General features: G+C 34.5%; 5 protein-coding genes across 9 annotated transcripts; 3 read left to right on the top strand and 2 right to left on the bottom strand.

The window, feature by feature from the left end:
• The first annotated feature begins 6,309 nt into the window (after window positions 1-6,309).
• On the top strand, window positions 6,310-8,545 carry LOC136069411 (auxin-induced in root cultures protein 12-like). Its single transcript, XM_065777916.1, has 2 exons — window positions 6,310-6,874; window positions 8,505-8,545. The coding sequence occupies exons 1-2, from the start codon at window positions 6,310-6,312 to the stop codon at window positions 8,543-8,545; spliced, it is 606 nt and encodes a 201-aa protein (XP_065633988.1).
• A 182-nt stretch (window positions 8,546-8,727) lies between these two features.
• On the top strand, window positions 8,728-15,158 carry LOC111994179 (lysM domain receptor-like kinase 3). Of its 3 annotated transcripts, none has more exons than XM_065777904.1 (10): window positions 8,728-8,842; window positions 8,974-9,463; window positions 10,355-10,485; window positions 10,873-10,962; window positions 12,873-12,966; window positions 13,053-13,204; window positions 13,269-13,360; window positions 13,744-13,882; window positions 13,983-14,081; window positions 14,308-15,158. In XM_065777904.1, exons 2-10 carry the CDS (start codon window positions 9,292-9,294, stop codon window positions 14,479-14,481), a joined length of 1,143 nt encoding a protein of 380 aa, XP_065633976.1. In that variant the 5' UTR covers window positions 8,728-8,842; window positions 8,974-9,291; the 3' UTR covers window positions 14,482-15,158. The 3 variants fall into 3 exon arrangements, with proteins under 3 accessions (XP_065633976.1, XP_065633977.1, XP_065633978.1); XM_065777905.1 differs by having other exon boundaries at window positions 8,738-8,842; window positions 8,979-9,463; XM_065777906.1 differs by lacking the exon at window positions 8,728-8,842 and having other exon boundaries at window positions 9,350-9,463; window positions 10,281-10,485.
• A 12,502-nt stretch (window positions 15,159-27,660) lies between these two features.
• Window positions 27,661-30,183, top strand: LOC111993889 (uncharacterized). Of its 3 annotated transcripts, none has more exons than XR_010630656.1 (4): window positions 27,664-28,628; window positions 28,841-28,948; window positions 29,538-29,571; window positions 29,712-30,183. XR_010630656.1 is itself a non-coding variant. In XM_065777903.1 (4 exons), exons 1-4 carry the CDS (start codon window positions 28,484-28,486, stop codon window positions 29,813-29,815), a joined length of 396 nt encoding a protein of 131 aa, XP_065633975.1. In that variant the 5' UTR covers window positions 27,665-28,483; the 3' UTR covers window positions 29,816-30,183. The 3 variants fall into 3 exon arrangements, 1 of the variants encoding a protein (XP_065633975.1); XM_065777903.1 differs by having other exon boundaries at window positions 27,665-28,628; window positions 29,707-30,183; XR_010630655.1 differs by having other exon boundaries at window positions 27,661-28,628; window positions 28,841-29,571.
• An 18,373-nt stretch (window positions 30,184-48,556) lies between these two features.
• Window positions 48,557-53,157, bottom strand: LOC112014924 (uncharacterized). The gene is made up of 2 exons (XM_024047305.2): window positions 52,678-53,157; window positions 48,557-50,290 (listed from the first exon to the last, which is right to left on the bottom strand). Exons 1-2 carry the CDS (start codon window positions 52,900-52,902, stop codon window positions 48,755-48,757), a joined length of 1,761 nt encoding a protein of 586 aa, XP_023903073.1. The 5' UTR covers window positions 52,903-53,157; the 3' UTR covers window positions 48,557-48,754.
• A 5,943-nt stretch (window positions 53,158-59,100) lies between these two features.
• LOC112014951 (beta-glucuronosyltransferase GlcAT14A) lies at window positions 59,101-65,913 on the bottom strand. Its single transcript, XM_065777902.1, has 5 exons — window positions 65,683-65,913; window positions 64,354-65,381; window positions 61,479-61,554; window positions 61,273-61,388; window positions 59,101-59,741 (listed from the first exon to the last, which is right to left on the bottom strand). Exons 2-5 carry the CDS (start codon window positions 64,952-64,954, stop codon window positions 59,233-59,235), a joined length of 1,302 nt encoding a protein of 433 aa, XP_065633974.1. The 5' UTR covers window positions 64,955-65,381; window positions 65,683-65,913; the 3' UTR covers window positions 59,101-59,232.
• Between the last annotated feature and the right edge of the window lie 1,177 nt (window positions 65,914-67,090).

Genomic DNA, 67,090 nt, shown 5'->3' with positions numbered 1-67,090 from the left:
ATCACTTGATATTAAACTTAGAGAATAGGTGGACTTCTCAAACTATATTCTTAGTGTTTTAAGAAATAAATACTATTTAAAGTTTCTTTTACTTCAACTAAGCCTTAATTCTATTTCCCGTATGAGTTCATAGATGTCCATATTACAAAAGAAATCTACAGCTTTGTGAAAATTAAATATGAGAGTGTGAAAGACATTCAAAATTATATTTTACACTCAAAATCAGTTATCAATCAATTATAATCTAGCCTAACAATTAAACTAGCCTTTGAGCACGCACGACTCTTCTATTCTTTTGGGGAAACGTTGATAATTTGTAGCAATTATAATTTGGGATTATTATATTTTTCAACCACAAAAAAACCTAGGAGTGTGATGAGTATTATGCGTTTGTGGGTGAAATAATTTTTTCATCACACCCCTAGGTTTTCATCACACTCCTAGGTTTTTTTTTTTTTTTTTTTTTTTTTTTTTTTTTTTTTGTGGTTGAAAAATATAGTAATCCCAAATTATAATTACAACAAATTATTAACCTTTACCCAAAGGATTAATAGTTTGTATCCATTAGAGATTGGGTTACTACATTTTTCAATCATAAAAATACCTAGGAGTGTGATGATTGTTATGCATTTGTACCAAATATTAAAATTATTAACATTTTTCCATGCATAATATTCATCACACCCCTAGGTATTTTTGTGATTGAAAAATGTAGTAACCCAATTTCTAATGGATACAAATTATTAATCTTTACCAAAAAAAATAGAAGAGTCTCTGAGCACCCGCGTGAGCGCATGCTCAGAGGCTTGTAGATACTAAGTATAATTCAATAATTTAAGAATTTGATTGTGATAGTTATCTATGTATTTAATTTGGAAATCGTACTAGATGTTATTTTTAAGATTTTATAAATTTGATTAGGTTAGTTAAACAAAATATTTATTGTAGATATCGTATCATATACTATATAATAAAAGTTGGGTTTAGAAGTCGTGATTGCACCAAGTGGCTTTACCAAAATGTGGATTTTTGTTTTAGATTTTTAAAAAATAGATATAATTTTTTTTGTTCTTTCTTCTTTTCCTATAATTTCTAAGTTGATAAAATCTTAATTGATTACAATCCAATTCTTTATCTAATCCATTTCTTATTATAATTTATAAGTTGATGAAAAAAAAATATCAATTACAATCCAAAATCTTCAACTAATTCTTTTTTTTTAATTATATTACTGCACACACAAAAAAACCAACAAATGTCCAAATGTTTCTGTTCAAACCTAAGTGCAACGTGCTGCTTAACTTGGTTGGCTTGCATTACTGCATACATTCGCTTGGAGTGCCGGTATTTACTCCTTGGCATTTCCATTCTTCTAGATTGTTTAATTTCTATGTAATACTTATATGTATATTATCAGATATACGAACATTTGGTAATGTAAAGAAAATTAAGGGTATTTAACTTTGTAATGAGAAAAACAAAGAAGATTTCTTTTTATCCAAAACACTAATGATGTGGGACAAAATGGGCTTTTGCCCTTTTTGGGCAAATTAATTAACTTTATACTCCCTTTCCCAAACTAAGTAGGAAAATGCTACCCTTTTAAAACTCGATTTATCATAAATCGAGTTAGGCTCTATAGTGGCATTTTAAGGGACCTATAGTGACGTTTTTTAACTCGACCTCAATGAAATCAAGTTATAGGTAAAAAAAAATTGTCTATAACTCGATTTCTTTGAAGTTGAGTTAAAAAATGTCACTATAGGTCTTAAAAAGTCACTATAGGCTCATTAAAATGCCACTATAGGGCTTCAATTTATTTTTCTAACTCAATTTATCATAAATCGAGTTTTAAAAGAGGGGTATTTCCCTCCTTAGGTTAGAAAAGAGGGTATAAAGCTAATTAATTTGCCCGAAAAGGGCAAAAGCCCATTTTGTCCTAACAATGTGTTAATTCAAATTAAAAAGAAATAAGTAAACGTGAATGATGGCAATTAGGAAATAGGATAGATTTTTTATTTTTTTAGTTATAATCAGCTTAATAAAAGTTTAAAGTTATTTGAAGAAGAAGAAGTTAAACTCAACATAACTTTATCCATATAAAATCCTATTCAACTAACATTAGACTTTTTGTTAATATCAATTTCTTTAATGTGGAGTGTGTATGTGTGTGTGTATATATACATATATATCAATGTTCTCAAGGTTGATTCTTATGGTGCTAAATTCCCTGCTTTGCTTCACTTCATTAAGTGTTATAAGGTCCCTTGGATCTTAAAATGGCAATATGATAAGGAAGGCGATGTTCTCACTCACCATTGGTATGTTATATGGTGGGATAAGTTTCCCCACCCACAAGAAGTTATTGACAATGTCACCAGAGATTTCCTATCTCCCAATGCTCTACCTATTGCTAAAGATCATTCACTAGTGCAAATAGCTGAACTAGCCAATGCACTTGTTACTACATCCACCAAAACTATTAAGTCCTCTGCTAAGTCTAAAAAGAAGAGTTCTCTTGATGACATCCGCAAGGACCCTAATGCTCTATATGCCCTACTCAAGTTAAAATGGAAGGAGGAAGAAGCTACTGATAACCATGATTCATAAGGTGAATTGTCCTCTGAAGCATCTGTTGCAAACAACCCATACTTCCCTTACAATCAGGAGCTGTTTGGTCATGATATGAAGAAGACACTCCTGATTTAGTAGAAAATCGAAAATTGATTTTCCTATTTGTCTGGCTTACACAACAGCCAAAATGCTACAATGTTTACCCCTGGTAAGGTCCCGATTGTTGCACTGCTTGCTCCCTACGAGGGAATATTCTGCTACTTTTGGATACTTTTGATAAAGCTCCAAACTACCGTTTTGCCTGATCCTCAAAAGAAATTAATGATGATTGTTGTCGCTTTGCTACTTTTGGCACAAGATGCCAAACTAATAAAGACCGGTTCTTTGAACTAAAGCTCCAGATTTTGCTCACAAACCTGTTGTGAATAGTGAAAAAAGTCACTATTCACTGTTTAAAATATGTTTTTTCTACCTATATAAGGGGGGATGTCCCTTATGTTAAAACCATAATTTTCTTTAGAGCTCTCTTTAGGATTTTCCTCTAGAATTCTCCCTACTTCACTTGTTATTCAAAATATTTCATGTTTACAAATATTGTAACTAGAACTAGTTTCAAGCTTTGTTGCTAAACCTGTTGAAATCCTGTAACTACTATACTGTTGTAAGTATTTAAATCTATTTTCAATATTAACTACTTTCAGTTTATTGTTTAATATACTTGCACTACCGCCTTCTTGGCTGGTTCTACTTTGATTATCTTATTTTCCATCTATTATTACCATGATTCCGCCTTCAACGCTATGTTCTGCCCCCTTTGTATGCTTTTTCTACCTATATAAGGGGGGATGTCCCTTATGTTAAAAACCAGAATTTTCTTTAGAATTTCCTTTCGAGCTCTCTTTAGGATTTTCCTCTAGAATTCTCCCTACTTCACTTGTTATTCAAAATATTTCCTGTTTACAAATCTTGTAACTAGAACTAGTTTCAAGCTTTATTGCTAAACTTGTTTGCTCCCAAAGTGTTCTTCCCAATCAGCTTGTTCTTGGATGTCACTAAGATCATTTGAATTAGCAGGATCAGGAACAACAGTTGTAATAAGTATCTTGAAATATTTGAACCAGAGATCAAAAGATCTGAACATAGCCTTGCTCTCCAAAATACAAAATTGTATTTCAGCTAGCGAGTTGGCAATAGCACTTCTTAATAGAGATTGGGTCTTAAGACTCAACCTAGCATAATCAGTGCCCATTATAGTCTTTTTATCCTTTGAATGGATATCCTCTTTGCCCAAGAGTTGACTTATGTAGGCTTCATTTATGGCAGTAGTATTAATCGGGATTTCCAGTGCTTGGAAGGTTTTTTGGAAATGGGTGTGGTGTTTTAGGGTGAAAGCAGCATGGAGGTTGTCAAGGATAAATTTAATAGAATTTGGTAGTTCTGTGTAAGTTCCATTGTGGAATTTCAAACTCCTAGACAAAACTCCGTACAAAGCAATAACCATGTCACCACTAGAATATGTCACCTTTGTCAGGACAAATTCCTGAAGGGATTGTGATCCTTTTGGGTTAACCATGGAGGATACGCCTTCATGCATTACAAAAGGAAGTCCTGCTAAACCCCTTTTGTCTTGAGAATAGCCCTGTGCATGTGCTTTTCCCTTGTTCTTCCTTTTTGCCAAGGAAGTCATACTATTCCACCTACTGGCGGTATGAATATCTTTAATCCACTTACTTATAGTATTTATATCAGCAGTGTGCTCCTTTTCCTGCCAAAAGGTATTAGAAAAGATAGAACAAAAATCCATTAATTGATTAGCTCGAATCATATATAAGCAAATCATGATTTCTAGAACATAAATTTCATTTTCAGTAGTTTTAGTAGGAATGTTCTTCCCATTGAAATCTTTAACATTAAATATATATATATATATATATCAAATAATTTATAATAAATACCTACTATATGGTTCTTTTCTTTTTCTCTATTCTTCTTTTCTTTTACTTACAACCTTGCAAGTATGTATCAGTTTACTTTAATTATTTTTCCATTAAATTGAATAAGTTTTGAGTATTTTTTTTTCTTTTGTTTAACCTAATTTGCTTAAGTTTTATCCAATTTATATGATTATTGTTTGAGAATCAATTATTAGATATGCTTAGACATGATTTTTAAAATTATTTTATGTTTTATGACATGGATTCCAATGGTGATATGTTGCTTTCATCCTCTCAATTTTGATTTAGAGAACAACCTTATTTTTTGCTTATTATTAAGTACGTCTTGATATAAATTTGATGATAAATTGTTCAAAAACATTTGATTTTTTTTTTCAATTGAAATAGCTTTGGCTAAATATTAGAGTTGTACACTTTGATCTATAGAAGAAGGCCATCTATCCATTTAGTTTTTTTATTTTATTTTTATAAATCATTAAATATGGCCTGACATGATTTTTATCAATCATTAAATTTTCTAATAAAGAAAATTGACAAACAAGAACGAGGATACACTAGAAATATAGTCTACAAAGAGGTATTCAACAAAGATACAAAATTCTTATTAGAGCACAATTAATATATTACAAAATAATAATTTTTTATTTAGGTGTTATCATTTTATAATAACACCTAAACAATTATCTTTTTTATTATAATAATTATTTATTTTGTAATTGTTTATCAGATAAAATATATATTCTGTAAATTTATGCTAAAACTGTGCCATGCACGACTTTTAGGGGTCTGTTTGGATATCGTTTATTGCTAAAAATTAAAAACTAAAAATATTATAATGAAATAATTTTTAAATGTGTGAATAGTACCGTGGGGCCCAGTTTTAAAGTTAAATTTTCTAAAAAAATTAGTTTACGGGACTCGTGAACGATGCACAGGACCCACTAAAAAAAAGCGCCGCTGAAAAGCGCAAAACGCGCTTTCCAAATGCACGCCTAGTTTAAGAGTCCATTTGGATACAACTTATTTGGCTAAAACTGAAAACAATGTAGTAAAATAATTTTTAAATGTGTGAATAGTGTCGTAGGACCCATTTAAATTTTTTTTTTTAATAAAGTGGTTGTGGTCCCATGAACAGTGCATAATGTCTCTTGCACAATATAATCTGCGTGCATGAACAGTGCATAACAGTCTCATGAACAGTGCAAGAGGCGCTAAAAAAAAAAAGAAAAAAACAAACAAACAAACGCAGGGTTTTAAACGTGCATCCAAACGCTCACTAATAAATATAAATTTGCGCATCCGAAATGCACGTCTAATTTAAATCAAGGGAGACAACTTTGTACCGTATCATAAATGTGTACCCTCTTCTCTCATATGAATGATGAGTCCTACTAATTAAATTTATGGTTGGAACAATCATTAATATGAATGAAAAAAAAAAAATTATGGTGGAGGACCTAATAATTTTCCGTTAAAAGCTAGTCTCTGGTTTAAAAAAAAGGAAGGCAAAAATAAAAAAGCGCGTCCGAAGACCATTGACGAGAACCTTACAAAATCACTGCTCATGGACTCATAATTTCTTTTTGATAGTGATCAAGTACACAAAGTTTACCCCCATCAAAAAAAAAAAAAAAAGGTACACAAAGTTTAAAAGTACTGTAATAAAATTCAAATAATAATTCATGTTTGTTCGTTATCATATCAATACTTTCTAAATTCTAAAGTAAGAAAAGAAAAAAAAAAAAAATACAAGTTTATGGGTAGGCTTGTAATGTTGGGGATGCGGGTGGTGGCAGTGGTGGTGCTAGGTTTGGTAGTCTCACCTAGTGAGTCACTGACCTGCTCATCACAGAAATTCACAAACAAGGTTTACGCCAACTGCACCGATCTTCCATACCTGGGTGCCTATCTACACTGGAATTACAATGCCTCCACTGCCACACTGTCCATAGCCTTCCTGGCCGAACCACCCCAAGCCGATGGCTGGGTGGCGTGGGCCATCAATCCCTCATCCACCAAGATGCCTGGATCCCAGGCCCTGCTGGCCTTCAAACCCAACGGCTCCATCCCGACCGTAAAAACCTACGACATCAGTTCCTACAACTTGTCGTCGTCCGGGACCAAGCTGTCGTACGATGTGTCGGACCTCAGCTCCTGGTTTTCCGACTCGACTATCATGATCTTCGCCACATGGAGGCTCCCGGAGAAGACTGAGAAGGTGAACCATGTTTGGCAAGTGGGTCCCGTTAGTCAAGGAGTCCCTGGGCCCCACTTATTAAAACGTGATAACCATCTATCCAGTGGGGTTCTACAACTTCTGCCGTCGTCGGGTTCTACTTCTACAGGTACGGCTGCTTTCTTTTTTTTAATTTTTTTTAATTTTAAGTAACAATATAATTTAAGTAACAAAAAGTAGATGTAAGACCTAACGTAATTTTAGTAGAAGTAAGAAATAATATCCACTAGAATTGAATGTAAGTTTATACAATACATTTAATTATAAATCTATAGTTATCTCACATAGTACACTACTTACTAACGTGACCCCATACAGCTTCAAATTCATGAACTCAGGCCGACTCAATGTATTATGAGGCCTAAAGTGAAAAATTTTAGTGGGCTTTTTCAATTCTAAATATTAATTAAATACTATTTATTTGATTTTCTATTTTATATACACTTTTTTGTATTAAAACAATTCTTGTTTTTTGAGATGTAAAATTGCTAATTAAGTTTTTGTATTTAAGTTTTATTTACATCTCTTTCACAAGTTGTTAAGAAACTTTTGTCAATAATTATTCAGCACATTCATAATAATTTTTATTGGTGGAATAGTTTATAGTTTCAATTAAGTTGGATTTCTACTATCTCAATATTTTGGGAGCATTAGAACTCTTTTAAATGTTTTTTTTTTTTTTTTGGGGTACAAGTGCGGCTTGCCTTGAGCCTGCCTTGCATGGATTCTTCTATTTTTGGACTTTGTTGAACTTGAACTTCTCGCTCACAATTTCAAGTACCCATTTGAGGATTCACACTAGCAACTTTAATGTAACCAGATTTTAGCAACTTCACCTTGATCATTGGATCTTTAGAACTTTGAACTTGGATCTCTAGTTGATGCTTGACAAGAGCTTGAAAAATCTCTAATGCTTGTGTAGAATACACGACTCTCAAACAGTCTATAAAAACTTGTCCTAGATTGCTTTTATACCTGGTTTGAAAACCAAGAACCCTAGATCAAAAAAGTTGGCTGAAATGAATTGGAAACCTGATTTTACACGAATCTCTATTAATTGAGATCTTGTTTCGATCGATCGAGTCTAGTGAATCTTGATTGGTTGAGTAGGGATCGAGCTGGTGTCGAGATTCCAGAAACTTGGGTCTTCTTGGGTAGAACCTTGGTCTTGTCTTGGACTTGAACATACTTCAAAATACACTCAAGACACGCTAAGATTCCCTAAGTTGATTACAAATGGTCACGGTTTCCCAACCTAGTCCTATGGACTCAATAACATGTGTATCCCATAGATTTAGATTAGGTTTCCTATGTCTTTGACTTAACATAACATCCCATTAATCTAGGCTTGGTTTCCTCTGTCCGATCATAACACCATCTGAGATGGAATACGTACCACTTCCACTTTACACACATGTTGGCTTTACAAGCTATGTCACTTTCAACAGACAAGGAGTACATTAAGTATTTCCATATTCCAAAAAACTGAGTATATTTTCCCGTAAAATTATTAGAAGTGCATTTATTTGTTGATATCTTTTGATGATGCTACTGAGTTACCTTCTTGTGCATTAGAATTTAAAGCATGCAGGTTAAAAATTTAGGCTTCAATATCTACTCTATGTGTGTATCCTTTATCAGTAGAAATATGGTTTTGCTCTTCAAAGCATCTCATGACTGCATAGTAGAAGCATTACTGGCAATCATTCTAAAGTTTTGGCTTTTCTTTTATTTTGCAGATCAAAACGGAACATTTCCACCAGCACCAGCACCACAGTAATTCAAACCATCTAGCCAAGCTCTCAGTTTGAAATGAATGTTATATTTTGCTTTATGCTTCAAACACTTCCAGGTGACTAACAATTACATAACATCCCCCCCCCCCCCCCCCCCCTCTCTCTTTTGCAGAACAGGTGGTGGAGATTTCTTCTCTGAGATATCTACTCAATTTGTGTATCATTTATAATTAGCAAGCCAATATGGTTTTGCTCTACAAAGCATCTCACGTCTGCATAGTTCTAAACTTTTGGCTTTATTTTTATTTTGCAGATCAAAATGGAACATTTCCACCGCTACAGTAAGTCTTGCCATCTAGACGTGCTCTCAGATTGAAATAACTGTTATATTATTGCTTTATGCTTCAAAAACTCCTTCAAGTTGACTAACAATTACTTAAAATTTTCCATTTTTTCCCCCTCTCTTTTGCAGCACAGGTGGTTGAGTCTTCTCTTGAAAATTTCTTCAGTGTTTCTTATCTGTTCTCCCTTTTGCTGCATGGGGTCAAAAGTTATATGCCAAATATGGGCTTTAGTGTTATTTATGATAAAGTACCACTTATTTCAAAAGTTTAAGCTAGGCATAGGATTTCAGTTCAGAATCAGTTACTCTAATATAAACTACCATTAGATCCAAAAATTTAAGTTGATAGAAATGGTGAATTTAATCAAGTAACTGTTATTCCAATAATTTCAAGCTTACATTGCGGTGGCATTTTAAGAAGGTATTTCAAGTGGAGCCATTGCTGGCATGTCTATAGCAGCAGTTGCTGGCATGTCTATAGCAGCAGTTGCTGGAGCATCTATTTTGGCATTTTGTCTGTATGTGGGGGTATATGGAAGGAAGAAGAAGAAGAAGGAGGTTGTGGAGACATCAACTCTCCTTGCAGTATCCCAACACCAGCATGTTCAACATAGACATGGTAATATTTATGCTTTGGTGAGCCATCTTATTGATTTTAATTATTTTAAGAGAGACATTTAAATTTGAAATAATAATTTGGTAAGTGTCACTCATTTCTATATGAATAATGGTAAGAGTTAACTATCATGAGTTGCAAAACTTATTTTTGGATCATGCCTTTTCTCTGCATATTTTTCCATGCTTTGATTTTTCATTTATTGCATATATTTTATATCTCAAATTATGAGAATTATGAATTTGGATGAATAGATACTTCTTGAGCAGCATCATAAGACCCATAAAGAAATTTTCAATGAAGAGAGTTTACACCTTCATTTTATAGCACATTGGATGTGTTGAAGCATAGTCTTGGGTATTGCCTCCATGCATGAAACATGCACCCCATTTACCATATGCATCCAACCCACAATTGTGTTTCTAATAAAGCCTGATAATAAGGCATGCCTCAAGATGTTGACCTCAAATGCCTTCAAAAGCAGAGCCAAACAACAAAAATAGGTGACTCTCCCTCGGTGCGTATTGCTTTATTGCTTTCTTGGCTACCACCTCTTGCCTAGGACTTACTGGCGGCAATATGGGTTAGAAATGGTGAAGCTACTCTTTGTGGCTATGATTAGAGCAAGTTTAGTAACATCATTTGACAGCCTTGCTAACTCATCTGTTATTGGGTCAAACTATTTGTAAGGTTCCAATAGGAAAGCACTTAAAAATTGCAAAAGGGTGTACCATTTGCATCATTTGCAAGCTCATGTTTCTCTCACATTTTTCCAAAATTTATAATCACATATAATGAGTTTTTTCTTGCAATGACATAGCTTTTGTACACAATTCCAAAAGAAAGCTTCAGAATTGGTTTCTTTTACTGGTGCTCCTTCGTCACGGCTCACAGGTATTACCATGGACAAATCTGTTGAGTTCTCATATGAAGAGCTTGCAAAAGCTACTGATGACTTCAGCCTGGATAATAAGATTGGGCAAGGTGGCTTTGGATCTGTTTACTATGCAGAATTACGAGGAGAGGTTTGTTGAATCTTACATTGTTGTCTGGCTGTCATACTTCAGAATCTGATTCCTATATACATTCAAACCATGATGTAACATGAGCCTTCTTGGTTTGAAAGCACCATAGTAAGAGCAAAAGGTCCACCACATCTCTGAAGTCACATAAAATCTAACGGCATTTAGACATCCATACTGTCAGAACTTTAGAATCTAATCATAAAAATTTAAACCGTTGTATGTCATAGCAGTCCTCTTTGAGAATTCAAAAACCATGTAATTTTTTCACATTTACTCCAACACCATGATAAACTACAACTTATTCCTAAATCTTAAGCTGTTAAGAAATGATAAATTTAAGCATTTAAAATTTATTCTAACAGACTCTTTCGTCCTACTATCATGCAGAAAGCTGCAATTAAGAAGATGGATATGCAAGCATCTGAAGAATTTATTTCTGAACTGAAGGTTTTAACTAAAGTTCATCACTTGAACCTGGTAATATGCTTTCCCTGTAATTTTATTCTCTACTTCAATTTATTTTGGTAGATTTCAAATTCAAAATAAATCCTACTGATGGCTTGGGCATTATGCCAACATGGTTAGAGACTGGGAGCAGATTGTACATTAGAAAACTCAGTCAGAATCCTCTAGCTGATGGATTTTTCCCTTGTCCAATCATATTGTTGTTGGAAAAACTAGTTTTGCATCTCATACAAAACCCACAGTAAAAGCAACACAAGGATCTACTTCATTCATGAGAGATAACATGTAGTCTTAAATTCTAGAACAAAGAAGAAAAAGCGTACCTTAGTGTAGTAAAATTCAAAAACAAGACTTGAGAATACCTTCAATCTTCATTGCAATTCCACAGTGTCCAAGATGAGTAGTTTCTCAATTAGTTTTTACGTACGTTAATTTTCCTTTAGAAAAGTGAATTCCAAAAAAAACTTGTACAGAAAAAATGTTTTCTCTTCTTTTAATCATACGTACGTTTTATCTGATTTGGCAGTTACTTTATTTAATAGCTTGTATTAAATAAATAAATGATTATCTAATTGGGTAGCCTTTTAGGCTAGCCCAATTGGGCTTAAGTGTGTGGCTTGGGATAGGACCAAAGGGACTAATAAGACTCTTAACTCCAATGGGCCTCCGACTTATCTGTCAACTCTTAATAAACTCAAAATTACTATTAATTATATAACAAGTACTACTATAGAAATATAATTGCATTCGAAGCCTTATTAATAAATTATATTCCAAGACTCTAATATGATATCATTTGACACCTCCATAAAACATCCATAGTGAATAAAGTTATAATAAACTGTCATCTTGTAAACAACTATTTTATTCCTTGAGTACCCAGTTTAATATTTTAGTTATTCATATTTATGAAATCTAATTTCATAAAATATGAACTTTAGTAATTCTTTACTAAAGTGGCCGGCCCTAAATAACCAGTTTCATTAAACTAATCTCAATGGGATATTTCGCGTCTCTATAGAAAGAGATTATGGATTCCATCTTGAGAATATGTATTCCCTCAACACTACGTGTGATTACCTAATATATTGAGGTTTTGACCGTGAAACTAGATCTCAATCCTGATATATCAAAGTAACCTAAATTTCTTGTTCGGGTTCACTATCCTCTCAGGATTGAGAGTCTATGAAATTAGAAGTCATGAGATTAATTATTTAGGTGACAGTTGTTAATTGAATAATTAATTTCACAGCGTTCCAGATCAATATGTCTTACACACTTAAGATATATCAACACATCAATTAGAAGCCTCCACTTCTATAATCAAGACAAACTATCTTAGTTGATACTTTATAGTCTTTGCAGATGAAATGCCTAATTTCATTACTAACTACGAACTATATTTTGAGTTTACAAGGAACTTGTGATTTATGTTTTCTGTAACTAAGTCGCATACAATGCATTTCTAGGACTATGATAATGTCTCATTAGTTCATTTATAAATAGCCTCATATAATTGAACAATTTAATTATTTATAACATGCCAATAAATTGGATTTTAGGGCATAAATTCTAATAATTGTAACTAGTTATTGATGATTAATATTCTAAGTAAATGTATATGACAAGCATAAGTACTTGGCTTACTTTATTATTCGTATTTCATCGGTTGTTAGAGGCTTGTACAATTTTCTAAGCTCTTTGGCATAATGCTCTTTGATATGACACTTTGCTCAGGAGTCAGGAGAAAAGCTGGCTTCAGATTTTGGTATATACATAACTATTAGGAACTTTTTGTCAAACCAGTATTTGCTTTCTGTGAGTGCTTAGCTAATATCAAGTTGCCGATTTTGCCCAACTAACAGTTGCATCGTTCAATTATCTTAAGGTGACTATTTGTTTCTATGTTAAACTTCATGCAGGTTCGCTTAATAGGATATTGCGTTGAGGGCTCCTTTTTCCTAGTTTATGAGTATATCGAGAATGGCAATTTAAGTCAACATCTGCACAGCTCAGGTGAAAATGAAAATGCATCTGCTTACTCAACATCTCATTTCTATTAATGTATGTTCATGACTGCATATTGTATCTTTGGTTTTCAGGAAGGGATCCATTGCCATGGTCTACTAGAGTGAAAATTGCATTGGATTCTGCAAGAGGACTTGAATACATCCATGAGAATACCGTTCCAGTCTACATCCACCATGATATTAAATCGGCAAATATACTGATAGACAAGAACTTCCAGGGAAAAGTATGCTTGTTTTGACATAGTAGGCCTGACATCATTGTCATTATTCTAAAATTTTTGGGTACAGGTTGCAGATTTTGGGCTAACAAAATTGACTGAATATGGAAGTGCTTCGCTGTACACACGTCTTGTGGGTACATTTGGATTCATGGCTCCAGAGTAAGAATTTCCTAATCTTTTTTTTTTTTTTTTTTCAATGTTTCATTTCATTTATTTGTTTACTCTTTTGAAACAGAAAATTTTCATTTGCACATTATAAAGTAGCGAAATTTGTATTACATATCCATGTTTGAGTTATTTTTCTAATTTTATTTACTTACGTTCTTGAACCTTTCTTGCTAAATGCTAATTTTGAAGACATGGTAGGTAGCTTTTTCTCATCTGTGTTTAGTTGCAAGGATTGCTTTGTCCATCATTATATGGACCATACAAAGAATAAGGAGCAGTATCTATTACACAATTCTCTAGATTTTTTTTTTTTTTTTTTTCGGAGGGGGGTAAAAAAAAAAAAGGTTAAACTAAATGCAAAATTTTGTGTGCAGATATGCTCAATTTGGTAAGATTTCCCCGAAGATAGATGTATATGCTTTTGGAGTTGTCCTCTATGAACTAATATCAGGCAAGGAAGCTATGTTCAAGGCAGATGAATATGTTCCTGAATCAATAGGACTTGTTGCTTTGGTTGTTTTCTCTGCCCTTCCTCTGCTTACTATTTTTGAATGTAGTTCAAGAATTGCTTATTTGAGAATTTACCCAAATTTTATCTATTGATATGATGCAGTTTGAAGATGTGCTTAGCCAGCCTGACCCAGAAGAAGATCTTCATAAACTTGTGGACCCTAGACTTGGTGATGATTACCCATTTGACTCTGTCCAGAAGGTGATTTCTCATTCACAATAAGCATGCAAATTATGGACTATTAGTCTTATTTCTACGAAGAGTCTTATAGCTTAGTGGCATAGCATTCTCTCCTTTATTAGGAATACCAAGATTTGAATCCACCTCCCTATTGTTGTAAGTTTTAACTATTGAGTTATCAACAACAACAACAACAACAACAAAAAATCTTATTTCTAAAAAGCTTTTATGGCTGATTTGGCTGCAGCTGGTCCAGCTAGCCAAAGCTTGTACACAAGAAAATCCTCAACTAAGGCCAAGCATGAGGTCTATAGTGGTTGCACTAATGTCGCTTTCATCTTCAACTGAGGATTGGGATTTTGGTTCTTCCTATGAAAATCCTGCTGTAGTCCATCTAATGTCTGGAAGAGGTAGCTCATGAAGCCTCGTTCTAAATTGGTGATGCATGCCTTGAAAAGTGACCTCATGAAAAAAAAGTCGCAACAATTCTTTTGGATATGTTCATCATCTGTAAATTCTGTTGCAAAGTACCCTAGGAGATTTGAAAGGTGGAAGAAATGTAGATATTGTGTGGTAGTTTACGTCAATTTGTTTTCAGTCTCTTAAAATTTGCTATGCGACCATTCATTGCGAGTGTTTTACCTGGTGTTTGTATGTCTTTGCTTGGCATGTTAATCCATGTTGAGGCATAGAAATGTTTCAGCTTCTACCTGAATGGTTCCATTCTTTCGAATATCTGAATCTATGCATCTGGTCCATTGGTTGCATTGAGAATTAAGCATTAGTTTGGAGGAAACCAACAGGCAGACACATATGAAGGAAATGTTCGATCAGCCACAATAAAATTTAGAGGCATCATATGTAATACAACGTAGGACTTCCATGTATATGTGTCAGCTCCTATGGATAACTGTACCATGCTATGACAAAGGATTTGTATCAGAAATCTTACATACAACAAGATCAAAGAGAAACTTTTAAAGACTTTCGATTTTGTTGCCGCAGCTGATATATATTGTCCGTTTCATTTCTTGTATCCAAACTCCAGAGGGTTATTATTTATGTACTATTGTAAGTATAGTAACACATTGGTGTTTATGTTGTATTTCATTTTCTTTCTGGCTTTCACGCATAGACGTAGCTATAGCCTTCAAAAATTAAATTAAAATACTTCTTGCTGAGGGATTTTAGAACAACCAAAATGGCAGTCAGTCAAAATATACAAATTTATCACATTTCACAAGTAAATATGGCATATTGTTTGGTTATGACAATATGCCATCTTCACCAAAATATTGTACTTCTAGACAAGGTACTATATTTTGTAGTCTTTTTGCAATGAAACTGCGTTCATTACGTAAAATTGGAAGAAATTTGGAGGGTGACTCTGTAACATTTCCTAATAAATTTGCAGACTTAGGCTCTTTCTTTCAATATAAAAAGCTTGTCAAACTTTAAAAAGTCACCTAACCTTTGCTTGGTGCCACAATAGGTGTGTAAAATGTGTAATTAACAAGATTGTTGCTACTAATTTCAAAGTTTTGTACTTCAGCATAGCTTATTTTTTATGGTTTATTTGGCTTCAACATTAACTGAATAACAGTATAGTTGTAACTTGTAAGTTCAAAAAAGTTGAACATAAATAAACAAGTTATATAAAACAAGTTTTTAAAAAGAAAATCAAACCAAACAAGCACTCAAAATCCTTGGTCTACCTTATTATTGGTTGTTTTGTTTCCAACATGTGATCGAGAATGAGCATATCCTCTTCATTAAGTGATAAAATTATCATTCAGAACATTTCTTTTATATATATATATATATATTCCTCCTATCATTAAAAAAAAGAAAGTCTACATTCGTAAACTATACATATTTGAAAGTAGTAGTATTCAAGTAATATTTGTCATCGCTCATATGATCAATACTTTCCAAACAATGAAAATTGTAAAGATTCATTCTTCTGAGTTATGAATTCTGATTGCTTTGTCAGAAAGGGATGTAGTGTTTGTTTGGCTAGCTTATTTTTTGTCAACTTATTTTACTATTCAGCTTATTTTTACTTTATTCATGAATTTCACTACATTTTTTGGTATTATTCATAGGTCCCATTATACTATTTCAATTAACATTTACATTTATCTACAATACTTTCAGCAAAAAAATTTTAGTTTCAGCAAAATAAGTGAATCCCAAACAAACCCGTATGTGAAACAAGTGATTTTGCTAGAGTATTTTGATTTAGCCCAACTTTCCTTCTCCTATCCCTACAGGCTCAACGTTTGAATTAATGAAAGTTTTTGATTTTGATTTCAAAAGAGAAAAAGATAAGTAAGAATCAAAATTTAAACTATAAATCTAGAATGCAAAAAAAAAAAAAAAAAAAAAATAGTGTAGACAATCAATCAATATATATAGCAGAAACTTTATGTGGGAGTGCATGAGGTTCTTCCTAAGTGACACATTCTATGCAAAGAGAATTGAAATATTCTTAAATGCCACATCAGAAATAAGAATAAATGACTTTTTGTTTCATCTATTTCAATATTTCAAGACTTTTCATCCCTCACACATATACACAAAACTCTTTGCATTTTAATTCACCGTTTTCCCTTCTTGCACTTCTACCCCTTTATATATATATATATACACACACACACACACATAGCTCTTCGTGCCATCCCATGTTAAATACACATAAACCAAAACATCATCTACCTTCAATCTTTTGACGCCACCTACCTAGCTCTAACATTGTTATTTCTTCTAATCCTAACCAGTATGAGTTGGCTACAGTCAAGGAAGGGAAGCTTGAATTTTATATTGAGTGACAATGGCAATTACGATTTTAATGTTAAGGTCAGACGTTGTGAATTCATGAGTCTTGTAAATGACATGATTAAATGTGGGTGTTAAAGCATTATTTATATCTCACTTTTAAACATTATTCCAACTTTCTAATCTTTTATCTTAAAAATGATAAAAAATTCAACACTCACATTGTTACCTTATTACCTCTTTCTTAAATATATATATATATATATATACACACACACGATTACTTCTCCTATTTGAATTTCAATGCCTCTACGCGAGAGTTGTAAAAAGAAAAGGTCCAGATTTTTAGTTTCAAATAATTTCTTCCATTCACATCAACCACTAACTCACGTACAAATAACTAATTTAAATATATATATAAAAAAAAATAAAAAAAAAACAGCCGATAATTTACCAATATATATATATATATATTTTTTTTTTTGAAAACTTCCCCATCATTATCATCTAGCAGTTTCAAACTTTCAGTGTTACCTAGAAAATAAAAAATCTCGTCTCACCATCCTTATCTATTATAGCTCTCCATCTTCTTCAAAATGAACAAAAAAATTCACCAGTCTCAAAAGGATTTTCAAAGACTCATTTGATAGTTAGATAATTATATATATGAATTAGAACCCATCAAATTCAAAATTTGCCCAAGGTAATCTTTATTGTTCTTATCCTATTTTCTTTTAGTTTTGGTTCAGTTTTGATGATATGTTATAAGTTTGAATAGGACATGCTGACAATTTTCCAAACACCACGAAGGAGAAGAGATAATTGACATGAAAGTAAGGCTAGTAGAAATGTAATAGAATTTGCTTTTCTTTTTTCTTTTTTGAACTTTTCAGTCTTCATTTCATTTATTTGTTTACTCTTTTGAAACAGCAATTGTGAATTTTCACATTAGAAAATGGTGTGATTTGTCTTACATATCCATGAACAAAAAATAATTATACTGAATCATTCAAAGAATAAGGAGCAGTATCCATAAACACAACTTTAAATTGGGAAAAAAAGATCAATTAGTTTTCTCCTCCTCCTCCTCCATGGATGAGCTTAAATTGTGGACATTATATTTGGGTATATACCAAGATACCACTAATAGTGTGAAATATATTTCTAATTTCTCTCATCTATATAATATCTAAAAGCACATCAATGTAGCATTTTGGTTCATTTAGGTCCATTTCATTCCACTTCTATTCACTTAGTCCACTTCAATCTATTCAGTCCATTTTAGTCTAATTCAGTCCACTTTGGTCCATTTTGCTTCCCTTCAATCTAAATTGGTTCACTTTGGTCCAGTTCGGTCCACTTCGTTTCCCTTTTTTCCATTTAGGTGCACTTTGGTTCATTTGGTTCATTCTAGACTAATTGAGCCTTAAATTGATCCTTTTGTAGTTTGGCTTACTTAGTTTTATGCTCAAAATTATTTCTTTCTTTTTTCTTCTTAATTTTTAGGTTGAAAAGTATAAATTTTATTTCATTGGGCCAAACTCTTTAGTTTAGGACAAAAACATTAGAGATATAGGCCCTAAAAAATAAAAAATGATAAATATTTGTAAGATTACCTTAAAATTCAATTTTCAATAATATTGGCATCATACTTATATTTGGAAAGAAAAATAAATACTAAAATTCTAAACTTTTATAATAATCTATATATATATATATATATATAACTGAAGCTTCTGAAACTTCCATAATTTTTCACGTCAGTACAATATTAAAAAAAAAACTAATTAAAAAACATTCCTTTAAAAACTCCAAAAAAACCCTACGTGAACCACACAACCAGCGGCTGTATCTCCATCTGAAGCAGCATATCTGAAGCAGTATTATCGCTAAAAGTTTGTCCTCTGATGATCGCTCCACTCATGCGCTTGCACAGACATACAACCTAACTTCTGATATATGAGAGCTTCTTTTAACGCAATAGACCAAACTAGACATGGTAACTCATGATATTGATAGTTATCTTTATATATATATCCTTTTGGAGCAACATTATTGACGTTATTGGAAACTCATATGACTAATAGTTCTCTTCAAGAAGATTATGGTTCTGATCATGGGGATTTGTTATTAGTGCAGTGAAGGTTGATCTCTATTGAGTAGTCACAAAAAAAAAAAAAAAAAAAAAAAAAAGTTTCAATAAATTCTAGGATTATAATCTTCTGATTCTTAATGCCTTTTGGAACATCCAACGGTCATGGATTATTCTTTTGACGGTACAACCACTGGCTTCACAAATTTACACCTCATTAGAATTTATTTTAGGAGTTATTAGAGAGACTCATGTTAGGATTAGGATTTATTAGAGAGACTCAAGTTTGAATTACGATTTCTGTTATTTGGGTTATCGGTTTAGGATTGTCTATTTGAAAAAACGAAGTTCTTTTTAGGGTTTAATCTATTGTAGAATTATAGTTTCTCACATTGTTTGGCTCGGGTTACATTGCAGTTGATGATAAGTATATTTGAATGTATGTATGTATGCTTTGGGCTAGCTGATACTAGATTATTATGTGATTTTGGCAGGGTTTTATTGATTTTTGTTGATAAGGCTTTGGGAGAAAAAAATTTCTATTATAATAGTGTTCTTTTTCTTAGACTTCAAATCCTACATGAAGCAAAAGTCTCTAAAAAACCAAGAAAACAAACACATCTTCAATGTTGTTCTCTTGCTACCACAATACCAGTGTCTCCACTACTGCTATGGCTATTTTCAATAGGGGTAACCAATCTTTTTGTTATATTTCTATATTGTGAAGTTATATATTCTTTTGTTTTGATTCAATGATTTCTAGGCTCTGAATCATCTAATTTATTATTAATATTTTTGGACTTTTGGAAATTTTAACATCTGATTCTTTGATTTCTCACTCTTTTTTTTTTTTTTTTTGCAAGATCTGAAATTGTCTAACAGATTTCAATAACTATATCCACAAATTATTCTGTTGAAGGTAACTCATCTTTCTCTATGTAATTATATATATATTTTTTGTTTCAATAATTTTTTGGCTCAGAATATTCAGATTCTTTAATTTTTTCAACCTTTTGAAAGTTTTAACATTTGAATTTTTGGGTTCATTTTTTGCAATAACTGAATCTGTCAACTATATAGCCATGAATTAGTCTTTTGAGTGTAGCCACATTTTTCTCTTATATTTCTCTGTTGCGTGATCAAATATTTTCGTTATGCTTTAGTAATTTCAGCTTTGAATCTTATACATGATACATTATACATTTATGCAAAGTTTTCCCGTGCATTGCACGGGTTAGCGACTAGTTTAAATTTACATGTATTCCATAAAATGAGAGTGTGTGTATGTGTGTGTATATATATATATATATTTAATATTCTTAGATATGTTCAAATTAGTTAACCGATTATGGTATATTTAAATATTTTTATTAAACTACGTTTTTCATTTCATTTATATATATATATATATATCACTATGTATTGTTTCTAAATGCAAAATACATCATATGTTCCATTAAATAATATTAAAATAAAAAATACTTTTAAATAACACATACACTATTTAACCTACAAAATTTATATTGTATTCTTATAACGTAATTATATTACATTTTACTACGTACGTTTAGTGGGTTTGTGACCTGTACAAAGAATAGTTGAACTGAATGTAGCATTTTATGTGCATATATGCTCAATATGGTGATGTTTCCCCAAAGATAGATGTATATGCTTTTGGAGTTGTCCTATGAACTAATATCTGGCAAGGAAGCTATATATTGTCAAGACAAATGAATATGTTCCTGAATCAATGGGACTTGTTGCTTTGGTTGTTTACTATTCCCTTCCTCTACTTACTATTTTGTAGTTTGAGAATTGCTTATACAAGAATTTACCCAAAATTTTATCTATTGATATGATTCAGTTTGAAGATGGTCTTAGCCAGTCTGATTCAGAAGATCTTCGTAAAGTTGTGGACCCTAGACTTGGTGATAATTGCCCATTTGACTCAGTCCGGAAGGTGATTTCTCATTCACAATAAACATGCAAATTATGGACTATCAAACTTAATTCTAAAAAGCTATTATGGCTGATTTGGTTGCAGCTTATCCGGCCAGCTTGCCAAAGCATGCACACAAGAAACTCCTCAACTAAGGCCAAGCATGAGGTCTATAGTGGTTGCACTAATGACACTTTCATCTTCAACTGAGGATTGGGATGTTGGCTCTTTCTATGAAAACCATGCTCTGGTCCATCTAATGACAGGAAGATAACCATGAAGACTCGTGCTCATTAGTGATACATGCCTTGATAAATGATAAGTGACCTCATGAAGAAAAAGTCCTAATTAACAATTGTTTTGGATATGTCCATCCTCTGTAAATATCTGTCAATAAGTACCATAGATGACTTGAGAGAAGGTGGAAGAAATGTAGATATTGTGTGGTAGCTTATGTCAATTTGTTTTCAGTTTTTCAAGATTTTTCTGTGCCACCATTCATTGTGAGTTTTTTACCTGGTGTTTATATATCTTTGCTCGGCATATTAATTCATATTGAGGCATAGAGATGTTCCAACTTCTACCTGAACTTGAACTTGTTCTTCTTCTTCTTCTTTTTTGGGTGAAATTAGAGGCATAAATTAAGTACAACACTGTAGAGCAACTAACACCCCATGTATCAGCCAACAATTATGGCATACAATAACATTAGGAGGGTGCAACCGTGCAAATAAAACACAAAAGGGTCCAACTACTTCCTGCCTTTAGCCAAAAGATTTATGCAATGGTTTCCTTCTCAATGTGCAAGCTGGAGTTATGCCTCAACTTGTTCCATTCTTCCTACTAGCTGTTTCCATGCATCTGGGCCATGGTTGCATTATATATTTAGTATTAGTTTGGAAGAAAACAACAGGCAGACAAAGATGAAGGAAATGTGTGATCAGCCACTATAAAATTAAAAGGCGTCCTATCTAATACAACACAGGGCTTTGATGTATATGTGTCAGCTGATATGGATAAAAGCGTGCCATGCTATGACAAAGGATTCTTGTCAGAAATCTCAGACACAACAAGATGAAAGAGTTACTTCAGAAAATTTGATTTTGTTGTGTTAGAATATCAGCTCAACGGGCTTAGGTCCATTGTACTATAGTACTGCACTGCACTTCACTTGTAAACAACACATACTCTTGCCAATGCATAAAAAGGTCTCTTGCACACTGTTAAGCATGTTACACACGGTCATTATATATTGTCGGTTTCATTTCTTGTATTTGAACTCCAGAGGGTTATTATTTCTGTATGTAACACATTGGTGTTTATGTTGTATATCATTTTCTTTCTGGCCTTCACACATAGATGTAGCTATAGCCTTCAACAAGTAAATTAAACTACTTCTTGTTGAGGAATTTTAGAACAACCAAAATGGCAGTCCGCAATCAGAATATACAAATTTATCACATTTCACAAGCAAATATGGCATATTGTTTGGTTATGATAATGTGATTGCCGTCCATTGATCAAATGTCGTGCTCTCACGTCTGTCATCTTCACCAAAATATTGTACTGTTAGACAAGATGCTATATTTTGTAGTCTTTATGCAATAAAATTACCTTCATTATGTTTTATTGGAAGAAATTTGGAGGCTGTCTGTGTAAGATTTCCTAATGCATATTATTTTCTTAACAGAAATTTGGAGGTTGTCTGTGTAAAATACCTCTAGTTAATATTGTGAGAAGTTTGGAGGTATAAAAATAAAACTTGAAATATATTTTATAAATAAAAATCTCTATTCAATCGTAAGTATATTTTTATTTTGCTTTATAATATTGCTAATTATGAAGTTTCAGTCCCTATCATTGTCTTTTGTGTATGAATTCTAGTTTTTTCTGCAACTCATTATTAGTGTCTTCAATCTCTGGGTCTACAAGGTAGTCCAAAGAAACTATTTTTCATTTTCAGTTTTGCAGTAATGGGATAGTGCTATATATTTTCATAATTAAGTGCTTGATACCTCCAAATCTTAGTAAGGAGAATTCTGTGTTTAGCTTTCATATCCATCGAAATCTTTAGAAAGCTTTACCTAATCAAAACTGTGTGATTATCATCTGCTGGACTCAATAAGCCAAGGAAAACGGCATTGAATAATTTTAGAATCATTAGACAATAGACTGTTAGTTTTTGAATGTCAAGTCTAGATACTTTTTATAAAATGTCTTTGCAATACTTAAATTCTCCTGGAATAATTATAAAGTCCAGATATTATAATAGATTCTATAGTATTAGACTATTAGCCATGTGGCAAAACTATGTCCATATGTAAAAGCTTTGGGATTTATTGTCATCGTGTTGTTTAAGACTATGTTGTCATGTTTCAATCGCTCTTAAACATAAATGTTATGCAAATTTCATTTTACAGTTTGATATTACTATCTATCTTTCGATAATTAATATTAATATCTATATATTATTTTATGTGTTTTTTTTTCCTATTAATTATAACATGGGCAAGATATCAAAGAAAAATGGTAAGAATCCAAGTAAAGAAGTACAATGGACTAGTGTTATGGATAATGCTTTAGGCTGTGTTTGGTTCATGTAAAATATTTTCCGAAAAATAAATATTTTCCGGAAATGCTATTTTCGAGAAAGGAAAATGTATTCAGGCTATTTGGTTGTATTTCAAAAAATGCTTTGAAAAATATTTTCTGGTGTTTGGTTGTGTTCTTGAAAATACTATAGAAAACACATTTTCTCAACTTCCAAACAAATATATAATATCATTTCTTAGTCCACAAACACAAAAGAAACAAAACCCAAAAAAAAAAAATCATCAAAATCATCAACAAAACCCAAAGATCGCATCCCAGGATCACACTGAGATCACACCAAGATTGCCTAAGAGTGATAGATAGATCAGTATCAACGGAGGACGGCGGCGAACTTAGTGCGATTGGTGCAATCTCGGTACGATCCTGGGGTGCGATCTCGGTGTGATCGGTCTATCGTCATCAGACTGGAGGATGGGTTGTTCTCGCTCATTGGCTCTCTCTCTCTCTCTCTCTCTCTCTCTCTCTCTTCGGAAGTGATTTGAAGTGAAAATAGGAATGGAAAATAATTTACAGGTCAAAGGCTTCTAATTTACAGTCAAATGAAATGTAAATCCGGAAAATTCTATTTTCAAAGCCAACTAAACACATGGTTTTATGGAAAATGATTTGTTGAAATGGTTTGAAGCCAAAACAAACAGACCCTAAGTGGATGCTTTTTTACCTCAAGTGAACATAGATGAAAGAGTTAGTGGAACTTTTACCTTTAAGGCATATGATAACACAGTGAAAGAGTTGATTGACAAATTTCACATGGAAATTAACAATGATAATGTGAAAAATCTAAAAAAAAACACTGAAAAAAAAAATTCATGAATGCCATGACATATTTAAAGATTGATTGAGTGGTTTTGGATGAAATGATTCTTTATATATATGGATAGCAAACAATGTGAAAAATCTACAAAAAACACTGAAAAAAAAAAAAATCATGAATGCATGACATATTTAAAGATTGATTGAGTGGCTTTGGATGAAATGATTCTTTATATATATGGATAGCAAACAAAAGTTGGGAGCCACTCATAGCGGTAAATTACGATTTTTGTGACTTTAATTTTGTATTACATAATTATATATTTGTTGTATTACCATTTTTCTTGGTTTGTAATAAACTAAACTTACTGCCAAGAAGTGGATGACAATACCTATGCCCAACTACCCTAAGATGGCACAACTTTGGGCTTAAGATACACAGTAAAAGGTGATTGTGTTGAAGTTGCAAAGGAGAAACGTGCTAGGTATGCTATATCAAACACTATTAATGAGATTGATATAATAATATCCCAAAGTTTCTTTGGAGAACATTGAAGTGGAAAAAGGTGATCAAATGAGGTCTCCAAAAATAAATGTTGTACATTCTCAAGTGTCGTCACAAAATGCAATGTCTTCTAAAAGCAAGAAAAGAAGAGCAGCAAAAGATGATGAACTTAAAAATATAATTTCTCAGTCATTTGATAATATATCCATGGCAATTGATAAGGTGACTGAGGATATGGCAAAATGTTTTTCAAAGTCATGGAGCAGAAGTTCACATGGTTTTGGGTATACTAGAATTGGAACCAATTTTAAAAGGTTGAGGCCTACATATTTTTTTATGGAAAATCCAATGTATAAGGAGATGTTCTTTGGTTGCCAAGACCACGAGCGCAAAGGTGTCCTATTGACACTAGTGTCTAGGTCGAAGTGTGGGATTTCTTGGCCAATTTTAGATTTACTCTATTATATTGTTTTGTTTTGTTTTGGTAATACTCATTAGAGGAGCTTTTTTATACCATGTATGGACCTTTAAAAAATATTTTTTTGCCTTTTCAGAAAATATTTATTTTGTTGAATAAATATGTGAAAAATGAAACTCTTTACAGCACACTTAGAAATCTACATAGTTTGATTTTTAGCTACTGTATATTGAATTTTGAAAGCAAATAACAAGCAACAACATTGTTCACACAGAGTTTACATTAGAATCATTTTTTTTTCTTTCTATAAAATGACGGGTATATAGCAATGTTATTATAAAATAATTAAGTTGTAACTCGTGCTTACGCATGGAAACTTTTAATAGTAGTGATAATAAAGAAGTGATTTTGATTTTCGTGTTAAATATTATGAATGAGTTACTTGATAGCAAAATTAAGAAAACTAAAATGGGCACTTAACATAAAATTAATTACAATTAAAAGCTAATATGGATTTTATTTAGATATTGGTTCTGCTTCAACTTTAAAATATGGATTCTATTAGAATCTACCACTTGAAGCATATCCATCCAAAACAAATATCCAGTTGTTGTGCTTGTGCATCTATTATCTAGCTATTCTAGACCAATTAACAACACAATTGTTCCAATGTAATTACTCAGAGATGGTAAAAAAGTTTTAATTAGTTTTGTAATGGGCTTTACTTAACTAAAAGTTTTTCGTAAGAGAGTTGCAATTAGATATCAGAACTTCAATTACTTGGTAAGCTAAAAAATTATATAAATTGGCCTAAATAAATGAACAAAAAATTAATATAGAATTTTAATTGACACAATAAACTAACAATACTATGTCTATGTCAAACACTTTTTTGGGAAAAAAAACAATATTTAAATGTTAATTCACCAGCAGAACTTTAATAACACATATTAGAGAGCACTTTGCTTAATATAAATCAAAATTGAACCAAAAAATGACTAAACACTAACAGACAAAGAATCCAAATATGTACATGGCTAGTCTTGTGTTGATGTCAATTGCTATCTAATCCCTCTCTTAAATTTATCACTTTCCAAGTTGTTCAACCAATCGGAAGAAACATAAAACACTCAAAATGATATGATATTATATATTATTAAATTAGACAAACAAAAAAAGGTAGCCTTTGCCACAAAGATAGAAGGCATTCCTCAAAGAAAGATTAACAAATGAATATGAGAAAAGTTAGAGAGAGAAAGATTAGATATTAGATAGCATATTATCAAATTAAATGGAAAAGGTAGCCTTTGATCCCACAAAGATATAAGGAATTTTTCAAACAAAGATTAACAAATCAATAAGAAAAGTTAGAGAGATAAATATTAGCAATTAGATGGCAAAATAGAGGGACTAATGCGTTGTTCATGGAGGACCCTTATATGCGAATCGAATTGACTTATGCTTGAATTTTAGGCTTCAGCAATAGATGCTGCTCAAATTGCATAATTTCTGACAATCACGAATGTGATTCCTTGACATTCCATCTTTATACAAAATTAACACACACACAAGCACCAAATTCAATACCACAACGAAATTAAGAAATTGCCTTGTTTGGTAGACTATCTAAATAACATATTTTCAGTTTTTAAACAACATTACACACATTTTCACACACTTTTTCACCCACACGTATTTCAAAAAATTACAAACAACATTATTCATACTCCTTTACCAAACGGGCCCTAAATTGACACAATAACTTACTTGGCACAAAAATTGAAAACCTTAGATGGATTATGTGGCGCAAAATTGGGAATCTATTTGGATTTTCTTCCAATTTCGAATTGAACACTTAGAAGAATAATTATGGTGTGATCTCCACATAAATCTAGGCACATGACGCAAAATTGGAATTTAATTTGAATTTATAATTTGACTTTCTCTGAGTTTTTTATGAACTCTCAAATAAAACCTTAAAAGTTGTGCCCGGTATTTTTTCATAGTTCAAATTATTAATAATTAATTTTGAATTAAATTTTTTTAACTATCTTTCATAGTACTAAAATTTTCTTATAAATTACTATTAATACTTTGAAAACATAAATATTAAATTTTAATCTGGTTATGTATCCTTTAAAAAAATTTAAAGAGTACAGTGTACATAATCAAACAAAAACAAAAAAATTATCTCAATATCTTTATATAATAATTACCCATGAATCTATTGTCAAATATAATGACAAAGTTTCTGCTACTACAACACATCTATGATAAAATGATTGACAGTATGAGATAGAGCATCATAATTTGATAAAGTGATAGTGATTGACAGTACGAGATAGAGCATCCTATTAGAGTATTCACATTAGCTCTTTTATAATTGCGTAAAATACACATTTTGACCAATTTTATACATTTTGAGCAAAAAAACACCCACATCAGTGGGTGTAAAAATGTGTAAAATATACACAACCGGTATAAATGAACAGTAAACAGTGTATATTTACACGGTTACTATTCATGTGTATCCGATTTTTTTATTCTTTGTTTCTCTCTCCTCTATCAAACTGCCACAAACTAGCGTGGGGAAGAAGGCGCTAGCGCCACCACCAAACTACAACAAACCCAACCACCAAACCTACACCCACACACAAACAAACTCACATGAACAAACCAACAAAGAGATAGATCGGTGCTTGTGAAATGATCGGTGCTTGCCTGATCGGAGCTAGGGAGAGTTGTTCAGAAAAAAAAAAATGGGTATAGAGATGGGTAGAGAGATGGGTATAGAGAAAGAGCAATAAATCAGATCGAAATTGCAAAAGAACAAGAAGAAAATGTAGAAGAAGAAAGAAGGAGAAGGAAAAAAAAAAAGAAAGAAGAAGAAAAAAAAAAGGGGGAAGAAGAAAGGAGAAGGAAAAGCAAAAAAAGAAGAAAGTGAAAAAGAAAAAGAAAGAGATAGAGATAAGATATACGTGTATGTTAAAGTCGGTGGGACTATAGGTAGTTATGAATAATAATAAAAATGTAAGAAAAATATTATTTAAATAAAATAAGGTATAAAATAGACAAATTTATGTAGTGTTTTGTAAAAGTAATAATGGAAAATAAAAAAAGTAAAATTTTTTGTGTTGTAAAGGCTAAATCTTTTAGAAAAGCTGTGAATGCTCTTATCATATTTGGATAGAAAATAAAATAGAATAATGTTAACTTAGTATGCAAGCAGGCAAGTTGTAACGATTTGACACCTTTTTTTTTTGGAGTATAAAGAAAAGAGAAAAAGAAGAAGCTGGGTGTAAAACAAAATAACACAAACACAAAGATGAGAGATACCAAAGGAGCCCAGCGGAGGAGGCTGTATTTACGGAACAGCAGTCGCCCTCTGTTGCGGGTTGGATCAACTGGAGTTGATTGGATGAAAAGAAACAGGGGCGGATTTGAGCGATATATACAGCAGAAATGGCGGTGTAAGGAGTTTTTTTTTTTGGCGAACGGCAGCTATGAGAGATATATAAATATTTTCTTTTGTGTATTTGGAGGAGTCTTGATCCTAATTTTGAAGGGATTTTTTTTTTTTAAGTTCTTTCTCTTTTTTTCCTTTTTTATTTATTTGTATTTGGAGGAGTCTTGATCCTAATTTTTTTTAAAGACTAATCTCCCTCATTATTAATGAATGCAGGGATGCCCTTTTGTTCAGTAATTTCAAGCTTCAGCACTGCTACAGGGTGGCTAACAAGGCAGTGGACTCTCTTGCAAGGATGGGTTGTTGCCAAGTGGATCCCCTTTTGTATTACTCCCTTCCCCTTGATTGCGTTCTTCCTTTTTTATCTTTGGACACTTCTGATGTTTATTTCCCCAAGTAAATCCTGGGCTCTATTTCTTAGAGCCCATATAAGTATAGCTTATTAAGCTTTTTGCTAAAAAAGTTTTGATAAAAGTGAGTTAGAATATATTTATACTTTGAAAAAAATAAAGAGAATATAAAAGAAATTTTTTTTTTTAAAAGTTGTACCTAAGTTAAAAGTTAAAATTAATGCTATACCCACCCTTCTCTCTTTTATTGCTTGTTACTTTTAATCAAATAATAATAATAATTAGCTTATTTTATTAAACTTTTAGTTTTTATTTACAATATTTTTAACAAAAAACTTTTAAAGTTACTGAGTTTTTATGTAAATGTGCATTTATTTGTTGATATTGTTACTGAGTTACCTTGTTGCACAGTAGAATTTAAATTCAAGGTTTTAATATCTACTCTACTTTTGTATCCTTTATCAGTAAAAACATGGTTTTGCTCTTCAAAGCATCTCATGACTGCATAGTAGAAGCATTGCTAGCAATCATTTTAACGTTTTGGCTTTACTTTTATTTTGCAGATCAAAGTAGAAAATTTCTGCTACCGCCACCACGGTAAGTCAAACCATATAGACAAGCTCTCAGTTTGAAATGAATGTTATATTATTGCTTTATGCTTCAAACACTTCAAGTTGACTAATAATTAGTAATTACATTACATTTTTTTTTCTTGTCCCCCCTCTTTTGCAGAACAGGTGGTGGAGTTTTCTTCTCTGAGATGGCTACTCCGTTTGTGTATCATTTATTATTAGCAATATGGTTTTGCTCGTCAAAGCATCTCACGTCTGCATGGTTCTAAAGTTTTGGCTTTATTTTTATTTTGCAGATCAAATTCGAACATTTCCACCACTAAAGTAAGTCATGCCAATGCCATCTAGACATGCTCTCATATTGAAATAAATGTTATATTTGTTGGGTTAAAATCATGGTTTTAAAAACTGGAATAAACAAAAAATTAAAAAATAGACTAATTATCAGTTTTATGATTCAACCGGAGTTATTTTAAGAAAATATAAAATATAGAATTTTTTTTCCTCTTTTTTTGCATACTACTTTTTTTTCTAGTCTGTAATTATTGACAAAAAAAAAGAATAACCTACCGTTAAGATTTCATATATTTATTTTTATAGAAAATAGTCTAACTTTAACTAGTTATTTATTAAAAAAAAAAAAAAAAAAAAAAAAAAAAAAAAAATTACACCCTTCTTTAATGAAAAAAAAGAAAAAAAAGAAAAAAAAAAGAAGAAGAAGAAGATAGATAGGAGAATGGCAGAGAGAGGTGGAAATGAATTTCTGCGGCCGTGCACTTTAACACACTTTCATTTCTTTCTTTCTTTTTTTTGAACTTTCTCTTTCCCACATTCATACAGAGAGAGAGAGAGAGAGAGAATATCACAGAGACACACAGAAGCAGTAAACAGAACCCAACTCCTGAGCTTGAAATCGACCTCACCAACCTCTCTTTGTTGTAAATCTAGCACTCCACACGGTTTACTATAAAAAAGTTTTATTATTTTTTCAGTTCAGTGTTTTGTGTTTTGTCCTCCAGTACCTCCATCTATCCCTCTCTCTCTCTCTCTCTCTGTGGAAGTTAGATCTCCATCAGATCCTCTCATTCACTGTCTCACCGAATAGCTGTGGTTTCAACACCAAGCATGAGCATTCAGTAATTTTCTCACTCTCTCAAGCCTAGCAGATCCGAGAAAAAAGAAGATTTTTTTAGCAAAAAATCTGTCCTTACCCACTTAGACCGGCAGATCTGAGAAAAAATAAGATTTTTTCTGCAAAATAAAGCTCCGTATCAGATCTCTTTCATCAATTTTGCAAAACCGGTTCAACCATTTCGGTTTCCAGTTTTTCCGGTTGAACCAACGGTAACCGGTTAAATCCAGTTTTTCTTACATTTTCGGTTTTTAAGCATAACCGGACCGGATTACTGTCCAGTTTTGGTTGAACCGGTCAAATCGGCCGGTCCGGTCTGATTTTTAAAACTATGGTTAAAATAGATTGGCCCCAGTTAATTAATTTAGTTACTCAAGTTGATTAATTAGATCAAATTACATATAAATCATTAAAGCACTAACAAATTATCAATTAAACTAAATGCAACAAAAATTAAATAAATACGGTGATTTGTTGACAAATGGAAAAAATTTCTCGCAAAGCAAAAACTCTACTGAGTAAATTTAGGTCACCACTTCAAATAATTCACTAATCAATAATCAATCAGTTACAAGTATGAGAAATCTTACCACTATTCTGACCTATCCCAAAATACTAACCTACAATTAAACCTTCGCTTCAATACTAGATTGAACTTGATATTGTAGTAGCCTTATTTCCTTTGTTGCACAAGTCTCAAATTTGTGACTAAGTCCTTTGCACAGATCTCAATACGTGACTAACTCCAACAATTTGAATGATTGTTGTTGGCTACAAAATTCTTCACTTCATAAACAATGAAGATCAGGAAGCACTTGGTCACAAAACCTTAAGATACACAAATGCAGTAACTTTACATAAAGTATATGAGTTCTGGGTCTCTGTTTCGTACTTTATGACTTTTGAAATAAGCCTTATATATGATTAGAGCTGTAAGAAAATAAACTCAAATTAAACAAGTCATCATAGGCCGAATTTCAGATCTGAAAATTCTAAAATTGTAAATCTCGATAGATCGAGCTTGTGTCGAGCTTATTCATTAATTCTCAATAGCAGTATCTATCGAGCTTCTGTCAAGACTTAATGAATCAGCTTTTCTTCACTTATTTCTTGAATCAATTTTCATGTCTTTAATGAAACCATTTGATATATTTGAACAACATATTTCTTAATACATTACACCCAACTTAAATCTATCTAATTACAAATAAAGTATGTTTTTTCAAAGGATTAACCAATTACATAGAAAATATGACCCTAACAAATCTATATACATCTAAAAACTTAAGCATATCATTTATTGTTGCTATACTCCAGTTGAACCACATCAACATCCACGTTATTATCCTTTTTCTCTCTAATTTTCCTATAATTGTTTTTTAACATTTACTTTTTTTTTTTTTAATAATTACACTTTCTCCAACATTTTTCCTTCCTTTCCCTTTTTATCTCCCTACTACTCTCAACGTTAATATCACTATTCATCTTTCCCTTCATCTTTCTTTATTTTGTCTCTTCATCTTTTACTCTATTACTTTTTCAACTCCCCATTACCCTCAACCTTAATATCACTATTCATATTTCCCTTCATCTTCCTTTATTTTAGCTCTTCATATTCACATTATCTTACTATAAATTTATCATTATCTCTTCCATCCTTTCCATACTTTTCCCTCACAAAAAGGTTTTTTCTCTCTCTCTCTCTCTCTCTTAATATTTTTTGGAGTATTTTTTTTCTCAGTATCTCTACTTTAAGTTATTTTTGTGTTCATTATAACTCTACTTTGGGTTAATGCAATTTAGTTTTGTATTTTAAGTTTTTTTGTTCTCTTTTATTGTTAAATATTATTCTATTGTGTTATTAAAAAAGTCAAAGATAATATATAAGAATATAATATATATATATATTATTCTATTACATAACATGATTGGGTAATTTGGTGTTTATTATTATATATTTTATTTTTACTTTATTTTTCTTTTCATCTTATTTTATTCAATATTTAAACTCAGCCACATCCTTCGTATAATTAAATTATTTATATTTTATCTTATTTTTTATTTTAAAAAATTAAACGTATAATATTTTATTTAAATTCAAATAAATAAAATGTACTTATTTTTTAACATTTATATTTTCTCCAACCTTTCTCATTCCCTTTACATTTTCATCCCCCCACTACCCTTTATTTTAATATCACTTTTCACCTTTCACTTTATCTTCCTTTATTTTTTTCTTCTTATTATCATCCTTTTAGTATAAATTTGACACTCTCTCTTCCATTATACGCATAATTTTTTCTCACAAAAAAATTTATTTCTCTCTCTTTCTCTCACAATTTTTTTTTTTTTTTTGCATCTCTGCCCTAGGTTGATAATTGTTTGTTTTTTGTTTTTTAGAACTCTACTTTAGGTTGATGCAATTTAATTTTGTTTTAAGTTTTTTTTTTTTTTTTTTGTTCACTTTGATTGTTAAATTTTATCATATTGCATTATAAATAATTAAAGATAGCATATAAGAATGTAATTTTATTATATTACATAGCATGATTTGGATAATTTAGTATTTATTTAGAGATAATTAATTTGGTGTTTATTGTTATATATTTTATTTTTACTTTTTTTCTTCTCATATTATTTTATTCAGCATTTAAATTCAACCATGTCCTCCATATGTTCTATTATTGTTGTTGTTGTAATTTTTTTTTTTTTTAAGTCAATATGTGTTATTTGAAATCATGTTTTAAATTAGAAGTTTTTTGTAGTTTAACATAATATATTTCATTATTTTGCAGTCGAATATTGTATATAGTAAGATATGTATGAAAACACAATGCAATAAAAAAGTTATCTTTTTATTTTATAATGTGAGAACTTTTATATTAACTTATAGCCATGTATACTATAAATATGTATGCGAATCAACTCTTATAGGTATATTTTTCTCCAAAACATAGATCGACATCTTTTTCCTTCTCACAATCAATAAATCATATATCATAAAGTAGATATATAAAATAAAGTAAAATGAAAAAACAATTTTTTTTCATCATATGAACATATGAATAAATCCCGCAATATGTAACTCTTCAAATTTATAAAACACGTGATTACGTAGATTATATAGTAAAACAAGGTCAACTTATCCATCATGACATTGCAATATCGTCTAGATATTATTATATAAAAATAGCGCTTTATTGATCTTGTCTCAAAAACCAAAAGTACCATCTATATAGCTAATAATATCTTTAAAGAGTAACATATGACGGAGAATTCTTAATTTGAAGAGCAGATTATATATGTGGGGCCCGTGGGCCTGATAGCCTCAGCCCATCGTGTAGAAGGCCCAAGGCCCACGCCCATGAAGGGTGACCATCCGAGGCTAAATTAGGGAAAGACTCTTTTCTGGATCCACGCCGAGGACCTCTTCGTCCTCGGCATACTAAGGATAATTTTGGGAAGGGACAAGCCCAGAGCAAGCTGTCACCTTCACACTTAATGCATTCACCTAACCCCTCTGGCCACATTAATGGGGATATAACCCCTTAGCAGGGCGACATTGATTAGAGTGAACCACTTGAGTGCTGATAAGGCCTCTGATGGGACGAACGATCAGAAGAAAGGCGAATGGATGATCAACAGATGGAAGAAGGAGATAGGACGATGAAGACTATATAAGAGGAGCGAGTAAAGTAAGATAAGGGGAGGAGAAAACAGAAGAAAAAGGGCTCCTCGGCCATGGGCCGAGGAGCATCCCCTAGTTGTAAATAGTTCTAAGTATTTTCTAATAAAAGAAGAGAGTTCATGCTTCATGAACGCCGGCCAGCGCCTAAACCTTCAATCCACTCTCTAAAAATTTATTGTTTGGGCTTGTTGGGCTGAAAACTCATTCATACTATGGGTCCAATCCAAATTGAGTCCCTACAATTGGCGCCGTCTGTGGGAAGGATTAGGGCGCTGGCCGGCGCACCAGGTGATTGTTCTAAGTGGTCGTTTTACAGTAGGTTGGCGACGTATAAAAAAAAATCGCAAGAAAATGGAAGATTTGACAGCGAAAAGAGAAATCTTAAAATTATTTCATAAATAGAAAAAGTACAAAATACAATCAGAGGTTTAGGCAGGCGTGTTTTACAAACAAATTTAAAAGCTAATTCTACAATCAATGACCCAGGTGGACCCGTCCTAGAACTAGCTAGAGGGAAGTGTCAACCCATTCCCTTATTGGCACCAAGAGAATGGGAGAACTTGACAATAAGAGGGCGGAAGGGGGCTGAGACTGGCTCGCTTCAAAGCCACCAACAACTCCTTTCTCGGAGCGGCGGAGCTTGAATAAAGCGAGGAGCAGATGCAGGGGCTCCGGGACGCCCTCCCCCGTGATGTTCCTTTGATTCTCTCCAATCCTCACGAGCGTTGGCCGCTGGAGACGGCAACACTCGAGTACCGCCCATGACATGAATTCGCACGTCTCCTTCGTCGGGGGTGCACTCCGAGGAGAGACACTAGGTACTTCAACGACATCCATCTAGGCCACCTTGTATGGCGCCATCGGGGTTACGCCTAGATTCTACCGCATCGGAAGCCCAGTGGGGGCTGCGGCCACAACGGCTCTTGGCACGGATGTACTCACACCCGCCCAAAACCGCCCCATATCTGCCAACTCCGGTCACAATTTCGACGGGGTTATTAAAGGGGCTTGGGGGGCTGAAAAGGTGTGTTCTTTCTATTTGTGTTGGGAGGTTCAAGAAGTATGGACAAACCATCCCCCCAGAAAGTCTTATATAGAGGATGAGGGTTGGCGAGAATTAATTCATGCAGAATTCGAAAAGAGCGTTATCAGCAGGGCTAATAATGAAGCTACCAAATTTCAAGGGGGCTGTAGAACGTTGGACTCATGTTAATTCACGAGGACATTAATGAAGACGCGTCTCGCGCACCGAAGCGTCAAGCACGGAACACGAACGGCCAAAAGACGCTTCGTAAATGAAAAAGATGGGGGCTCGAGCTGGAGGCGAGATCAACGCCACGTGTAAAGATCATAATCCAACCTAAGGAGGAATCGTCTCCAGTAAAGCGGTCCGAGGACAAACCCCTACTTACAGAAAAATAGAAGTGCTAGACAAAACCAAGGCATTGCATGGTCCTCGGACCCAAGCCTATGGGAAAACTAATCACACCATTATACCTGGGTACTAGACAATACCAAGGTATTGCATGGTCCTCGGACTCAAACCTATGGGGAAACTAGATACTTACAGAAAAATAGAAGAGATAGACAGAACCAAGGCATTGCATGGTCCTCGGACCCAAGCCTATGGGAAAACTAATCACACCATTATACCTAGGTACTAGACAGAACCAATGTATTGCATGGTCCTCGGACTCAAACCTATGGAGAAACTAGATACTTACAGAAAAATAGAAGTGATAAACAGAACCAAGGCATTGCATGGTCCTCGGACCCAAGCTTATGGGAAAACTAATCAAACCATTATACCTGGGTACTAGACAGAACCAAGGTATTGCATGGTCCTCGGACTCAAACCTATGGGGAAACTAGATACTTACAGAAAAATAGAAGTGATAGACAGAACCAAGGCATTGCATGGTCCTCGGACCCAAGCCTATGGGAAAACTAATCACACCATTATACCTGGGTACTAGACAGAACCAAGGTATTGCATGGTCCTCGGACTCAAACCTATGGGGAAACTAGATACTTACAGAAAAATAGAAGTGATAGACAGAACCAAGGCATTGCATGGTCCTCGGACCCAAGCCTATGGGAAAACTAATCACACCATTATACCTGGGTACTAGACAGAACCAAGGTATTGCATGGTCCTCGGACTCAAACCTATGGGGAAACTAGATACTTACAGAAAAATAGAAGTGATAGACAGAACCAAGGCATTACATGGTCCTCGGACCCAAGCCTATGGGAAAACTAATCACACTAGGATACCTGGGTACTAGACAGAACCAAGGTATTGCATGGTCCAAGGACTCGAACCTATGGAGAAAATAACTATCTGTAGAAAAACCAGAGCGTTACCTAGAGTCAAGCTATAATACGGTCCTTAGATTTATATTTGAAGGATAACAGATGATCTCATGAGACTAACTCCAGAATAGAATATAAGTGTTGAGCAGAATATTAGAGTAAGACAAATAAAAGAAAATATCCATAGTTGGAAGCAAAGTATTGAGCATTCAGTTCAAACAGAAAATATACAGTCTCCTTACAATGCCATCGAGGTAAGAAACAAAACGAAATAAAACAGGAAGTAAACAGAACTATCCTATGTCATACGCCAGTCTCCCTAACTCAGTAGGCAAATTAACTCGATAAGCAGATCAAAGGGCTTTAGCCAATGCCTAGGGGCCTTGTCTCGGAGGGTCCGCAGGTATGGCCGGGGAGTCTGCAGAAGGTCTCGCCATGTCTTGGGGCATTTCCTGACCCCCAGTTCTGACTCCCCCCAATGCTTTCTGGGGTTCAACCTCCTCGGGGGGTTTGTCGGCTGAAGATGTATCCTCGGCGGTCTTGTTGTGGCTCTCACTCACTGGTAATGCGGACCCCTCCTCGGGTGTAGCAGGGACAGTCTCGCGAATTGCAATGGGGTAATATACCCTGTCCTCCCTCCTAAGGTCAGATGAGGCATCAACCCCTGCTTGGTTGAAGGCTTCATGCCAGGTCTTAGAACAAAAATGCCTGCACACTGCAGGAACTTGAGCCCGAAGGGTGGCTTCAGTCTTAGCCACCCCATCTGCGAAAGCCTCCTCCTCCGCCTGCTCTACAGAGCGCTCAGCGTCTATTCTTGCAAACATCGCCTCGTCTTTGGCTCTCACAGCCTCGTCCCTGGCATACTCAGTAATACCTTTCTCATGGATTGCCTCGGCCAACTTTTTCTTCAGGTCGGCAATGTCCTCTTTGGCAGCCTGTAGGTGGCCCTCAACGTCTTGCAAGCGATTGGTTTGATCCTCAGCTTGCTTCTTAGCTGCGGCTAAGTCAGAGGCAGCAGTGTCCCTGGCCTTTGTCATCTTCTCTAGATTCTCGGTCGCCTTTGTTAGGTCGGCCTCAGATTTCTTGAGGGTACTGGCAGCTTTCAAGAACTTGTCACGCTCTTGTGCTAAGGCGCTGCTCTGGCCATCGACCTCCTCGTCTAACCTGAAAAGAGCCTGGATAGCCTGCCAATAAAAACAAGTAACTCCGTAAAGAGAAGGGAAGGTACTAAGCAACAAAGTTCAAATAAAGTAAATAGGTACCAAGGGACCCACCATGCCCAGATATTTCTTAAGGTTAAGGACAACCTCTGGCCCACTCATATTTTTTAGCTCGGCCATGTCAGTGGGAAGGAGAAGAGACTTCTCCAGGGCATCGGCTACGAGAGCCCCCTCAACTCCTTGAGATTCCCGTATCAATGCGTCATCCATCAGGGGTTGATCATGGAGCATGGCAGCAGGCAGCCAGGCTTGGGCCTCAGACTGCTGGACGATCTTCCTACCTTTCCGTTGACCACCGAGCTTCAGCTGCTTCAGAGGCTTGCGAAATCCACCCTCCTCGGGCGGGGAATGGGATTTGCTCCCATCTATTGGCTCCTTACCCTTGGAAGGTCTCTTCCTTTTTGGGTCATAAGACTCGGTCTGAGGGTCTGATACTGTAGAGACAGAGGATGACCTGGTTTACACAGTTAAAATATGGGGCAGATGTGTTGAGGGCTTAGGCTGCGACTCTTCCGGTGCACCCTTCTTGGAGCTGCCTTCAAGTAGGTCAAGAAGATTGGTTTGGGGCTGTCTTTTTAAACCCATCTCAGCCTGAGTACCAACTCTTAGGGACCGGAGATCGGCTTCGGACAGATAAGGGTCTCCTAGATCACCAGAGGGATCCTCGGACTGATCAGCTAGGTTGAACACACTATATTTGTCCTCAGAAGAGCTTAGTTCAACCACCTCCCCTGCCTTCTTAGATTGTCCTTCCTCGGCCACCGTTACTTGGTGGGATGAGGAGGGACCTGCTAGCGGAATGCCTTCAGGTATATGAGATCCCTCGAAAAATGTAAAACCGTCCTCCACCACGGTAATCTGCGTAAGCCGAGGGTCACGAGCTCTAATTACGTGCTTCGGGACCTGGAATGATTTCTGGGCTGGGTCGCATCCGAGGATTTTGTGGGCAGCTCTAACCTGGTTATCAGTTTCGTTCAGGAAAAGTTCTGCCCTAAGAATGGTTTCCAAATCCGCTTTGTTGACTAGGTGGAAATGACGTGCGAAGGCGTGCGGATCTGCGAAAAGAAAAGCGAAACTCCTGTGGTTAATCAATCAAAGCAGATATACAGCTATAAAAAATAAAAATACCGAAACCTAGATCGTTTCCTACTTCGGATACCCTACCTGGCTCCCCTTCTACTGTTGGGCAGTGAAAACCGTTGTGCCATTCCCTCGACATTATGAGGAAATCTTGAGTCAACCCCTTATTAGAATCAGGAAGACACTGGATAAGTCGGACCCTGTCGTCCCTCGTCTTCATATAGTACGTCTTATCCCTCAGGTGATGAAGGTTATAACACCAGTTTACATCGTAGTGAGTCAGTCTCAGCCCCATTTTCTCATTCAAGATATCTATACACCTTAATATCCTAAACACATTCACGGCGCACTGGGTATGAGCCAGATGAAAATGCCTAAGGTAGCCGATAGTCACTGGCCTCATAGGGATTCTCATCCCTCCCTCTACGAAAGCGACTATCGGGATCACGACTTCACCCTCTCTCCTCTTGATGTACCACTCCCCTTCTTTACAGTACCTCAAACTCACATTATTGGGTATCCCATAGTCCACAATGAATTTGTTCATCATCTCGTTGGACTCAACCAACTTCTTAAACTTGCCCATCCCCAAGAACGACTAAAGGTTCCAGAAGAAGAAAAGAAGGAGTAGAATCAAAGAAAATTTGGTGTTACCGGGAGAAAAAGACTTACAGAAATATGAAGATCCTCTTCGAGCAGTGTGTAAGTTGAACCAGATTCAAATTATACGCATCAATGGTCATAAGCGCGAAAATGAGGAAACTAGGCGGTTCAAAACAAGTACTTATACTCCCCCTTAGGTTCCCCAAATGTAACCGCCTGCCCGTAAAAGCAGGAGATCCCCATCGAACAATTACCATCACACCGTTGAAAGTGGGAAATGTGGAGCCGCCAAAATTTAATGTGGGCGTACGCTGAGTCTTGCAACGCCAAAACGTACATCGGGCAATCGAAAAGTCGCCAGCATTAACGCGAACCAAAGTTGGGCAATTCGTCTAAAGGGCCCGTAGATATCAAAACCCTCCTCCCCGTCCGAAGGAACGTGCAGCAGAATATTGAGGGGCTATTGTGGGGCCCGTGGGCCTGATAGCCTCAGCCCATCGTGTAGTAGGCCCAAGGCCCGCACCGAGGAAGGATGACCATCCAAGGCTAAATTAGGGAGAGACTCTTTTTTGGATCCATGCTGAGAACCTCTTCGTCCTCGGCATACTAAGGATAATTTTGGGAAGGGACAAGCCCAGAGCAAGCTGTCACCTCCATACTTAATGCATTCACCTAACCCCTCTGGCCGTATTAATGGGGATGCAACCCCTTAGCATGGCGGCGTTGATCAGTGTGAACCACTTGAGTGTTGATAAGGCCTCTGATATGACGGACAGTTAGAAGAAAGGCGAATGGATGATCAACAGATGGAAGAACGAGATAGGACAATGAAGACTATATAAAGAGGAGCGAGTAAAGTAAGGGGAGGGGGAGAAAAAAGGCCTCCTCGGCCTATGGCCGAGGAGCATCCCCCAGTTGTAAATGGTTCTAAGTATTTTTTTTTTTTTTTATAAAAGAAAAGAGTTCATGCTTCGTGAACGCCGGCCAGCGCCTAAACCTTCGATCCACTCTCTACAAATTTATTGTTTGAGCTTGTTGGGCTGAAAACCCACTCATACTCTGGGTCCAATCCAAGTTGAGTCCCCACAATTATTATTATTATTATTAACTAATAGACTCTTTCATTCTTATCTTTCTTCTCAACGCACTATCTTTCTCTTGACTCCTCGTCTTTCCTCCCTCCTCCATAACTCTTTGCCACCTTTCCTCCCAAACTCAAAAACTCACACACAAAGGCAAAGTGATATCGGCAGCAATAACAATGGTGGCAGATTTGACGATTTTTCCATTGAATTTGGTATTTTATTTGATTTTGATTTTAGTTTAGGTTGATTTTGAGTTTGTTTTAGGATAGGTTTTCTAGTAGGTTTGAGTTGGGTTTGGAATGGGTTTGGGTTGATTTTGGTTTTTGGTGGGTGGTGGGTGGTACTAGGTTGCATTGGGTTGTAGTAGTGGTGGTGGTGGTTGGGTGTTGCTGGGTTAGTGGTTGGTCCTCTTCTTCTTCTTCTTCTTCTATCAAGAGCTGTGAATGTTGGGTTGAAGAGAGAGAATTTGACAAGAGTTGTGGTAAGAGAGAGAAAAAAAAAAGAATAAACTAAAATAAAGTATACACAGCTACAATAATCATGTATATTTACATGTTTACTATAGCAAATATGTAAATATGCATATTTATACACCCATTGATGTGGGTGAAGAGAGAGAATTTGACAAGAGTTGTGGTAAGAGAGAGAGAAAAAAAAGAATAAACTAAAATAAAGTATACACAGCTACAATAATCGTGTATATTTACATGTTTACTATAGCAAATGTGTAAATATGCACATTTATACACCCATTGATGTGGGTAGTTTAGAAGCAGTGGTGTGATTGCTCTTAAAGGTACTAGTTGAGCTACACTTTTACCAAGTTTAAGGTTTAATTTCTTATTTTTGAAGTTCAAGATTTAATTTTTTACCACTCTTAAAGACTAAAGTATAGGATTTAAAGTGGAATTTTTCACAAAAGGGTTCAAATAAATCGTGAATCTTTTTTTTTTTTTTAGTAAAATAAATCTTGACTTATATTCTCGCTTGCATTACTAAAATTTAAGTCTAAATTCAACACTAAAATCACGCTCTGTATTTATGATTTCGAGAAATATGATAAATTTATGGGTTAATTATAAAAATATTTCTTGAGATTTGGGGGAATGACACTTCACAAGAAAATATGAGAAAAAAGACACTTCTATCTCTAGAACTTTAGAGGAAATCGATGCATTATTCCTTCCACTAATAACAATAACATAATATTCCAAATTTTGAAAAGATTTCATTGATGAAGCACTAACCATGGTTAATACATGCTTTTTAAGTTATATATTAACGCTCCTTATCCTCAAACTTCCAAAAAAAAAAAAAAAAAAACACCCATTTCCACCCACATAAAAACACTTCTACCAGCAACCAATTTATGACCCGTTTATATAAAATTAATTATCTATTACCCGTCCAACCCATTTAATTAGTAATCCACCCATTTAACCCATTTAATTAGTGAGCAGTGAAACACTGTGAGAAAAAGAAGTCTAATAGGACAAGAGAAAGTCCATCAAACAAAGGAAGATAGTGATTCCACCATATAATATAAACTAAAAAAAACAAATAGTATCATTGCTATTATTTTCCGTTTCTGATTCCACTAAAAAAAAACACATTCATTTCAAAAGCAAAAAAATAAGTGCAAAAAACAAAATCAAAACCTTGCTAAGCCTATGAATGGCGGTGGATCTTCTAGGCTTTACGAAGATGGATGATCTATACAAGAAGCCATGTCACAAGGTTGTTGCTCCAACCTAGCTCCTACTCCTTCGGCGCTGGTTGTTGCTCCGACCGTCGTGTCCCAGATCTCCATCACTACTCCGGCGAGCTACATTTCTCATCCACAGAGCTTACTCTTGACTTCACAAAGCCTAATGCTTTTGCTTTGAACACTAAGGCTTCGGAGCTCGATTAAGCCAGGGATAGCTTCAGCGTGTCGTCGAGCTCGTCGTTCATGTCGTTAGTGATCACCTGAGACGGAAGCCCAAGCTTATGAAAGGCCTTGTTTTCGACAAGAACGTGAGTCACATTTTCGGTGGACTCACTCGTATGGAGAACATGAAAATTGCCGTCATTTAGTTCCAGATTTCGTGGCCGAAGACGATATCGAACAGAGTATTGTGGTTTCAGATTATGCGCAAATGGATAGGATATTGAAAGAAGATAGGCTGGTGTTCTATTGTGTATGTTTGGTTGCCAAGAATGTGATCGTGTGCTATTTTTGGTTTTGTGTTTGTTACGAGTCTGTTTGGATGATGAGAAAATGTAGGAATTTTTTTTTTTAATTTGATTGAGGGCCGAATGTTTTGGGTTTAAGAAGGTTATATTCTTTATTTAAGTTTTAGATTTTAGAAAGGTTTAGTGGGTTTTTGTGGGTTTATTTAAATTTAAATTTTAGATAGGTCAGTGGTTATTGGTAGATTTATCTATTTAAACCCATCTAATTAAATAACCAAATGGGTCTTTACTCATTTAACCCAAATATTCAAATGGGTTGGGTTAAGACTTATGCAAATAAAGTGGGTAATGGGCGGGTTTATGGATATGAATAAAAATTGTCACCCCTAATGGTTAGAGAGTGCGAGCAATTTCTTGAGCTAAGGCAGCGTTAGAGTTTAAGTAAAGAAAAGGAGAAAGGGTTGAGAGGGAGATTTGTATTGGCGAATACAGAAAGAGAGCTTGATGCTTGTTTGTACATGGGTTTTTTAAATGATATATTGTACCAACTAACCTATTATTTCCTTCAAAATCTCCGACCACTAAACCAATCATTGTTGATAGCACCTAGGAATGGTACAATTGGCTTAGCTTTGATCGGTTTCTTCGGTTCCAGTTGAACATCTTTAGCCACATCATTAAAAAAATGTCACTTCATTGTCCTGTTAGCTCCGTTTTTTTTTTTTTTTTTTTTTTTTGGAACTAAAAAGGGGGGCGGGGGCGACTATTTGTGACTAACCCCCCAGGTACTGTGACCGGAGCACCACAGACCTCACCCTAGCACTCCAAGAAAGCCAGCAGGAGAGGCACAATGCAAGTTAGGAACCCTCCTCCCACACGGTACCCACACGACTCGAACAAGGGACCTTGTGCTTGCATGTGGGATCTCTCCCAACTGGGCCAACAAGGGACCTTGTCCTGTTAGCTACTTACACAAGAAAATTAATAGAATTTATTAAAAGGAGAAACCAATGACTTGTTTTTTGGTTTTTTAACTTACAAGACTAAATCCTCGTCAAAACTTTAAGTTCTAACAATGTATTGGGCCCTCGTCTTGTTACGCAACCAAAAAAAAAAAAAAAAAAACAAAATCAGAACTAGAAATTCAACTCAAGAGTAGCCCAATGCTGAAATAATATTACTCTAGCTATTGCTTTAACCTTCAAGGCCCAAACATATTACTCTTTTGTTGGGCTGACATTGCCACTCCAATTAGGGTTGGAGGATTAGAAGTGATTTGTGATTGTGATCGACTTTGGACTTCATATTTTTATTTTTATTTTTAAATTTTATTTTTGGCCAATATGTGAGTTACAAATAGATTTCCGACACTATGGAGGTGTTTGTTATTATACTTTAAACAACAATTTTCAGTATTTAAACAACATTACACGTCACATACTTTTTCATCCACATGTATTTCTATAAAATAACAACGTTATTAGAAATCTCTTACTAAACGGACCCTATATATTCACACCACAATAGGTTGTCCAATTCTAATCCTAACCCTAAATTTCTTATCTCTCATCTTCCATATATATTTTCTTGTTCAATACGCTTATTTTGATTTACAAGATGCTCTTTCACAAGTCACAAACATACAAATTTTAGGCAGTATTCATAGTTCTTTTTTCTCTCTTAGCTCTGGTTTGAACACTAACCACCATGACTAGAGCTTTGATAGCTTTCTTGTTCTCGACCTTTTTGTTTTCACTATTTGTTTCATCCAGTGCCGCTCAAACATGCAAGACCAATACTTTCTCTTTCTCCAACAAGTATAGCTCATGTAACGATCTTCCTGTGTTGAACTCTTTCCTTTATTGGACTTATGACCCATCCACTAACACTCTTGATTTCGCATACCAACACATTTGAACCACATCCTCATCCATCTTTTTCTCACTGACTTCAAGATAATATTTTGCACAAGATTGTTCAACTTGCGATGACAAAACTTGATCTTCTTCAATCTCTTCAATGTTTTCTTTAAAAATTGGCTTTGTCTTGTCAATCCTTAAATATATTTATGGGATAATTACAATTTACCCACCTGTGGTTTGACCCGATTTCTATGTGCCTACCTGTGGTTCAAAGTTTGACACTTTACCCACCTGAGGTTATTGCCGTTTATGCTCCGTAACCCACCTCTGTTAAAAAAAAGGGTAAACAAGTCTTTTTACGCCCATTTTATATCTCTCTCCTCCCAAAACAAGAAAAACAAAAAAAACAAAGATTAAAATATGGTATTAGTCCCTCACCGTTCACAAACATGAAGAACACACACAAACATGAAGAACATGCTTCCAGAAAAATAATACAAATCAAATCAAGTAATACCATCAAACATAAATCTATCAAAATACAACCCCAAAATATAGCACAACATTTGATCCCAGGAACTTAAGAACAAATGAATTCAAACCCAAGAACTTAAGAACAAATGAATTCAAATCAAGCATGTATACAATCCCAGGAACTTAAGAACAAATGGATTCAAACCCAGACATATATTAGAAACCCCAATTTCAAATCCAGACTTCTCAAACCCAGAAAAATTAGATGGTAGAAAACGTGACCCGCGGTCAACCAAAGAGAAGAAATGAATCGAGTTGAGTCAGTTGTCCACAGTGGCAGATTGGTTTCAGTTGAAACTGGGAGCAACGGCGATGAAGAGAGATGCAGGAAAACTTGTCGGAGATCACGAAATCTCCACCTGGTCGAAGATCAAGAGATCTCCACCAATCTGGGCAGTGATTTGGATGGAGATGGGTTTTCACAGTCGGATCGAGTCAAGTTTGATTTTGGAGGAGACCCACCACTTGACCTGCCGTTGTTGAGTTTGGACACACACACAGAGACACAAAGATACACAGCACAGAGAGAGAGAGAGAGAGTGATGGACGGTGGAGAAGGGTGGCACGGGGCAAGCCTGGGGCTAGGGAGTACTGGGAAGCGAGATAAGATGATGATGGTGAGCCGAGAAATGCTAAGATTCCGGCCGATCGCACCGAAACCAGTGACAGACGGTTCAGGTTCGAGTTATATGCTGACAGAGAAGAAGAATTCTGTTGTTTCGAAAGGAAGGACGAAGAGAAAGTACGTTAGGGTTCGGAAGAACAGTATGAATGGGTATAAGAAAATGGTTTCTGAGGAAGAAAGCAAAGATGGGGTTTTGAAGACGCTGCAATTGTTGCCTGAGAAAGCTGAAATGAAAGATCCGGTTGATCCTACGGCTGAGAAAGTTGGGGTTGAGGTTGATAACGTGGAGGGGGGTGATGGTGGTGGTGGTGGGGGGTCAGATCTGACGGTGGAGATGGGTCAGACGAGGGTGGTGGAGTCGTGGGTGACGGTAGAGAGCGTGGCAGACAAACTTTTGCTTCGTGGGTCTGAAGTTTTTGTTGTTGAAGTTTTCGTTTGCCTTGATCAATCAAAACAGAGCTTAAAGCATAAGAATCTAAATGATTTTGATCTTAAGCAATCCAAACCCCTAACTTTTTGATCTGTTTTGTGTTTTGATTTTGAAAGAAAACGTGTTAGAGTAACGGAGAGTGGAGAGGTGGGTTACGGAGGACTAACGGTCAGAAGCACAGGTGGGCAAAGTGTCAAAATTTGAACCACGGGTAGGCACATAGAAATCGGGTCAAACCACAGGTGGGCAAATTGTAATTATCCCTATATTTATTCTTTCGATGCATGGACGAGAGTACAATTAAAATAATTCCTTGGGTTAAAATCTTGAGTTTGTGGTTGTATAGTGTAATGTAATCAATAATTGTATTTAACAATTGTATAATGCAATATGTCATAACGAATCATGAGGAAACCAAAACTCAACGAATATCTTTTATTCTATGCCAAGAACGAATTTTATGCTTACCTCGACGCTTTTATCAATTTCTATGTTATCCCACCATTGAGCTGCATCATCATCCAATTTATTTGATACAAGTCTTACTTCTTTTTTTATTACATATCTTCCAATAATTAAATTTTCTTCCAAATCAAGAATCTAATCAATAAAATCCAATTTACACATCAATATTTGTTTACAGGTTTGGAGGCCAATTTAAAGGCTCTAGAAAACTTGATTGACAATAAATAAATAAAAATGTTAAAAGAGAACTTAATTGATATTCTACCATAATAAGATCATAATTTAACTAGAAAAATATTAAATGCTCCTAAAATCAAAAAAATAATAACCTTAAACCTAAAAAAATTGCCAAAAACTACAATGAAATATTAAAATTAATAAAAACAAAGATCATGTTCCATATTCTGTTATACATCATTTACATTGATTGGCTATATATACTTTGCAATTAGTCAATTACTGTTTTCTCTCTTTTTTTTTTTTTTTTTTGGGCCAAAGAAGGATCACAAGTATCAACATTTTGGACCTTGGGAAGAATTTGGATATAGCATACTGCATACTGTATACACCGTGATCCTTTTTTTTTTGGGGGGGGGGGGGGTTGTATTGCAACCATGGCGTTAGCAATTTTCTGTTATTTGAAAATCAAGAGGAAAGAGTGGGGGGGGGGGGGTTGTATTGCAACCATGGCGTTAGCAATTTTCTGTTATTTGAAAATCAAGAGGAAAGAGGTTGATTCCTGGAATACTCCATGATAAAAGAGGAGAAAAGGTTGATAAAGAGAGAGTAGAGTGCCTTTTCTTTCTAGTTGCCTCACTTGTCTATGCCTACAGCCAGCCCTGAGTAGATTCAATATCCTTGGCATTTCTTGCAACAGTTTTGCTACTTTGTTGAGGTTTTTTGTGTACATGACTAATAGTCATTAGTCAATGATCGATACCAATGCAACATTATTGGCATTTGGCGGTTCTTGCTAACAATTGTTTGGAAATTAGATAGTTTTATTATGGAGAATCCTTCACCTTCTCCAGTTTCACCTTTCACTAGTATAAAAATTTCACCCACAGAATAAATAAATAAAAATTGAGAAGGTGAAGGATTCTCTGTAAAAACATCTTCATGATTATCCAATACATCTTCATGATTATCCAATTTTTCCAAATTTATTGAACCAAAATGCTGCCTTAGTACTTTACTTAAATAAAAAACTTTAAAAAAAAAACCTAAACTGAGGCCAGGTTTATTTCTAATTTCTAATAGTAGTAGGGTGGATGCTCTTGGACATCTGTTAATGGGCTATTTAGAAAAGTTTTGATACCACTTTCATAGGAAATATACAAAATTGTCAAAAAATAAATTGTTTTTCTTTTCCCATAAAAAATTTAAAAAAATGTTACCTAACCAATTTTCTTAGGGCATTCATTTACTTTTTCCATAGATTATAGTGGTAATAAATTTGTATATCAGTAAACTTTAAGTATTTTAGTTTTTCTTGAACCAATTCCTTTAGAGCATCCATTCACTTTTCCTATAGTAGTAATAAACAAGCTTGTATAACAGTAAACTTAAAAAGTATTTCGGTCTCTCTTGAGGCATGTGTGCCATTTTTTTTAGTTAAATTTGTGGCACATAAACTGATTTACTCACGCCCAATCAAATCATTTCATTCCGGCGCTCAATTCTCCTAGACTAGTTCCACTAGTTCTTCAAGTTCATTATATATTCAGATCAAATCCCAAGATTTCTTCGAACTCTGGCAAATTTAAATTTTAGGTGCAATTCATGTCCGCATGTCTCTAAGGGGCTATTAATTTAATTATTTCTAGGGATTATATTTCTTGATAACATCTGTTTGGAAGTCACCTTCTTGGTCCATTTAGTTACAATCATTTTAAGCAAACATAACTTAAATTGCTCTAACAGACATATACGCTGAAACTTTTAACAGTTCTATAACAAGCACAAGACTTGAAACTTGTTTATCAGCTAAAACTCAAGACTCATCTGTGTCTTCTTTGTATTCTTCTTCTTCTTCTTCTTCTACATCTTCCAAACCATCTTCTCCTTTTTCTGATCCTTGTACATTGCCATCCTCCAAATCTTCTGGCACTTCAGTTGTCTCGTCGATGCTTGTTTGTTCTGTATCTTTTTCTACTTCATCGATATTTCCGCTGCTTGTGTCTTGTTGAATGCCACTGGCTTCATGCTCTTCTGATGTCTCTCTCACTTTGTCTAGTTTCTGCTTTCTATCATCCAATATAATGTAGCTCACATCACCATTGGCAGTTCCATTTTTCAGAAGCGGTACTTCTTTTGGAAAGTTATGGGGATTTTCCAACGTTTCTTGTCCATTTACCACTTGATGATTTGTATCAGTATAAACAAGATTGCTATTCAGATCTTTTCCATCTGAAGAATCAGCAGCTTTTCTTACTTCCATTGGGTCCTTAACACCCATCTCTCCTCCGTCTCTTTCCATCTTATCCTTGTTCTCAGTAGTTCTTCCCTTCAATCCATCTTGATCCCCTATAAAAAAATTTCTACTTTTCATTCTCACTGCTTTATCATTTATCGAATTCCCATTGTTCTCCAACCACCTATTCTTGACAAGCATTCTCCATTTCTTTCCCTTTGTTTTACTAGCATGGCCATGTTTCCCTCTCATTCTAGAAATTCTACCAATGCTAGAATTCTCCGGTTCTTCTAATTTTCTCTCATCCTTATGAATCTCATCAAGTTCCTGACGGTCATGTTCTTGAGAATTTTCAAGTTTTCCCATAACTTTCATCTCATCACCTCTTTTGCCAATGCCAAATTCACCCCCATTGTGAGAGTCTTCATTTTTATTTCCTTGAACCTCTTCACTAGGCTTCTCAATAACATAGCTTCCATTTTTAAGACCTTCATCTTGCGAATTTTCTAGTTTTTGCATCTGTTCTCTCATCATCTCCCTCCTTGTAGAATCTTCTGCTTTATTTTCAGTTCCTTCTTCAACTCTTACTATACTCCCAGCCTCCCTAAAATTGTTCGATTTAAGTTTATTTCCATCTTCACTTGTTGAATTTTCATCGTGCATGTAAATACTGGATTCTTGTAGCTGCTCACCCTCTTTATTACTCATAATGACCTCACTTTGATCTTGTCCTGCCACACTTCCATTCACAGTTAAATTCACAGGTGGGCTTGATGGGTCATCAGTACTTACTGACCAAACCTTAACTGGGTACTCAAGGCGGTGTTTCAAATCCTCGATTTCGGCCTCCTTCTGCTTCAAGCTTTCCGTTAGAGTTATCAATTGAGGATTTTCTTTTCCTGGATCAATCTCTTTCTCTCTTAACATTTTGAACTCATTCTGCTTCTCCTCGAGTGCAGACTCCATGGTTCTCTTTTCATCTTTTAGTGAATCAATAGTAGACTGCTTCTCTAGAATCCTTCTGTCAAGCTCCATCTTTTGGTTTCTAAGGGAGTATATCTTTGCTTTCATCTCTTCATTCTTCCTTTTCATTTCTTTGGAGTAGTCTTTTTCCCTCTGTATGATTGAAGAAATTGTAGTAGTGTTGAGAACAGCTAAATATTCAACATTTTATTTCTTCAATGCTAACAAATAATTTAATGGTTAGTTTTTTCAATTTTATGGTGTGTGCATGCACACCAAAATGGGAATGTGCTAAAAAAATCATCACAATTTTTGAACTAATACCTTACGAGTAAAAGTGTGGTAAAAACAGGAAAATGATGTGCAGGCAAAAGGCCAATATATGATTAATAAAGATAAACTTCTAGATTGACTAATTAAGCATGATCATGATGTGTATTTAGGCTCTTTACATCTTCTTTTATAGAGCAAACATAACATAACTATTGGCTATTGCGTGCTTTTAGATCTACAATTTTCTGCATGATTAAACAAGACCCTTTAATTTTGTAATAAAAGTAAAAAATTGTGATTTGCTCGTATTATATCAATATAGTTGAATATACTTTAAACTGGGCTGAAATCCTGTGCCAAATTACAACATACATTTTAGTTGCACTATTTGTTAATTCCAGCATCAAAATACATTCAAGAAAGGAATACTTGGCTACCTAATTCTAGTGTGATCTGAAATGCTGTAAGTGTGCCCAAGTTTATTCTACAGTTGTGATCCACATGGTTGTGGCTGCTTTGCAGCCTCCACAACCTGAATGAGAACATTTTGTGTTGGAGCTACTGAAGGCTTGGGAACCCTCATTCAATTTGTGGTCTCATTGAAATGAGAATTCAGAATTGCTAGCTAGAAATATGCTTTGAGAAAATATGAATCAGACAACAATATCCAAATGCTTTGTGCTAAGGATTTCAATGAGCTAATTGAACCACACATATTTGTGGCTTCTAGTCTCATAGTCATGGCTACCTTTACTATGGTCCAATTTTCACTGGAATTAGGAGTATTTGAGGTTATATTTGAAACATGTGTGTCTCAGACCATTTTTATCAATCTCCTACAACTTCAGCTTTATATTCTTTACCAAGTTATGGTTATTTAGTTGAGGCAGTGCTTTCAATTTTTCCAGGTTTTCGCTAGTGGTGTTTTAGTTGCTCATTACAAAGTGACAATACTATGGCTTCTCTCAATTGTTTTCAATTTGTATTCAGTAAAAACAAATGTTATTGGACGGTGGAATTGCCTGTCTTTTTAGGCAGTCTGCAATTTTTGAAATCGTAATGTAATCTTTTTTAGCAATAATATATTTCTGACTTTTAATAATTTTTTTAAATAAAAATATCGTGTTTCCTTAAGCTGTTTGGATCAATTAATATTAAAACACCATAGAACTATAGAAGATAACCATAGAAGGGCTTTATCCCAAAAAAAAAACTATAGAAGGGCCCCACCAATTGGTAACAATAGTGGGTTAATCCCATGATGAAAAATGAGTGTGAGTTAAAAGAAGTTTAAAGTCTGTGTATCCAAGAGTAGGGACGGAGCCAAAACTTAGAGTTAGGGGGGTGGCTTTGCTGTTGGTTGTGCGCAGTGACTTCGACTCTCAATTTTGTTGCTACTTAGTCATTTAGCTGCTAGTTGTTTAAAATTTTTTAAAGGGTCAGATTGTTTGTTTTAAGTAAAATTGGTTGATTAGACTTTTTTTTTTTTTTTAGTTTTACTATTGATAATTTTGGTTGTTGTACTAATTTTTTTGGGCTTGTATATATCTTTTTTAGATTTTAGACTTATAAATATTTTTTAATGGTCTTTAAAATGTGAAAAATGTTTAAATTACAAACTTTTTTACAAATTGTTGATAATGTAAGCGGTGAGCCCAAATGCGAACCAATAAAAATTTGCATCTTAACTGTTTGTAAAAATGTTATAGAAAAATTTGTGATTATAACAATATAATAATACTCTTAAAAGAATCAATGATATTTTTAAGGGAGCAAAAGTGTAATTTTCTAAAACAAAATTGTTAAAATTAATACCCATATATATAATAATATTTTTTTTTAAAAAAATTTGGAGGGCAATGAACCATGACTTCGTCTACATCCATCATGTTCAAGAGTTAGACTATTTTGAATATACATCCTGTAAGTTTTTTTAAAAAATACTTAGTATTTTTTAAAAAATAGTAAAATTTTTGAATTAAATTCCGGTTGCGAATTGAATTTCCTTGAAACAAAATAATCCCGTTTATACTGCATTCATAATCCAAATTTATGGTTTAATTTGAATTTAATTGAAAAACCAAAAATTCAGTTCTCCTACCAATATTTTGTCGTTTACCATTTTAAAATGGCTTTTAATGTTTTCTATTTAAAGAAATGAGTAAATAAATAAAAGAATGCACGGTGCTTCATACGTGGCGTGCAAGGAAAATTACAAGTGAAAAGCAAATTGCATGAGAGAGAGAGAGAGAGAGAGAGGGATTGACCTGCAAGAGGAGCTGAAAAGAAATGAGTTCTTGGTCTTTCTCATGAACAAGAAGGTTGAAGATGCGCCTCTCTCTGAGTTTATGAAGGACCATGACCCCAAGCAATGCAGCCCCAAATGCCAGCAGCAACATCAACCCGTATGGCTTCCCTTTATGACTATAATCTCTATGACTATGCCCACCACCATTACTGTTGCTATTCCCCTTATGATAAGATCCACCCATTGCCTTGAACGAGATCAGAACAGAACAAAAGGGAAATTAAGCAAGAACGAAAGAGAAAGAAGGAGATGGGTCTCTCTCTCTCTCTATTTTCTACAAAGAGAGCTTTATATATATTAGATTAGAATAGAGTTCTTTGGTTGCTTGTCATGTAAAAAGAGCCATGCAACTACTCTCTCTCTCTCACGAGCGGAGTTAACAATGCTAAGGCAGCATGGGAACCGTGTCTAGGCGCTGATTCTGGAAGCTATTGGCTTCTTGTTTGCGCTCTCCAATGTTGTCACTTACTTTAACTAAAATGCCCTTTTTTTAAATTATTTTTTATGAATGTCAAGTTGTCGACGTAAATATTTATTGGAATGAATGCCCTTATTAGGTCCATAAAAAAGAGAACCAAAGAAAAAAATTGGTTCCTCTTTTTGAACTACACACCAGGAAAAAAAAGTTTTTTTTTTTTTTTTTTTTTTAAGAATTCTAAAAACTTAAATGAGAAATAAATAAATAAAAGCCTATTATATGAGGTTCTCATATCATGAGTTTATAAGAATTATAAGAATTTGGTCAATTTGATGTTTATTGTCATTGAACAAGCCTGAAGAATTATGAAGATTTTACTTAAGAAGTTTCATCTTAAAAAAAAAAAATGAAAAAGGAAAAAAAAGAAGCAATTGACAATAAGCACGGAGCTGTATGCTTTTCTTAAGCATAAAAGTTTCAGTCAACCATCTTATTTAATGGCCTACCATTGTTCAAGGCACAAGACAGTTTCCTATACATAAAGGGTATAGAGAAGAGTAAAGGAAAAATTTCTTTTAAGCATCTCCAGCAGTGTAACCATTTTCTCGCGTGAATATATCAAAACTTTTTTTTTTTTTTAAGTATTTAGTAGATAAGTTTGTACTGGTTTTTATTTGAACACTCCATTAACTTAACTTCTTTATTTACCATTAATAATTGAGGAGTTTTAGTACTACATAAATTGCATAACTTTTACTACAACTATCTTATGTGATAGATGGTGATTAACTTCCTGTTACTTTCACATAAACTTATCACTTTTTCTCTATCATTTACATTCTGCCACGTGGACAATTGTGGCATAAATTGTATTATTTTCTGTGATCTTAGAATTTTTCTTAACAATCTATCACGTTAGTTAGGTGTGAATTTTGTGTCTATAGACCAAGTTAGAGACTTTCTAAGTTTTTATCCTTTTTCTATTCTATTTAAATATTATCTTTATTCTTTCCTAAATATTCTTTTACTCATTCTTTCAAATTCACTTTTTCACTTTTTTTGTTGTTAAAAAAAAAAAACTCTAAATAGAAAAATTGTAAAACTATATTTTAAGGTTTTACTATTTAGAATAGAGAAGATTTTAGCTTATAATATTGCGTCCCCCTAAACAATTCCTTCAAAAATTTTAAAGGTGAGACGGCTATGGATGATTATTTTCGACCAAGTAACACTAGTACACCCAGTTTTAACATAGCAAATCACTGAGATGGCAAAGTCTTTGACAGCAAATATTGGCTCTAGCTAGTCTTTGAGGTGTGCACTCTTAGCTGTTGCACTGCAACAAATTGTAGCTACTAGTAGACTATTGGATGAATTTGTTTTATAAACTTACACTAACTTGTGACTCTGACATTGTTTGTTACCTTCCAAGAAATAAAAGAGTGCCATAGCACATTGTACGTGCAAGTTTTAGATTTTGGCGATTATCTTGTAAAGATTTCTAAAACCTTAACAGTATATTTAGAGATCTTTTTTTTTTGTCAAAAATTGTATCTTTGTGTTTGTAAGAAAATGAAGAACATGAGAGTACAGTTGTGAGAGAAATATACATAGGTTTATTTTAACATGAAAACCCTCTATATTGGGAGAGGAAGAAAACCACGGACACAAGCTAGTCAAATATTCCACTATTTTTTGAAAATGGTTACAATTGAGGTATTGTGTTACAATGGAGAAAAAGAGAAAGAAGAAGTGAGAAAAGAGCTTCCACCATAGTGTCAAAAAGTGTCTCTTGTGTTTGTTCCCTTTTTCATTGAGTCCTTTATCATTGTTTAATAATGTTGGAAATTGGCACATGTCACTTTCCTAACGGATAAGGTGTTGCCTTCCCATTAGAGAAGGACAAGATAGAGTCTTGACAAAATAGGACCACATGCATTTGGTGCTTTTTTGACAAGTGTACTTGTGCTTGTACTACATGCAATAATGCTCCCTCAACAATTTGGCCTCTATTGTAATATTCCCAAAACCTACAACAGTCCATGATTGATCTTGCTATCACTTTCATTCACTATCTTGGACACGTGGACCGTAACTAATGGCTACATGCTTGCTATGCCTTAGACATGCGGTGATGATAGATCAACTCATTATAAAGCAAATCCGATATTCCCCACTTTTGGGGTTGGTGATCATATACCCATTAAACCAGACCCATCCAACCAACCCAACCAGGCCCAAATACTAAAGAGTGGCTTCAACCCCTCAAAATTTTATAAATGTTTAAATTATTGTTTGTGTGTGGATATTTATAGACAACACTAAAATTAATGAAATCATAATAATTCTATTAAGATACTATATGTCAAGTGATAATGCCACTCAAACTTTGATTAAAGCAATCCCAACTCCCATTATTCTCACTGAAACAATAATAAAATGAATGGGGTGTTATTAGAAAATAATCTAAGTTAAAGGTATATGCATATATATTACATTTTTACTTTTTATTTATTATAGCCATTGAAATATTATAAACATATAACTTTCTAAGAATAAGAATATTCATTGGGTGTAGGTGACCGTGATTGAAGTTGTATGGGATTGTGCAGGGGAAGGATAGAGTGGGTTTGTGCAGGTGACAGTGATTGAAGCTTTGTGGGATTGTAGAATTTTGGAGATGAGATTGCCGCATGTGTGGGGTTTGGATGGAAGGGTGAAGAACATTTCAGATTTAGACGAAATATGATTGTTTGGTAAAAAAAAAATGTTAATAGAATAGAGAAAAATTAGAGTGTGATATAGTTTTTATAAAAAAAGTAGGTAGGTAAAATAGAAAATGGGTTTTCTGATAAAATTTTTGCTAGAACTATGTAGAGCACATTGTGAATGATCTATAAGAGAGGTGTGACAACAATCCTTTTTGGGTGTGGTAATATCTTTTGCTAAATAAATATGATCTATCATGTCAAAAAGATGATGAAAAATGACTAATATGATGCAAAGGAGAGTGAAAATAATCAAATTACTCTTATTTTTATCAAACACAGATTCTGGATTCACTGTAGTAATAGGATGAGTTTGGTTAACATATTTTTATTTCCCGAATTAAATTGCATCAACTGAATGTTTCTCCTCTACAAAACTTATAATTCAACTAGCATATTCTATCCCTGAAAAAAACAAAGAAAAAAAAAAAAAGAAAAACTAGCATTTTCTAATATTCCATCTTTTACCTAAAAAAAGGGTTATCTCCCCTTCCCATAGGTCAAGAAGAAAACCATAGACCAATCCTTGCTACAATGCAGCAAGCTCTTAATTTTTTAATCACATAACCATGCTACCCTCAGTGCAATTGAATGGGCCTCAAGGCTCGACCCAGAAACTGTCATTGTGAATCGTTTTGAGGATCAAGCTTCTAGTAGGGTCCAATACACCTTTGTGCAATATGTAGGAAACTCTTAGGTAGTTCGGGACTACAAGGTCAGCTTGCTCATTTTCCTCTTTGTTCTTCTTTCTTCTTTCTCTAGTTGTTGAAACGAACTAATTGAGAAGTTTAAACTTCCAACCATTCCATGGACTTTGTGAATCTTTGTTTTCTTCCTTTCCTAAACCTATAGCTGATTTTTTTCCCCACGATATCACAACTTTCACTTTATTTTTTTTTTAATCATCTTCTACACAGTCCATCTCTAGACTCTAAAGTCATCTATGGATGAAGCAAGCATTTCTTTTCCTGGCTATGGACTGGAGATACGGGTTTTTGTGGCTGTGGTAATACAATTTTTTTTTTTTTAATTTTTTATTATCTCTATTTGTCTTCTCTATTCCTAGGAATTTTTTCCACCTGTCATGTATAATTATGTATTTCATGAATTTTATTTTGATACTTCACTGAATCTATGTAAAATTATAAATGGAAGATCAAATTGATAGACTTAGTCATTGAATCATATTGATCTTTTGAAATTCCCAAATTTTTTTTGGGCCCAATGAAATTTTTTTCCGTGGGTGTTCAATTGGCCCAATGAACACAAGTTATAAAATTAATTGGACATAAATTCCTAAATACCCAATACAAAAATCGTTCAAGATACATCATTCTATCAAAGACTAATCATAATCATCAAAGAGATCAACATGGGTATCAATGGAATCAAAGAAAAAAAATCATCAAGAACACCTGTGGCAGAAAATTTCATTTGGCCAAAAAAATCTGGGAATTTCAAGATATTAATCTGAATTAGTGACTAAGCCTATCGAATTGGTCTTGCCATTATAATTTTACATAGATTCAGTGAAGTATCAACATCAAATTCATGAAATACATAATTACACAAGTCAGGTGGAACAAAAAAAAAAAAATTGTAAATGCTTCAATCGACCTTTCTATAGTCGTATGAATGACTCTAGAGTCTAGAGATGGACTGTGTAGAAGATGATGAAAAACAAATGTAGAAGTTAGGATGTCTTGGGGAAAAAGTCACTTACAGGTTTAAGAAAAGAAGAAGATGAAGATTCACAAATCCCATGAAACAGTTAGAAGTTTAAACTTCTCAATCAGTTCGTTTCGTCAACTAGAGAAAGAGGAAAGTAAAACTGAGGGAAAATATTTTTCCTCATGATTTAAACATAACAGGTGATAAAGAACTTGAATTTACTGAAAATTTTCAGTTGACCACAAAAAGATGGATTTGAATTTTGATCAAAATTTTGACGGCCAGAAGGATTGAAGAAACAGCGTTAAGACTGATTTCTTTGTTTTGTGGATGCGTTAGCCCATTGCTTACCTATTACATTTTGATGATGGGTTCTTTTTTGAATGGCTGGGTGCTGACCATGTAGTCATTACCTAAGAATTTCCCGCCATATGTAGTGCATGATATCACAGCCTTTCATTTCTTGTCAAGCTAGAGCATGGAAAATACAGACATTCTTGAAATATGGTGAACAAATATTCCGACGGTAACCTTTATATTCATTCATTCTAAATAATTTTTCCTCTTACTGAAACTGATACATTGCAGTGACAACATATCTGTAAGCTGCAACGCAGGCAAGAGGCAAGGCTCTAAACACTAACCATTAGGCTCAATCTTGGATATTACTGGCCTAACTATATAGGCAACCAACTGCGGTTTCCCAAGGAAGAGGCACCTAAATGATTGGAACACATCCATGAGTTTCATTGAACAACATACCCATCTTGTCTACAGATGTCTCGGCTGCTCAAGGAATTGCTTTCATTGTGAGTACTCAAGGTAGGCTCCTTAAGTGCAAACACTGGGCTTGGTTCATGGTAGGGAGATTCAACCGAGACAGTTCGCATGCTCTTGGAGCTGTATCAAATTGTTGCAGACCAGTCCCAAAACCGGGTTGGATGAACGGATATTTTACTGATTTTCACCATAGTTGATTATAGAAAAATATATGAACCTAATCTCTAAAGAGACTAATCAAAGACACCAATAAAAATTAAATGTGTAAAATGCTTTGACGCCACTTCAACTTTCGTTTAGTTGCACTTACACCTCTTGAACTAAAACTAAAACTAAAACTGATCACACCCTTTTGTGCATCGCATATTTCCTTTTTTTTTTTCTTTTTTTTTTTTTTGGGTACCAAGTATAATGAAAAAGAGGAGATGTTATAATATAAAAGGCAATAATGCTAGGGATTTTTTATTCCCCACAATTTACTAGGTGATAATTCATTTGGATGGAATGTTAACCGGGTTTTAGTGCAACTAGGTAAAATAGAAGTATTAGTGAAGAGCATTATCCTTACAAAAAAACCCCTTCCTATCCACCTAGTCTCAGTTGGGCAAAATGGGCTGAGAAACTTATTTGAGGAAATCTCTCAGGTTTAAAAACATACCGCTTGACCACTTATAATGGAAAAATGAAGAAAGTTCAATCTAAAGACTGGATAGACAAAACTTGGAAGGTCGAGGCAATTCCAGACTATGCAGTAAAGTGAATATTGTTTATAGCTTGAATGTTCAATTAATATTAAAATCAAAATTCTGCGACTTTACAGCAGCCGTATATATTATACGTTAATGTACACTTGGGGGGTATCCAATTCTTACCTTTGTCATGAACACTGTTTTTTCCGAAAATCTTCTGATAACAGAGTGTGAAGCAGTTCCTGGAACCTCTGAGCACCAGGACCTGGCCTAAACACTGTATCATTACCACGCAAAGAGCATGGGTCAGCCCCACCATCAGAGCTCCCAATACACCATGCCCCAGGTGCAAAACGATTTGCACGGCCTAGAAGCTCTTTATCAATCTTGTCTAAGACAGGATCATCCTTAGCAAATTTTCGTGCAAATGGGGCATTGCTTTTAACCATTTTGTCAAAGTCCTTCATTGACAAAGAGAGGGGATGCTGCTTTGGAGGAGTGTCCCAAGCTATGTAGTGGAGATCATGACTAATTGCAGTGTTACGGAATTCTGGAGTATTGCAAATAACAGTGTGAAAATAACCTTCCGGGGAGGAGACAAAATTTGTGTAATACATAAGGATAGTTCGTGGGAGGTTATCCCATCCCCATATACAGTACTCAACAAATGGTCGGGTTAGCATTACCCATGCTGAACCTGTGCATAGGAGAATTAAAAGCAATTTGGAAGCAGGTTACTAACACAGATCATGCTAATTGTAAAAACAAAACAAAAATTCAGACCAAGATGCCAAAATTAAACAGCAAGCAAATTAGATTTAGGAGAACAAATAAGCTTTTAATTAGCTAGAAAGAAATCTATACCTAGGGAACCAACTAATAAGGTTAGTTCCTCATAGCAATGATTAAGAGGGTTGCCCTATTTTAACCAGCTTCCAACTGCTGAGATTACAGATAAATGTAACACAATAAGTTATAACTACACCACTAAGTGACCAGTTGCAAATTTCTCAAGATAAGAACTAAATTTGACATGTTGACATCTACAAGTCAAAGCACAACTGGTGAGACATCAATCGAAGAGTTCACCCAGAGGCTCACAAGGAAAAGAAGAAAAGTGAATGGGCACATATCAAAGAGAAGAGCCTTTGGCATGTTCTCCATGTGCCAACATTACCGTCATTGCTATCCAGGCACAAAATAATCATGTTAGAGAAAGATATTACTTTTAGTCAGAAAATCTAAACCCCTCCCCACACCCCCCCCCTAATAAGGTTAGTTCCTCATAGCAATGATTAAGAGGGTTGACCTATTTTAACCAGCTTCCAACTGCTGAGATTACAGATAAATATAACACAATAAGTTATAACTACACCACTAAGTGCCCACTTGCAAATTTCTCAAGATAAGAACTAAATTTGACATGTTGACATCTACAAGTCAAAGCACAACTGGTGAGACATCAATCGAAGAGTTCACCCAGAGGCTCACAAGGAAAAGAAGAAAAGTGAATGGGCACATATCAAAGAGAAGAGCCTTTGGCGTGTTCTCCATGTGCCAACATTACCGTCATTGCTATCCAGGCACAAAATAATCATGTTAGAGAAAGATATTACTTTTAGTCAGAAAATCTAAAACCCTCCCCACCCCCACCCCCAAAAAAAAACGACGGCATCCCAATTGGCATTTTTAGCTTTGGTTGGCACATATTTAAGTTTGAATTACAAAAGCAAAGTAAAACCTGTCAATGATGGGACCATGACACAAGAATTACATAAACGTTTTGCTCTAGGAACTCATGTAAGTGCATTTTTATTTTTGGGGAAAAAATTTTCCCCCCTTTATGTTTGGAGTAGTTAAAAATTGCCTCTTTTATCTTTGAAACCAACCAATTTCCCATTCTATGTCTGGGAAATGAGCAAATACCCCAAATCCATTACTTTCTAAGTTAAATCCAATGGAATCTCTTCAAGAAATTACCAGTCATACACCACAAGGAAGATAAAATGTTGAGGATTGCGTTTTCATTTCCTTGGACTGCATTTTTAATTATTGTGATTCTGCTGGATTTAACTAAAAAAGTAGGATTGGGGGTATTTGCCCATTTTCCAAACATAGAGGGAGAAATTGGTTGGTTTTAAAGATAATGGGGGAATTGTGTGGTACTTTTTCCCCTTTATTTATTTTTTTTTTTTGCAAGATTTGAGTGTAAATATAGACATGCTTACCAGTAAACAACGTGAATGACGTGGGAAGTGATCTTCGTTGAGTGGTCAAAGCAAGATCAGATTTTTTTGACAGGTAAAGGCCCGGATCTATGATGATTGGTTTTGCTCTTTGGTTCCTATAAAAGTAGGTGAATATCATACCGTTATAAAAGTGAAAAAGGGAAAGACTTTCCAAAGGGTGATATGCACAGTTATAGGTTACTTACAATTTCCACCCAGTAATCTGCATATGCTCAATGAAGTTGAAATTTCTAGACAAATTGGAAAAAACATGGAGCAAATCTGCAGATTTAGGAAACAAATCAGATTTTACTTCCGTGAACAGTGTAAAGAAAAGCTGAAGCACTTATGTATAAATCAAAACTTCTACCAAAACAAAGTATATGTCAATTAAACCATATGTAGCAGCTCAACAAGATAGAGCAGATCATGGGGACTTTTTGGATCAGACACATCCAAAAGGAAGCCTAGACAATAAAACAGACATTGTGTTGATTTTTTTTCTTTTTAGATAAGTCATTCATTGAAGATTTTGCCTCCATGTAATAAGCCATTGCTAAAAATTTTACAAGACTACGCGTACAAAGGCAGAGAAGAGTGCAACAAGCATGCCATTAGGCAGATGGAGACAGTATACATTGTCTACAGCAGGTCAATTTATGGGGTATTATAGAAACAATGCATATTAGGCGGTGAAAGAAAAAAAATGAATATTAGATGGAAAAACTTAGTGTTATAATAATAGAGCTTTTGACATCACAACCTTACCATAGACATCTTGTGATTGATGATTATGATTAAACATATTAATTGGACAAATATGTGAAATGGAAAATGGCAGCTATAATAATTAAGAGGTAAGATTAAGAAGAGATATTCAAGCAACAATATGAATCAGTAAATGATTTGCAGTTAAGAGAACCGTTAGTATTATATCATTTTAACCAAAACACATACAAAGAACACTGCATAAGTGATGTATTGGAAGGAAAATAAAATTCTAGTTTAGGATAAAAAAATTTTAAAAATAAAATAAAATAATTTAGTAGAGGAAATGAAGAAATATAACAGCAGAAAGAAATCTTTCGTAAGCACAAATGGTTTAAAAAAAAAAAAAAAAGCATATTGAATACTGAATAAAGAAAAATAGTAAATCATCCTTGGTAGAGGACAAAAAATGACCGAGTGCAAAGAGATATAATTAGCAATTTATAACTATCATCCATACACATAACAAGATAGAAATTTTCTATTAGAAAATCAACAATCAGAGACAGCATTCATAGATATGAAAAGAAGCAAAATGAAAATGCATCACAGAACTTTCCACTCAAAAGCTTATGCTATCATGTGGAGAGACCATCTAATAAATAAAAATAACCCCAAATTAACCCAGCTCTAACTGAGGAGGGACTATCTTAACAGTATACATATACATATATATATATATATTTTTTTTTTCCTACACAAAAGTCTAGTCATTTAGCCATATTATGTATATCATGTTTAAGAGGATTTCAACTTTGTAAGTCAGCATCATCAAATGATCAAACCAAGAAACATATATTTATGACTCTAAAATGATGCTAATCACCTAGCTCAGTTAGATTTGCAATCCTACTGTGATTTAAATACCTAGTTGTAAAGAGCAATATCTAACTCGGTGGGGGTCAGTAAATTTTCACTAATATGCATCATTTTATCCTTTAAAAGAGAGAGAGAGAGAGAGAGAGAGAGAGAGGACACAGATTTAAGTCGAAGAGGAAGGAAAGAGAACAGAAAGGAACAAGAGAAGTCTCATCAAAATTGAGGGGGGAGGGGTGAATTAACAGACTTTTTTTTTTCCTGGATATTTGGTACCAAATATCTCTCCCAAGTCCATAATGCAGTCTCATCAAAATTGAGCTCCACAAAGTCTTATGGGGAAGCTTACACTTTATGTGTGTGTGTGTGTGTGTGCATGTGTGTGTGTGTGGGGTGGGGGGAGTTACACATTGACAAACCACATAAGGAAATAAGCCAAAAGACCAACAAACAATGTTTTACAACAAGGAATGAGGATCCCGTCAGATTTCAGGAACTGATGTCTAGAGGATACTGCCATTGTTAGTGTCTCTGTCTAAATGAGCTACATTATGATTTTGGTTTTCAAAAGTTAATTATAGTTTTTCCCCTTTCCAAAACATTAGATTAGAGGGTTACCATTCATAGAACCATTCCAACAAAACCACCAAAACCTAATTTCTGAAAGAACCAAATATCCAATGGAGTGACACACACCTACTAAGCCCAAGATGGACCATTACAGGACAACAAAACCTGAGATGATTGATTGCTAGCCTCCTGCAGACTCTAGATACAATACGAGATAAATCTAAGAACTTTCTTCAGACACATAACTCATGTATAGACCTACCTGGAAGCTACATTTAACTGAAAATGAAATATAGAATATTACAATAATAATGCTTCTGAGGAGAATTAGCCATATACATGAAAACTAAATTGCATAAGGAAGCCTTGGGTGAATACACTACACTTACATAAGACAAAAAGCAAGATATGGTATTATAAACTTCTTTGACCAACTCTAGCTAGGATCTCATCTAGTTGTAATTTATAGACAATTTCTGGCACTTCAATATCTCCAGTCTTCTATGACCGCATTAACATGATACAGAGGTTGATTTGAAAATCTCTAACCCACTAATTCAACTATTAGCTCACTTTCACCCATGAGCTTAGATACAAGAAAACCATATCTTGCACTCTAGAATGCATGGTCAATATTCAGCTATATAAATCCCCAAGGGTAAATTTTAGTCAAGAATCACCCAGTACGCTTAAAACTCAGGCAACCTGTGCAATTTATTGATACTTGCAACTGTCAAAAAGTATATCAAGATGCAAACACGACAACCACTGGTACAATTAAAAGGATGGATGACCAAACTCAATGATAAGCACATTCAAGTGGTTAAACAGGTATCAAATACAACTATATAAAATGAAAATAAAACAAGAAGAAAAATAGCAGCATAATTACTAATAGACAAACAAAGAGTAAAATCAGGTACTAACCATCTTGTGTTACAAGAGGATAATCTGAAGCACTGAGGTTTATAAACCAGTCCCACTCCGAGCTCTCCCTCAACAAAATTGCAATTGCTTGAAGGGTGCAAGCAATCATTGTAGGACCTTTATAAGTCACCAAATTGGATTGAGACATAACACGCACATTCTCCACTTCACGAAATGTGGGATCAGACTTCACCGAAGCCGTCAAGTCCAACCTTTCACGGGGCGGTGCCTCAAGATCCAAATGTAGAATATATTGGTTTCTGGGATGATACACTGCCTGTAATGTCCTCATCATCCTATGACTATCACCCTTAGTCCCTGAAATCAGATATGCCAATCTAGGGGCTTCCGTTTTCGATGCCTCATAGGTTTCCAGTGATCTTTTCAAATCCGGTTCAATAAAATACCCACTTGAGTCCTCTGATCTCGCTAACGAGATAATGTCGAATGGTAATTGCTCTCCAGCATAGGGAGAGGTATATAGCCCAAAAATGGCTGTCAAGGACAGCATAACTGATACAGTCACAGTCGCAAAGAATGGAAGAATCCACTTCCTATCGCCAAACACTCTCCCTGAGTGAGAATTAATATTTTTCCTCATACTTTCTCACAGGTGGTTAACAAAACTCTAATTGCTAACACTATTTTCTATCGAGACAAGAACCCAATTCTCTGAATTAGCTGAGAACGCCAGAAAATCTGAGAAACAAAGCAAAACCCTCCAATTTTCTGAATGGAAGAGGGCCCAAAGACAAGCAAGGAGGCCAGGTAACAAAACCAAAGCCACCTTCTTAACGAGTAAATGAATAACATTTAAGCCAGAGGCTTCAGTGTTTTCCAAAATAAAACATGGGTTCCATGTAAAAGTGCATAAATTTGCACAAAATATCGCAATTAAATGACTGAGCACCCAAATTCTGAAATCAAGAGCAGGAATGGCCAAAGAAGCATGTGAAAAAGATATGATCTTTGGACCCCAGTTGTGAAAGAAACACCAAAACTGCTTGATTCTTTGAGAATGAACAAACCTAAAGAAACAAAAACAAAAAGGCAAAATACTATCAAACAGGTAACGTCTAAATAAACTTAAAGAATATAAAGCAGTTAGATTTCACATTCAATAAATAGAAACTGGCTTTTTTTTATGAACTGCCCCAGATCTAACTCAATCAAATTTAATATACAAAGTGGGCAAAAACAAACACTTGGAGTGTAAGTTTCAGATACTTCAAAGCTAAGAGAAGTTTAAAGAGAGAGGCTGAGTCAATTGGGATTGAATTAAAATGACCCAGATAGAAGAAAAAGGAAACAGAGTTGAGAAATTCTTACTCAGGTGAAGAGGATTCAAAGAAGATTCAGAAGAAGTAACAGCGAGAGAGATTCGGAGGTTGTAGTAGTATTTGGTTATCAGTAGGAGTATTGGGTATTTTTGGGAAGGCAAAAATCACGAGAGAGAGAGAGAGAGAGAGGACCGTACAGATAATGGAGGATGGGTTTGCTTTAATTGTTGGCAAAAACACAAAGATTTATAATAATTAATTAATTAATTAAGCTAATGGGATAAAGATTATGAGATAATATGAATAGATTATACTATCCACCACGCCACTTTGAGAGCGAGTGCGGTGCGTTGCTTTTTTGTAGGTTTGAAGAGGAAAGTAGATCCTCCACAACCTTATGCAGGTAATTGGTAATTAATCAACGTGCTTTTCATGTGAGTCTTTGATAAAGAAAATGTTAATGGATGGTTTAAGAACTATTTTTAAAAATATTTTAGGAAAAAAATGATAAAATAATTAATTTTTTTTGACATCTTTTTATATTTATCATAAAAATAGTGTTAAAATATTTTTAATACAATTTATTAACAATTGTTCGAAGGGCACTCATTAACATAACTATTGATATAATTTACAAAAATATGTGTTTATAATTAATAAATATTAAATAATAATAAGTGTAGAAACACAAAAAAATTTGGTAACTATTAAATATGATTTGATGTAATTGATACATATTAAAAATGATGTTTATGACAGGAATATGCAAAAGTAATATTGTTCCAATTATAACAAGAAATTAATTGTGTCTCTGTTGTCAATAAACAATAAGTAAATAAGAGTTTGATTGATAGATGGTATCAAACTTCATTTTGATTTGATAATGTTAATGCATCCATTAACATGAGTGTTTTTTTAGATATGATAGTGTAGGGACTCAGTTTGGATTGACCCTGAGTAGAGTATGAATGAGTTTTCAGCCCAATCAAGCCCAAACAATAAATTTGTAGAGAGTGGGTGAAAGGTTTAGGTGCTAGCCGTCGATCACCATGCATGAACTTTCTTTTATAAAAAATACTAAGAGTTTCTTTACAAATGGGGGGATGCTCCTCGGCCCGTGGCCGAGGAGACCCTTTTCTTCTTTCTTTTCCCCCCCCCCTTTTTTTACTTTACTTACTTTTCTTATATAGTTTTCATCTGCCTATCTCCTTATTCCATCTGTTGATCATTCATTTGCCTCTCTTCTGGCCGTCTGTCCCATTAGAGGCCTTATCGGTACTCAAGTGGTTCACTCTGATCAACGTTGCCCTGCCAAGGGGTTATATCCCCATTAATGCGGCCAGAGGGGTTAGGTGAATGCATTAAGTGCGAATGTGACAGCTTGCTCTGGGCTTGTCCCCTCCCAAAAGTTATCCTTAGAATGCCGAGGACGAACAGGTTCTCGGCGTGGGTTACAA

The sequence above is a fragment of the Quercus suber genome, unplaced genomic scaffold (assembly GCF_002906115.3).
Source record: "Quercus suber isolate HL8 unplaced genomic scaffold, Cork oak 2.0 scaffold_168, whole genome shotgun sequence".
NCBI lineage: Eukaryota > Viridiplantae > Streptophyta > Magnoliopsida > Fagales > Fagaceae > Quercus > Quercus suber.
The sequence above is the reverse complement of the archived record's forward strand: the minus strand, read 5'-3'. Positions and strand labels throughout refer to the sequence as shown.

Bases quoted from the DNA above. Each gene is read 5' to 3' on its own strand.
- LOC111994179 (XM_065777904.1), top strand. From the start codon at position 9,292: ATGTCTATAGCAGCAGTTGCTGGCATGTCTATAGCAGCAGTTGCTGGA. The intron at 9,464-10,354 runs GTAATATTTATG...CACGGCTCACAG, and splicing joins GCATGTTCAACATAGACATG to GTATTACCATGGACAAATCT. The intron at 10,963-12,872 runs GTAATATGCTTT...AACTTCATGCAG, and splicing joins AAGTTCATCACTTGAACCTG to GTTCGCTTAATAGGATATTG.
- LOC112014924 (XM_024047305.2), bottom strand. From the start codon at position 52,902: ATGGGTGGATCTTATCATAAGGGGAATAGCAACAGTAATGGTGGTGGG. The intron at 50,291-52,677 runs GTCAATCCCTCT...TCAATCATACAG, and splicing joins CTTTTCAGCTCCTCTTGCAG to AGGGAAAAAGACTACTCCAA.
- LOC136069411 (XM_065777916.1), top strand. From the start codon at position 6,310: ATGCGGGTGGTGGCAGTGGTGGTGCTAGGTTTGGTAGTCTCACCTAGT. The intron at 6,875-8,504 runs GTACGGCTGCTT...TTTATTTTGCAG, and splicing joins GTCGGGTTCTACTTCTACAG to ATCAAAACGGAACATTTCCA.
- LOC112014951 (XM_065777902.1), bottom strand. From the start codon at position 64,954: ATGAGGAAAAATATTAATTCTCACTCAGGGAGAGTGTTTGGCGATAGG. The intron at 61,389-61,478 runs GTAAGTAACCTA...CTACTTTTATAG, and splicing joins CAGATTACTGGGTGGAAATT to GAACCAAAGAGCAAAACCAA. The intron at 59,742-61,272 runs GTAAGCATGTCT...TCCTATGCACAG, and splicing joins GTCATTCACGTTGTTTACTG to GTTCAGCATGGGTAATGCTA.
- LOC111993889 (XM_065777903.1), top strand. From the start codon at position 28,484: ATGAGAGATACCAAAGGAGCCCAGCGGAGGAGGCTGTATTTACGGAAC. The intron at 28,629-28,840 runs GTAAGGAGTTTT...TAATGAATGCAG, and splicing joins TATACAGCAGAAATGGCGGT to GGATGCCCTTTTGTTCAGTA. The intron at 28,949-29,537 runs GTATTACTCCCT...TTTATTTTGCAG, and splicing joins TGCCAAGTGGATCCCCTTTT to ATCAAAGTAGAAAATTTCTG.